At 37.8% G+C, this 72089-nt stretch overlaps 2 protein-coding genes, 1 long non-coding RNA gene and 2 pseudogenes across 3 annotated transcripts; 2 read left to right on the forward strand and 3 right to left on the reverse strand.

Annotated features, from left to right (window-relative positions):
• Positions 1–5143: 5143 nt before the first annotated feature.
• Positions 5144–8318, forward strand: LOC113274926 (transcription factor MYB41). Its single transcript, XM_026524341.1, has 3 exons — positions 5144–5716; positions 6189–6318; positions 7325–8318. The coding sequence occupies exons 1-3, from the start codon at positions 5584–5586 to the stop codon at positions 8007–8009; spliced, it is 948 nt and encodes a 315-aa protein (XP_026380126.1). The 5' UTR covers positions 5144–5583; the 3' UTR covers positions 8010–8318.
• Positions 8319–10179: 1861 nt separating this feature from the next.
• Positions 10180–14021, reverse strand: LOC113274927 (remorin-like). The gene is made up of 5 exons (XM_026524342.1): positions 13709–14021; positions 12035–12085; positions 11837–11924; positions 11187–11268; positions 10180–10660 (listed from the first exon to the last, which is right to left on the reverse strand). The coding sequence occupies exons 1-5, from the start codon at positions 13881–13883 to the stop codon at positions 10463–10465; spliced, it is 594 nt and encodes a 197-aa protein (XP_026380127.1). The 5' UTR covers positions 13884–14021; the 3' UTR covers positions 10180–10462.
• A 7043-nt stretch (positions 14022–21064) lies between these two features.
• Positions 21065–24932, forward strand: LOC113274928. Its single transcript, XR_003323322.1, has 7 exons — positions 21065–21329; positions 21473–21564; positions 21692–21797; positions 21989–22085; positions 22175–22774; positions 23727–23779; positions 23881–24932. It is a non-coding gene; the product is annotated as an uncharacterized LOC113274928 (long non-coding RNA).
• Positions 24933–33242: 8310 nt separating this feature from the next.
• Positions 33243–35159, reverse strand: LOC113274929 (annotated as a pseudogene).
• A 23191-nt stretch (positions 35160–58350) lies between these two features.
• On the reverse strand, positions 58351–59120 carry LOC113272164 (annotated as a pseudogene).
• Positions 59121–72089: the final 12969 nt, after the last annotated feature.

The following is a 72089-nucleotide window of genomic DNA, read 5'->3' on the forward strand; positions in this document are numbered from 1 at the left end:
AAATGATGAACCTTATAAAGTGAATACCACTATTAATTTAACGATTTTAAACCGATTTGAACTACATTTTATTTAATTTTTTTTATCCATTTAACTCTTAGCGTTGGGGTCTGTACGACCTAGCTCTATAATTAATACCCGAGTGACCATTTTACGAATGGTATATATATCAGTATGACCATTTTGTAAACCTGCAACTAGTAGCATGGCTAATCGGCTTGTCTAGGGGTGTACTAATTGGTGTGGACCAATCGGTGGACATGCTCCTTCAGGATTTGTAGGGGATGGGATTTTTTAAAACCCAGGACCCCAAAACACTATCGAATGATTAGAATTTAATGATCCATAATTGGTACATTATTTTTGGTACACCATTATGCTTTTCCCATGGCTAATTCGATAATTCTTACATATGCTTCAAAAAAAATAAAAAAATCTTACAACCCCCTATCCAGAACCTAATTTAAAATTATTGGATTTAATCTTCTTCATGTGTGTACCTTTGTGTGATAACTCGGATCCCAAGTTTTCGGCCGTAGGATTCCATCCGACAAACCTCCAAATTGCTTACTCCAAAGGCTTGTTTCCAAGATCAAATGTAGCTTCTAATTTGAATGTACCAGATAGGACCAAAATCTGATGAGGCATGCTAAACACGTGGTGATAATCTAACCCTACTTCAAGCCTATAAAAAAGAGTCAAACCTATAATCACACTGACCTATTTGTTGACTTAGGTTGACTCGTACCCGTGAAGGGTCATTTCAGTAAGGAAAATTTCTTGTTTGGTCCTAGGCCCATATAGTTATTTATAGTAGGGTCCAACCGGATTTTTTTTATCCGGAGGTCCAAAATTAATTAAAACATGGAAATGTCCATAATGCCCATTATTACCAAACGTGTGTCTACACTGCTTACAAATTTGAGTACATATCTGGTACACTGCTTAAAAATTCGAGTACATATTTGCTACACTGCTTACAAATTTGAGTACATATCTGTCGCACTGCTTAGAAATCTGAGTACATATCCGTCGTACTGCTTACAAATCCGATTATATATCTGAATGCTTACATATTCGAGTACATATTTGCTGCACTGCTTCCAGGTAGAGTACAAATCTGTAAGAATCAATGATAAATAAATTAGAAAACGTGTTACATCACATACATTGTGATGATTATAATTTTTCTTGGAATGTATTGACATGCTTCTGGGGGCAAAGCAAGGATCTTCTATTATCATTTTCTTCTTAACTGCATATAGATTGACTCGCTTTACGTACTGCTAGTGTCAATGCCTGCAGACACAAAAATTAAAACGTTCATCATAGGGGCCATAACTTATGCCCAAACATACAGAGTCTAATTTGAGGAACCATACAAACCAATGCAAATAAAACTCATAATGCACGACAAATGGTCTCCACCAATAAATCCAGAATTTAATGAACCTGAAAAAACTGTGGGCTGCACGGTGATATTACTGACTGAGCCATCCTGCTCTGTCGCGGTCTCCACCAATAAATCCTGCAGAAATACATCGAAGTCTGGTCAACAAAAGCAGCAATCTCATAGAAATCCAGTCATAATATAACTGAAAAACTATATTACTTCTGCTGAAATAAGTCGTGCAACTATGTTTTTTGTTTTTGCTAGTTTCTTACAGTTAATCGACAACCAAAAAACTAAACTGGAAGCACATAATTGGCATTCTTGATGCCCCTGCCATTAATCCAAAGCATCTAATACACAAACAGTTAATACATTAAGAAAAAGAAAAAAAAAACATTAGTATCAACAATGAGAAGACATTTACAGCATAAGCTGCGCTTTACCCCGAAGCTAACATTAGTAGTTTTACTCAATCATAGCCATAAAGAATTTAAAAGGGGTGTAATTAAATTCAAATTACCATGGGAGGTTATCAATGATTTTACCTGTCGATTGTTACCACAATGAGAAATTTTTTATCAACAATAGCTTAATCAAATCTAAGAAGAGCCGAATCTGAAACGCAGGAGACATTAATTTAACATCTAAAATAAAAATGGTTCTAAGCAAGCACAGGGATTGCAATTCGGTGGATCAATGAAGGAACCCAACCTTGAGTGTTACTGAGAAAAGTACACATCTGTTCCAACAACGAAGTTCTCTATGTCACATTTGTTATGCAACTCAGACATGCGCACATATTAATAAATTTAATCTGCTTGCAAGGCTCTATTATTGTCATGGAAATATATACTCGATAGGATAATAAAATAGCAAAACCCAAACTCCTGAATCATCTAATATCAATATAGAAGACAATGGTCATGGAAAAAATCAATTAATGTTCCACTGAAGAAGAATTCTATTCAAAGACATCTAAATCAATTCCTGAGTTCTACGCCATGTCTCCAATTTATGCTCATTTCCTAAGATTTATCAAAACCATTGTTTCATCTGATGTGTTCAACTTAGTCAGCATTAACAACTGTCCAGATGATAAATACGAAAGTTAAGTTAACATATTAACGGAACCAAACCTGTGAGAGCAATCATTCTACACCGGAAAATCCCTATTATTGTGGCGATTTTTCAATAGAATTTTTCTCATCTTTGGTCGACTCTTCCTGCAAAGGAAAAATAAATAAATGGTTAACCATTTAGTTATATATAAAGTTGATAAAAAAAAAGATCAACATTGGTGTCAGGGAGAACAGACTGGAGCTAAAATGCATTCTTAAAAACGACAATCGTTGCAAGATAGGAATATTCTTTGATAGTAACTAACTTAAGGTTAGTCATTTGTATACACGACTCATGGAGATTGTATTGGCTAATGCAACTCCATAGCAGTTGGGGCTTTAGTTCAATATTAACAGCTCAACACCATAGTACCAACTCCATATGCTCATCATCAACGGTCGGTTGTCTCCAAACCAACTTTGATGTCGTTTGATACATATGGTTGAGAAGCAATACCAAAAGGCGGTACCAATGGAGTAACGGTGGTTTTGAGCAGCAAAAACAACACACGGCAAAAGGAAACACCGATGAAAGCCTATTCTACACAGTAATCTACTTTTCATGGATTTCATAGGTACATCAGCAGGAGAAAAAGAAGCAATACCAAAAGGAGGGAAATTAAACCATGGTTGTACCTGCAAAATGGCGAGTACAAACCTGTATATGAATACTTACCGCGTAAAACACATCAGCAAAACTAGAATCTATTTCAGTATTTCACACACGTACTGAATCAAACACAACAAAAAGCACTTACTATCACTATGTGACATATGTACTAAAGATTCTTGAATTACAAATCAACTGCATGGCAAGAATAGGTGACGGATCTATGAAAAATAAGAGAATCGAAAGACATATTACCGTATTTAACATACTTACTGAAGGATAAGACTCAAAAGGTGACAAAACTATGAATCAAACACAACAAAGAGCACTTCATATCAGTATCTGACATATGTACTTGTGGATAATAACATCTGAATCTACAAACAAGCATGGTTTTGAAGCGAAAAACAAAAAGATAATCAAATTAAGGAAGTTCTTTTCAGTATTCCATATATGTACCTATGATTCATAAGTAAAAATCAACTGCATGTCAAAAAAAAAACTTATAAATCTACAAATACAAGAAAATCAAAACAGTTATATCTCAGTATTGCATATATGTACTTCTAGATCAAGCAATAAAATATTAAAAAACTATAAATACAACAAAATTAAAGCAATTTTTATCAATATTTCACATATGTACTGCTGATCCAAACAATTTGTAACAACAAACAAGCATGATCTGAACTATTTTCATCAAAAACTACCAGTACATCATATATGTATTGATGGTTCATAAAGAAAAACAAAGTGAAAAAAATCTAAAACTAACAAAAAGAAACTAGTATAGGCAAATCTCATAACGAAATAAACAAAAAAATGTGAGGATCCATCTAGATCTGACCTATTTTCACGAGAATAAATTAATCAAGCATGGAGATCGAAAAATCAAACATCAAAAAGGACCATATATATGTACAGATCGAAAAAATCACCAAACAATGCAAGATCAAGAAAAAGAAAAAGAAAATAGGTTCCCATTCATATCATCACCATCATCATTCCCAATATTTCCAATCATTCAGATTGTGTCCAACACACAATACAACAATAATTTGATTGATGATGATAATTTCTTCCTAAATCTCATCAAATATAGAAATCTTTTTTGCTGAATACCTGGGGCTTAACTTGATTCATGTCTATGAACGCGAATTGAAACAGAAATGAGTTAAAGAGTGTGAGAGAACTTACACCGGAGTGAATCCAAGGGCGATTGGTAGTACTCTTGAAAGTAGTGAAAAGAGAGATACAACAGATCAAAAGAACAATGAGTGCAACAGATAATCGTTCTAATAATCCACGAAGTCTCCAGAGTTGTTTAAGCTGTCGATTTCCTCTCCTTCCAAACACATCTCCTGCCCTGAAAAACAAGCAAATACTCAGATGAGATGAGATCAGATCTAATGAGCACTAGAATTATCCTAATACAAAAAACTAGAAATTAAAGAATGAAGAAAATGAATGAAGAAAAAACAAAATTTCCCGCATCAGTAGAGAGGGGGGGAGAGAGAGAGAGAGAATGAATCTGAGAAGAAAAAGAATATGGAGAGAAATTGGCTTATGTTTCTGTTATATATAGTAAAGGCTATTTTGGGAATTCTAAAAATGCACGTAATATTTACACACGTGTGCAGGACCTGGGTTTGAAAAATTAGGTCCATTTTTCTTTTTTCTTTTAATTATGGACCTACCGTTAATGGGCTTTAGCGGGTGGACCTCCCACTAACTAAGAACACCAGAACAGTACCTATTGGTAATTCCTAGTTTCAGTAAACACAATCTCTTTTTCCACCTTTTCGGACGCCGACGCTCAGACTCGAGTCACTTCAACAGTATCACAAAGACAATGTTAGTTTCGTAAATAAATAGAACAGCAAGGGTAAATAAACAACTTCTGATTTACTTATTTGACTTTAGATCTTGACTCTTTGAATTTCTTTTTTGACTTAACTTCACTATATTTAGCTATAATACAGAAGAAGAATAGAAAAAACAGAGTTTCCATTAAAACAGAGCAAAATAAAGATTAAAAATAAGCAAAATTTGCCCTAACAGTGGAACCCCACTAGCCCCTTTTTTCAAAACCCTAACCAGGAGAGTTGAATCAATCAAATGGAGAAGAAGAAGAAGAAGGCATTAAATACATGTATTTAATGTTTCTTCTGACATTCCTATAAGAAGAGAAAGAAAGTGAACAAAAATCCCCCATTGTAATAAGTTTTTCTTTCTCTCTTTCTCCTTTGCTTCTGCTCTGTTTCTGTTCATTAAAACCACATCTCTTTACTCTTTTATGATTTTGAACTTCAGTTTCCAATGTTTAAGATATAGAAATCAATACCCACCATTTACTGTTTATTCTTCTTTCTATTATCCCTCTTCTCCGTTCATTTATAAGTCCAAGGACTAGTGTTGGGGTTTCTGTCAAAAGGGTTTTTGAGTTAAGAAGAAGAAGAAGAATGGGAAGACAACCTTGTTGTGATAAGCATGGAGTGAAGAAAGGACCATGGAATCCTGAAGAAGATGAAATCTTAGTTAATTACATCAACAAAAATGGTCATGGCAGTTGGCGTACACTCCCTCAACTTGCAGGTCTTTTTTCTCTCACCATTTTTAACCCCAAAAACCTTGCAAACCCATGATTTTAATTCTCTGTAAAATGGGTTTTTACTTGAAAAACAAGTTAGTCCTCTTCTTCTTCTCAATGTTTCTGCAATTTTTTTTGGTGATGAACAGTCACTCGGTCTGAGTTAACTCACCGTGTCGGCTTTTGGGGTTCCTTCCTTACTTTATGCATGTTTTATCTGTACCGTATCTGCGTCATGGAGAATTATTGACACGTCTCGAACGATTCCAACTTTTGTTTGTTTTTGTTTGGGGGTTTTTCTGTTGTGTTTGATCGGTTTTTCTGTTGCTTTGTTTGGAAAATCTTAATGGGGCTTTGTCTTGTTGTGTGGAAGTACATTTTAGATTTCATGGGGTCTGATGATCTCTAATTGATTCTCCATGTTTTGATTTGCTTGAGGTCATAGTACTGATTTCTTTGATTTTTATGTGTTTCAAGGACTAAATCGATGTGGGAAGAGTTGTAGACTTAGATGGTCTAACTATCTTCGACCGGACATTAAACGAGGTCCGTTTACTCCAGAAGAAGAAAAACTTATAATCCAACTTCATGGTATTCTTGGAAACAGGTAATTTGATTTACTTATAATGTTTTGGTTGAAATTTCAGCTGTGGGGACTAATTTGTTATTGAAATTTGCTCAAGTGATTTGGGATTGTTGTTGATGGTCATTCGAAGCTGACGGTGGTCGAGTTAACGATTATTCAGAATCCAGCACTATGCCTCTCTATTTCTTATGTTGTTTCTATAGTTATCTGTCAGCCTGAAATGCTTTGTTTGCTTACTTTTTTGTTGCATTCAACTAGTATTGTATAGGGTCTTAAACAAAATCATGGTTTGCGCTAATGAATCTTGTGTCCGTACGACTAAACCTAGTTAGGATACCCGTGTAAATGGTTAACCTGGAAATTTGAGTTTATACTTTTTGACATTGATGGTCATTCAATTGTCACATTTAGCATTGTAATATGCTTATGTTATTGTGGTGCGTTTGAAATTTGAAATAACCTTTGTACTGCATACTATACGGCTTTGTGAAGGGTTCTAGAGCCTCTCAACAGGATGGTCATATATGATCCTCAACCTTCAATGTTTTATAAATATCTCTCGTCACATGTTTCTCCTGTTCATCTGCTGAGAGTGCTTTCTTGTTGTATCAGAAGCTGAGAACCATGTAGAGTAGTTGATTTATTGGGTAATTGCTGTGGTTTAAGCAGAGTATTCCGTAATTATAGGTGTGACTTCTCCTAATGCCAATACAAGATTAACCTCGACATCTTCATTGATTTTGTAATTCATGAATTGAAATCTTTAATTTCTTCGCTGGACCTGTGTGCATTCCGTTGATTCCATACATTTGGCTTGTCGATTGGTAGTACCTGATTAGTATCTCTTTAGCTTGGGTTGCTTATAGGTAGTAGTGTCCATTGTAGTGCATGACTTGTAAATTTGGCTGACCTAGTGATGAAATATGATACTTATTTTCCTGGCATGTTTTGTTTCCTTGGGGGTAAATTTTGGAATTTCTGTATAATTTTTTATCTGAAGAATGAGAATTAAATGCATAACTCTCAGGTGGGCGGCCATAGCGGCGCAGTTGGAAGGAAGAACTGATAATGAGATCAAGAATTATTTCAACACACATGTGAAGAAGCGTCTTCCAATTATGGCCATCGACCCGCTAACCCAAGCTCCCTCATCCTCTGCCCCTTTTCCGATTACTACCACATATTCATGTCCTTCAATGGGTCACATGACTCAGTGGGAGAGTGCAAGACTAGAAGCAGAGGCAAGGCTTTCAAAGGGGTCGGTCCTGCGTGATAACTCCCAATCTACTCTTTCAACGCAGGTGAAACCGGAGCCTGATCAGTACCTCCGGCTTTGGAATTCTGAAGTTGGTGAAGCTTTTCGGAAACTGACCGCGACGTTTCAAAGTCCAAACTCTTCTCAAAGTCCAAACTCGCAGACGTCTTCATCTTCAAAACAAGCTTTAACTCCAGCAAAGATCAAAACAGAAGAGAAAACAATTAATGAGCAGCAAGAAGAGATGGAATGTAGGGATTCTAAATCAGATGTTGAGGACATAGTGGTTGGATCAGAGTCTTCAAGCTCCATTAACGTTTCTTCTGACATGTCGTTACAACTACTGCTAGATTTTCCTGGTTGTGAAGAGGAAATGACCTTCTTTCAGGGACAGTTGGCTACTTACTCGGTATACCATGAGATACTGACTGAAAATACACTGAACTGTTCTTTTTAAATTTCCCACAAGTTCTATTTTTTGGTAGGCGACAATGCGGGTCTTAACTTTGCGCGAGACGACACTGGGTGATATCCTTCTTTTTTGGTTTGGGTTTCATATATTTCATTCTGTCTTTTGTCTTCCCAACTGCTCTAACTATCTATTAAGGCCAAGTTGATAGATGTTTACTTAGAGTTTTCATACATATGGAAAATGGTATTATGCGTATCATTTTGTAAGGCTTATCTTTTTGTTGCTGTTAAATATGCTAATATACTGATCATTTTTGTCATTCGGTTTATACTTAGTACTTATATACAAGATCATTTCCACTTACTCTGTTGCATCTTAATACAAGTTTTCTCAAGTCTCTGATTTGCCATGATTTTGCTCTGCAATTTTTACTTAGTGCACCATGTCTTAGCTTACATTCACTGTTACTGCACCATATGAATCTTGCAGTTCATATGCACCATGCCTGCAAGTTTCAACATATGCACCATGCCTTAGCTGACAGTCACTGCACCATATGCAAGTGCCATGCCTTAGCTTGCTTTCACTGTATGAATCCTGCAGTTCACTGTGAAAAAACAGATGTTTTGACATATGGTAAAAGCTGAAAACATAGACCATTTGCATGTGGTGTTTTGCTTTGCAGCAATTGAGTGTGGCTCTCAAGTGTGATACAAAAAATTGGGACCAACTTGGCAGAAAAATGTTGATATTAATTTCTAGTCCCAGTTGCATTGATCTATCTGCCAGAACAGAATAATGTATAGAAAACTTGAAAATGGTCCAAGAGACCAAGGAGAGAAAGGGATAGAATTTAATACAATGGTTGTGGGTTTTTTGTTGTACTATAAAGGAAGGATCGCATTTACTTCTCCTGATTATCGTGTTTCTGTTTTCCTGAAAGGATATATCAGAGAAGAAGCTCAAAGAGACCAATGAGTGTCCTCTTTACCCTCTAGTACCTTTTTTTTCTTTTTCCACAAGAGAAAGTAAAATACTAAAATTATCATCAAGGATTGTGAATTTAATGTGATTTGAATTGTCACTTGTTTAAAGTTTGCTTCTTGGCTTTCATTGTTGAAACTTCTTTTTCCACATCCACCAAAGTGCTGTTCTTGTTCTTTTTCTGTCCATCTTTTTCTTTCTTGCAAGTTGACCTGTGCAAGTCATGTCCACCAAAATGTGCAACATGGAAGATACTTTCTTCGAACCTCCGAAAATCAAACCCCAATATGCACCCTAGGTCCTTATGCGCGCGTTTTGGCGTTTATTTTTCTTAAAGGGTTCTTATACCAGTGAATCCTTCCTTAAATCAGCATTTTATTGAACTTAAAGCGTCTAGTCCATTGTTGCCTATAATTAGCTGTGATTTATGATTTCTTGAACACTAACTCAAATGTGACCATCTGAGGTAATTTGAAGTGAGCAACACTTCAAAGATAGAGTTAACTTATTATGGAAAAAGCCTATGGGCATTTGTTGAATCCTGCAGTCTGGCCTAGTGTTTGTTTCTTCTCCACATTTTGGGGTTTGTGTGTGTGAGTGGGGGTCAATGTACGTATTAAATGACTAGAGCCATTGATACTCAATCTGGTCTTAATAAATGTCAAGTCATATCAACTGAAGAGGAGGATATCTCTTCTAATGCCACTGCCAGAGTCTCTGAGTGCTGTGAATTTATTACCAAAATTGACTCTCAACAACTACCAACATAATCTGAATTTCAAAGGTTTCATATTTGGATCCTTCCATCAAAGTCCATTGCAATTTTGTCATTGCTTAGAAGTTATAATAGCTTCAAGCCCACACAAATTTTGAGAGGAAGTGCAAGTTGAGCCAAGAGTGAAGGTATTGCAAGTTGCACCAGGATCGAAGGTAGGATGAAATTAAGAAAAATGGCACTTTATTGAGGCGAATAACAGGGTTTTCGATGAAATTAAGAAAAAAGCACTTTGTTGAGGCGAATAACAGGGTTTTCAATGAAAATAAACAGAGCCAGGTATAGACAAGTGAGTGCAAATTCCACAAACATAGCTCTGCCCCTGACATGTCCAGGACTCAAAAGTCACAGTAGCTTTGAACGCCGTATCATGCTCCGGAGTCATATTCCAAGGGACTGCAAGAGCCTCGAAGGAGATGCCATGAATAAGCTCGAAAAGAAATGAGAGATCTATCATGGGATGAAATAATTATGACTTAGAAACTTGAGAATGTTACAAAGCCATCAATCTATTCAAGCATTAGTTTCTAAAATACAACAAATATAACAGGACCTTGATCTCCCAGAATCGGAAGATGTAGTATCTGTATACAAATAGAACAACACCTGACTATGCACACACAAATTTAAACAAAACAAACACAAATGAGTCAAGTGACTAGAGGCCCAAAGAGTGAAAGAAATTACAAACACAATTTGATTAATATACAATGTTTCTGGGTTTTGAGGGATGAGATTTTCAGCCTAAACATCCAAAGAGCTTCTTTGGTGCTAACCCTGTTGCTCGGTACTTGGCTGCGGTCTCCTCTGCCTTAAGAAGCTCTTCACCGCGTTTTGCCTGGATCATTGCCCTCTTTTCTTCTGCATCCTTGTGAAGTAAACCGATTTTGTTGTTCATTTTCTCTATGTATTCTCCCTTCTTCTTCTCAAGTTTTTCCTATTTGAATCAAAACCATGGATCTACTAGTTAGTTCAAAAAGTCAAAACCAGCCTAGACGCCACACACAAAATTATCTTTAAAATAACTTTTTTGTGATTCTAAATAAGATTATTATGAAGTTTTGCAATAAAACTACTATCAGAGTGTCAGTCACTTCCTAATAAAATTGGTCTGTTCACCGAACCACGGTGCGCTGATGATGTTTACAGTACATAGAATCGAGATTTTAGAAGGCTCGTTCAAGATCCAGTTTACCGAGTAATTCTAAACTTGATGGTAACTAGCATTGGCCCTTAAAGATAAAAAGATATATAATGCAGAAAGGATGAAAAATTCTCAACACTCGGAGCAGCCAGAAATGCCTATCGATATCAAGTATCAACTTTTCCTTCTACGTGAACTAAAAGACTGGAACCTACTAAATGTAAAAACATGTAAATGTCGATCCGGAAAGATCACCATCTCATCTCAATTTAAACTGCCAAATATGGTGAAGGTTCAATTATCAAAAATATGTGATTACCTCAATTTTCTTGAGCTCCATTTCAATAGTTGCTTTCTTGGAGTTCTCCCATGCTGAAAGGGTAGACATCTTTTTCAGTGCCCTGTACAATTGAGCAAAATGGTATAAGCAGTTGAAATTCTTGCATCTAAGTTTACCAAAGCAAATTATTGAAGGGGAAGCACAATAAAATCATAAAAAATTTTACAGGATCTGGTTTTACATTTTACGGCAACAGTAAATGAAGGTTCCCCTGGAATTTTTACAATAAAAAGCCAAATTTGATCACAGACCAAACTACCCTGAATAGGTGGTGAAAGATAACCAAGTAATACATAGTCATCATGTGTGACAAAGGATCGAATTGAAAGCAATGATGGAGAAAATCGAATTACTAAGTACAAATGATGGTCTGTAACACTTGTCAAGGGAAGTAATTTGAGTAGAGAAAGTTGATGGACAAATCAAAAGACCCTTACTAACTTTTAAAATATGATGCACCTATGGAAGACATCAGTCATAGAACCGACAGTAAGTTGGCCTGCCACTAAAAACTTTTATTTTTACTTTTTAAGAAGATTTACTTTTACTTATTTGTTATTTCACATTCAGTAATAATATGGAAAGCTATGTAATTAGATGAATAGAATGGTAAAATTGCAGTTCCATACTTGTTTTCTGCTTTTGTCTTTTCACTTTCTTCCCATGCTTTGATTAAAGACATTCTCTTTTCTGATTCAAGCCGAGCAAGAGCAGAATCTGAACACAAACATAAAATAAGTCAGTCCACCAAACGTCAGTCTTATATAAGTGGCAAAGGGATTTATATATTCTTAGAGATGTAAACAGTAAGTTCGATCCAAAATTACCTCTCTCATGAGATCCATGCCCTGAAATTTTCTCGACTTCAGTTTTTTCCTCTGTTAACATAACATGTTCACCAAATGTCAGCTCATATATTATATGAAACCCAGTTGAAATGGAACAAAGTCAAATATATTTTCCCAACAAATCACAAACAAAGTTGAAACCGAATTTAACTTAGCACTGCCATACGTCCATAACTTAACGAAATACCCAATTACCATTACTTAACAGCATTAGAATTTAGAAACTAATTACTAAGAATGCAGTTTTATAACAGCATCAGCAAATGGATGAGTGCAAAAAAGTATTCGCAGGTCTTCATCACAATCATATGAAATATGAAAAGAGGAAACATGAACAGGCATTCTTGCTGTGAACCTTGTAATAGACGACAGTACCATATTCTTCCAACCCATGGTTCAAAGAAAAGTGGCTTTTGTATGAGAAACTATTGCAATGCAATTGGCCTAAATGCTCTTAAACATTAACAATCACAAAAGCAAACGATAATTAGAATACCTCAGTATTAATAAAGCTAAAAAAGCAAATCAATTATGCTCACATAAAGCAGTAATAGCAAAAGAAACACACAAAAGCTAAAGAAATATTAACATATATGATTCATCTACCACTTAGTCCCCAATACCACCAAGCTTAATGAGAATAGCTTTTGACCAAACGTATTAAGAAATATAAAACCACCAAGAATTGGTCCCAACTACTTTAAAATGGGTAGAAAATCTCTAAGATATCTCCATAAAGTGGGGAGAGATACTCAAAGTAAGATGTTACATCAAAAAAGAGCTGTTCATTTTTTTTTCAATCAAACACCAAAAAAGAGCATTGAACTCACAAAATACTGCACTTAAAACAAGAATTATGCCACTACAAGCTGCAGCTCAGGCTGAAAACTACGTGCAAGAGTTTTAAACCACATGGATGGAACTATCAATCCCCAGAACTTACATGAGGAAACAACTATTTACATGAGTTTTAAATTAGGTACAATGAAACTTGCCTATATGGAACTGTTAAATCTCGGAATTTACATGAAGAGGAAACTATGCCTACCAAATACAATTGCAAAATCCACAACCTATGGTCTAGTAGTCTACTATTGTCAACCTCAATTTATAGCACCAGTGGCCACAATTTCATCAAAAAGGCAACATAGCACTCACAAAGGCAGGAACTAAAACTTTTTTTTTTCCATCCATATATGACAAAAATCAAAAACAAATTCTATTTAATAATAACCTACGGAGAAAATTACCACTCCTACAACCTTATCCATAACCAAAATTGTCCATCTATAAGCAATTCTACTCAGATCCTATAAAACTACCTAATTCTCTTACAAATCCATACAAACATAAATGAATTGGAAAATTTAAAAGAAACCCAAATTAAATTGGAACCCAAAACAGTTGATTAAGCAAAAAGTAGTACTCAAAACCTCAAAAACCTTCAAAAGAAACCCACATCAATAATTCACCCAAACAAATAAAAATCAGAAAAATCAAATTCAAACCCAGAATTCTCATATTAACAAAACCCAGAGACCAAAACATCATAAAAACCCAATATAATCCATAACCCATCAGAACAATTAAGAGAAATTTAATGGAAAATTGAGGAAAAAAAAATCAGAAGAAAGAGATTTTAAGAATAATTACTTTCAATAATAGCAAGAGCTTTAGAGTCATCAACTTTCTCAGCAGAAGGTGGAGGAGAAACAGTTTTCTCATCTTTACAAACAGCTTCCTCAGTGACTGGTGCTGGTGTCATTGGTGCTAATTCTGTTGTTGGGGTTTCAGCTGCTTCAACCTTCTTCAATTCTTCTTCACCCATGATTCAGAAAACTCAAATTTCAGCTGTTCTAAACAAAAACCCTTGAGATAATTGTAGGTAGAGAGAGAGAGAGAGAGAGAGAGATAAGTCTTAGAAAGCTTGAGCCTTGAAGCGTCTTGTCTGTGAATATGTAGGAGCTAAGCTACAGAGAGATGGAGAGCGACAGAGGAAAAAAAAAATTTATTAAAGGGCAAAAACTGCTGGAAAAGTTGAAAGAAGGGTGGTTAAATGACGATTTTCTCCTTTAATCAGTGATGTGTGTATATCAGTGAAGTGCGGAGAGATTGTGGAGAGGAAGATGCTATGGTGTTGTCGTAATATGAGATAAGGGATGGGTAAGATTGGAAATTTAAAGGAAATGAAAAGATTTTTTAGCGGGTAATATTAATAAAATAATGGTGTATAGAATTCGTCGTGGCAAGGAGTTTCTTTGCCTACTTTTAATGATTTGTCATGTCGGCACAAATCCTCTTTTAGTCGGCGAGTTTTAGATTAGTATTTTTTTTACCATCAAATTTTACTAGCAGTAGCATGTGCGTTTCACCGACGAGTTATGGTCGAACCAATTTCAATGAGGATAAGACTCGAGTGTTATGGGATTATGGAGCTACGGATGATCTCGCGAGACACAAGAGGAGGTTGGCCGGCATGTGCAGATATCAAGGCTGGCCGGCACAATTTTGCAATGCAATGCGTTACCATGGAGCATGGATAAGAAGAATTAATGCGTTCAAATGATACAGGGATTGTATTAGGCTCCCGCAGTGCACATTTGTGTCGCAGCAGCATAATGGTGTCCGTCCCTACTAGGTTAATTTTTCACATGATGCGTCATTCATGAGAAGCCCACTGAGTCAGTGACATAACAGAGAACATGTATGGGCAGAACTATCATGTGCATGGTCCGAGCGTACTAATAATTTCGAAGCAGCTTCTACCATTCGTACCAGGAACGAACGTCTCATTTTCATCCGAAAACAAATACTACAGTACTATCCAAAACGGACAACGATTAATAGTTGATTATTGAAATGGAATTCCTCGGGAGAATTTTTTAGGACAGGTAATATAGTTTCTTTCTTGTTGGCAATTCTTTTGTCAACAAGTGAGATTTTTTGTCACAATTTTAAATTGCAAAATATAAAGTTAAAAATAATTTAGTGACAGGGTATTTCTGGTTGGCAAGAATTTGCCGATGAGGCCAAATTTTAGGTGGTTGGATCCATGCAGTAGAGTATAGGAGGGGGTTATTTGTTGGTGGCAAAGCCTTCAAAACAACTGGCTGGATGTCTAGGTGGTGTCACTGTTATTCCTTTGTATATAACGTAACGGATATATTGGATTCTTGTCGGCGTCCGTTGTGAATATCTCTTTCGCTCTCATTTTATATGTTGTTGGAAATGGGGAAAGGAATAGGTGGTACTCGTTTGTCACACGCTTATGTTTATCTTTTTTGAGCTTTCGTTATTGTCTTTGTTTTTTTATTTTCATATTTTGATCACAACATGAACGAAGTGCAAATGTAGTAGTTAGTGTGCTTGTATGAGTAGTGCAATGCAGTAGGGTCCATGTACGTAACATGAGTAGTGAAATGCAATAGCATGTAGTTTTTGATGAATGACAGTCCGTGTATGTTTTTGATGGTTATTTATTTATTTTGATAACCGCCGAACTTTTTCATTAATGGAAATTCGATGTTATAATGAGTCTAAATTTGAAAATAAGAAAATATAAAGTAACAAGAGTATATCGTAAAAGTACAACATAGAGAAATCCGACAAGCGAAAGAGAAGGATTGCAGGAGTAAGACAAATATAAGTATGAATAGATCCGCTTAAATTGGAAGAAGAATGGTTTTTCTCAGAAGTAAATCTACCATTTAGTTTGTTTTTCTTCCTGTGCTTCCAAAATAGGAGTGATTTGCTCAAAACTCCTGTAACTAGTGACGAAGCTTTCATTCATAGCCCAGCCCGTGTCTGACTCTGGGGCAAAGGTATTTCGGTATCCCTAACTTCGGTCGAAACGCCAGTCTCGTTGTCAAAGAAATCACCGATGAAGATTTCATCACCGGATAAGTTGTTGACGAAAATTTCATCGCCAGAGACAACAAAGATGAAGATTTCGTCATTGGAGAGCATCACTATCGATCTTAGAACCTAACCCAATAATAAAAAACCGCCACTAAAGCGAAGATAAACCTCAAAAGAGTAGATAAAACCACTGTAATGGTGTAGATAAGTAGAAATCATAATAAAAACTAAACTAAAACTACTAACTAACCTAGAAATCAAGAAATAGTAAGAAATCTGCTCAGATCCATGAGTAGAGAAGGGATGTTGTTGGTGATTTTTTTTATTTTTTTTTGAAGAAGGAGTTGATGGAGTAGAAAAATTTTGGATTGAAAAAAATATAAAAATAATAATAATAAAACACGATCTAAAGTGTTGAGGAAGTGGTGAGTTTATTATCGTTTTAAACAGAATCTCCAAAAGGTATTATGTTTCAAAATTTTGCTAGTAAGTTGCTTTTTGTTTGATGTGGATGGCGACAATACCCATTATTCATGGATACTAGATCTTCAAAATAAGCAACCCATCAGGATAATTTCCGTGATCTTATGATAACAAGTAAATAGCGAATTTTCTGTCATTGATCGTGTCAAAAGTATGAACACTGCACTAAACATGACTGATCGAAACGTCCAAAACATAAGTTTTGTATCCAAACAGATCTTTCGTAATTTTTGTATCAGTAACATGAATATCAACACCAGAACTTCGAATATACTTTGCAGGCGCTGGAACTCACCATCAACAAATTGGAAAAGATTATAAATACATCGTAATGAAGCAATTTGAGGCTTCCATAAAGATTACTAGTAGATGTAAGATTAGTCAGTGGTTTGAAACTGAGAGAAGTATTAACTGGTTTAGGGTCCGAAACAGAAAAAGAAGAAAAGAGAAAACGTGATGATGAAGAACTACAAAAAAAAAAAAATCGAAAATGAAAATGTGGATTAGTTTTCTCTCTGATACCACGTCAAAGAGAATCTTCAAAAAGAAAACCAGAGAGAAAGCAAAAGTATATATATAGTCTGTTTGGGTGCTTCCACCTAGGCCGAATGTTATGAATGTGTATAGTAGTGATTCCTTTTTAGATAATTATAATTAATGATCCAGGGATGATGCTAGCTTGCCTTTAGAAATAAACAGCAACAATTCAGGGATGATACTAGCTTGTCTTTAGCAATAGCAGAAACTAAAGTTTGGTTTATATGGAAAGAGGGATGTAATAAAGTAATAAGGTGTTATCCAATGAAACTAATAATAATATTAATTTTTCCATTCAAATTCAGAGGTATATTAAGTTCTGGATTCCTACTAGGATTGTTGTTAGTGTGAGTGAATATATGATTATTCCAAGTGTTTCTTTGCCTTTACGTAATAGACAATGGTTGGGACCTTTACGCGAAAGTATAAATATAAATTTGGATAGGGCTTGGATATTTAGTGATACAAATACTGGCTATGTGATAGTTATTTGAAATGATGCAAGGTTTCAAGGAAGAGGCAATTGACGGGCTACTTCGGCTGAAAAGGTAGAATCCACTGAAGAAATCAGTGCGTAATCACTCTGGTCAAGGAAAATTTAAATAGCACTTAAAAGATGCTATACTCGGCTTCTCAATCAACTATAACAAAGAAATGGACCTAACTGTTGTGATAACACAACAGTTAGGCAAACAGATTGATAAGAAATGGGATAGTTTGGTGTTGAACACCTCATGAATCGAAGATTCAGTCCAAAGTTCTATGCAAATATGCGCAACCAAATGATGTTTGTTTCATTAACTTTCAGATAGATTCAACAAAAAGTTCTTTTATAGCTTAAATGACCAATAATTAGACCTAACCCTACTCAATGGATGAAGATCACGTGTCCTTCATCAAACGAACAATATCAACCAATGATAGATAAGTTAAACACACCCAGGTAGTTGTTACAGGAAGAACAACATGGAAGCCCTTACTGCAGAAAGAATGCAACATTGCCCCCCGAGAAGGATCCTTGTCCTCAAGGACAAACCGTGGGTAGTGGGATTTAATATTCGCAATGGCCTCCCAAGTTGCGTCTTCAGGAGAAGAATTGGTCCATTGGATGAGCACCTGGCGTACTGGCTTTTTTCCTAGAAGCACAGTTATGTGTTGTAGCACCTTTTCTGGCAGCATGATGATGTCTCCTGTAAGATCTACAACAGGCAAGGTAGGAGAAGATGTTTACCTTAAGCCAATGTGTTTCTTTAACTGAGAAACATGGAACACTGGGTGGATGTGAGAGTTAGAAGGCAATTATAATCTGTAAGCTACTTGTCCCACACTTTGCAAAATTGGAAATGGACCATAAAACTTAGCTGAGAGCTTGAAATTCTTTCTCAAAGCAACAAAGGCTTGTCTGTAAGGTTGAAGTCTCAAGTATACCAAGTCTCCCACTGCAAAAGTTCGTTCAACCCTAGAAGCATCATAATATAACTTCATTCTTTCCTGAGCCTTCTGGAGAGATTCTTTGATGAGGTCTAGCATAGATGCTCTCTCCTTGAGGTAAGTTTCCACTGCAGCTACAGAAGTTGTGGCAGAAGTAGGGAAAGCCATGTGCGGAGGAACATAGCCATATAAGGCTTGAAATGGTGACATATGCAACCCTCTGTGAAAGCTTGTGTTGTACCACCATTCAGCTAAAGATATCCATTGACTCAATTTGCTTGGTTTATGGACAGTGAGGCATCTCAGGTAATTCTCTAGGCATGCATTCACCCTTTCAGTTTGCCTATAAGTTTGGGGGTGATAAGCAGTGCTCAAGTTCAATTGAGTTCCCAAGGCTTGGAACAAATCTTGACAAAAATGACTTGTGAAGACCTTGTCTTTGTCAGACACAATAGAGGAGGGAAATCCATGCAGCTTGAAAACATTATTGAGAAATGCTTGAGCCACAAAAGCAGTTGTATAAGGGTGTTGCAGAGCAATAAAGTGTGCATACTTTGTAAGCCTATCTACAATGACTAGAATGACGCTCTTTCTGTTGCTGATAGGTAGGCCATCAATAAAATCCATAGTAATATGTTGCCATGCTTGATCAGGAATAGGTAATGGTTGGAGCAACCCAGCAGCATTGGTATGATCACTTTTATTTCTTTGACAAATGTCACAATGGGACACCAAGAGTAGAATATCCTTCAACATACCTGGCCAGTAAAAATGGCTCCTAGCTCTAGCATAAGTGGCTTGCATGCCAGAATGACCACCCACAGAAGAAGCATGGAATGACTGTAAAAGATTGTGCCTGACATTACCTCCAGTACCAATGTAAAGCCTATTTTTGTACCTCAGAATTCCTTCCTTGTAGGTGAAATATGACACACTATCAGCATGAAGAAGTAGATGAGAAATGCGGGTGTCTGATTTTGGATCATGTGCATAGCTATGGAGAACCTCCTGCACCCAAGATGGAGTAGAGACAGATAAAGAGTGACAAGTTGCTGAGTCATGTGGTCTTCTAGAAAGTGCATCAACAACTATATTTTCAGCACTTTTTTTATATTGTATCTCATAATCAAAACCAAAAAGTTTGATCAGCCACCTTTGTTGTAAAGTAGTAGTGATTTTTTGTTGAATAAAATATTGGATACTCTGGTGGTCAGTCTTTATGATGAACTTGTTTCCTTGTAAATAACACCTCCACCTTTGAACAGCTAAGACAATGGCTAGAAACTCCTTTTCATAAGTGGAAAGAGTTCTTGCTCTGGGGCCTAATGGTTTGCTGAAGTAAGCAATAAGCTTGCCCTCTTGAAGTAAAACTGCACCAATGCATAAGTCACTGGCATCACTTTCCACCACAAATTGCTTAGTGAAATCAGGAAGTGCCATAATAGGAGTGTTGCTCATGGCCTGTTTGAGATTCTCAAAAGCAGTTGTAGCAGCTGGATTCCATAGGAAAGAATTCTTTTTAAGTAGGTCAGTTAATGGTTTGTTGATGGAACCATACCCCTTCACAAATTTTCTGTAGTATCTAGTGAGTCCCAAAAACCCTCTCAACTTTTTTTATTGTTTTAGGTAATGGCCAAGATTGCATGCAGGAAATCTTACTAGGATCAGCACAAACTCCTTCAGGTGTAATAATGTGACCCAGATACTCCAATGAGGATTAACCAAAGCTGCATTGGGACATTTTTGCAAAAAGCTGATGCTGTCTGAGCAAGGAGAAAACAATCTTGAGATTTTCTATATTGTTAGTACTAGGGCTGTCAATGGGTACCCATTACCCGGAACTGGAACCGGATCCGGTAGACTTGGGTCCGGTTCCGGGTCCTAAAGTTGGACACATTAGCAACTTAGGACCCGACGGGTAATTATTCGATTGGACCCGAATCTAAACGGGTCCAAACGGGTAATACCCGTTGCGTACCCGCGGGTATCGGGTACCCTTTTATTCATACTTTTATTCATGTTTTTGCTAGTTTTAACTTTGATATTTTACTCGTTTTAAATTTTTCTCTTATATTTAATCTTTATTTAGTACATTAATAAGAAATAATAAAAAATGCTATAAAAGTTATTTAAATCCAAGCCAAAAAGAGACAAATATTAAGTTTTTGAGGTTCTTTTAATAGTTTTCTTAAGACCCAATGGGTACCCGGGACCGGCGGGTACCCGGGTATTTAAACGGGTCCGGTTCTGGGTCCACAAGTGTAGGAACCGGACCCGGATCCGACCTTTATAAGTAGGGTCCGTGTCCGGGTCTAGTGATACCCGGGAGGACCCGGACCCGTTGACACCCCTAGTTAGTACCCATTTTTGTGCTTATTTTGCTATTTTGTGTTTTTATAGGTGTTTTTGGGAAATAAAGCTCGATGGACTAAAATGTGAAATTCCGCTCGTAAAATAGAGGAAATGAAGTGACTTATAATTTAATGGGCTAGGCCCAAAAGGAAGAAAATGAAGAATTATTTCATTTGGTCCAATTATTTGGATATGGGAGTGTGGAAAGTGTGGAGCCCATTATATCGACATCATCTATCTTACAAAAACAAATGGTTTTTGTCTCATCCAATGGTCTTGAACTGGATTTTTTAAGCGATCAACGAAATTTCAAATTGACTCAAAGTGCAAAAGATAAATCTCCGCCGAGAACACATCTCCTTTGGAAGCCCTCATCCAACGCCCCTGAATCTCCCCATTCAATGGCATTAAATTTCCGTTACCAAACAAAATCACCATTTTACCAAACAAAAGGCATTAACAAACCCATTATTCCTCCTCATTCATAGAAAACGCCTATGGTTTCTGAAACGCTTCATGCCTTCATCAGGCGTTCGAGTATATAAACTTCTCCATGTGTAATCTTCCATTCCCACTTGAAGCACATCATTCAGCTCCACGAAAATAATTGTTGGTATTGTTGTCGTTCTCCTTTCTCTTACAGGCATGCGTGGCTTCCTCTCACTCATTACCTTTTTTTTTTCTTTTTCTTTTCTTTTTTCTTTTTTGGTATATTTGGTACTTTTAGTGTGTGAAATTGGGTTTCATGAATTGCAGCTAGATTTGCTTATTGAAGTGATTGGTTTGTGCACTGTTGAGTTGGGAATAACTTGGAAAGCTTTGTTTAACACATTGCTTAGAATCTTAGGGTATGATTCAAAATTTCAAATTTATAATCTCTTTAGTGAATTTTATGAAAAATTGGTTTAGGAAATTAAAACTTAGGGTGTGTTAGCTTTATGATCTGAAATTGCAAAGTTTATGGTTGTTGTGCAGTCTAATCCTGAGAACACGCTTGGAATTCTAACAATGGCTGGTAAATGTGTTCGTGTTTTGGTTACTCCTACCAGTGATCTTGGAAAGATATTGGCTTGCGTGGATGGTAATTTCCTCAAAGTTTACTGAAACGGTTATCTAATTTCGAATTTTCCTGCTATGTATGATTGGGATATTTTAGTCTCTTATTTGATGATCTTTTTGGAAAGGTCTGAGCACGTCTCAAATTTGTCTTGGGAAATCCTTTTGAGTTATAATGTTACAATTAGAATTTGAGGTAAAACATTGACAAAACAGGTGGAGAGATGAACTTGGATGCTGGGATCTAGGTAGCTCAATTGGTTTTAAAACATCGATAAAACAGCAACATAAAACTAAAGTTCATTGTTGGAAGGTAGCCTTTGTTACATTCCTATTGGTTTTGCAGTATCACAAACTTTCCTACTTATGCTTACAATGTGTATTTACTTTTTTGTGCTTCAGTCCAGTAAAATATGATAAGAAGGCATTGGGAAGAAGCTGAAAAAGGTCAGTGATATCCTAGAAAATGTTGATTTTGGTTAAGAAGGTGACGAGAAGCCAGAAATTCTTGAAGCTTTCTCAACTTTGCTAGAATTGTAACTAAATGAGCTAATTCAAGATCTCTACCTATCGGAGAACATATATTTTCTAGACTTGGTATTGAATACCCATTTCCTGCTCATCTTGAGTGTCTAATCTTATTTTTGTTTCCTTTAATCAGTTTTCAGCATGTAACCGTGCATCACTATGTTCTGATTTTTGTGAATTTGCCAACAGTCTAAAAGCTAAAGATTGAATGCAGCAGATATTTTTCTTTATTATTGCATTGCAACATTCTGATTGCATATGTAGGCTTATCCTCTTCAATTTGTCGATAAAGCAAGGGAAACTTGGGTGGAATAAAGACTGTTTCGTAATTCATAGACCTGTGCTGGTTACCTTTATTTATTACTTCAGGTGTCAGAAACAGTTTGAAGTTTTGCAAAATCTAAAGGTGGCATTTACATATGACGTTTTAATGGCATCCAATAATCGATCGAGGAAAGAAACTGCATTTCTCAGGTTTCATTATTCATTTCTTTATAATTTTCCTTCGACGTTGCTTTATCTTTCAGTTTTATGTTTACAACCAATTGTAAGTTTTGTGCTGCGGATCCGCACTAGGTAACATTATTGATCTCTTCTTTCGGATATCTATTTCGAATCCTATGCTTGGGATTCCTTGAAAGTATATGGAGTCCAACCTTGAAAATTACCTTACGTATTATAGGGACTTCAGGATCAACCCGATATTTCGTTATTACAGTCGTTGAACTGATCACCCGATTTTTTTTTAATTGTAACTAGCTACTACTTTTCACACAACTTACCAAAAATGGAGTTTGCAATCCTGATATCTTTTGATTAATTCAGTTGAATTATTTGAAGTAGAGAGCCAATGAAGGCAACATCGTGATGCCACAGTTCCCTACAGTATTACATGAAATGATTGAACTGCTAAATAATTAATGCGTATACTGGTATACAATAACGTGCTGCCACTATTTCCTGTAGTACTTAAGATGTTAATCATAATACATGCGATGGGAAATCATGTGAAACTGATAACTTATAGAATACATATGTGGGTAAGGTGCGTAAATCATTTTTATTAGATGCTTATAGTTTGCAAAGTTAAGTTTCTGCAAATCATAATGTGGTTACGTAGCTGTTACTAATATGCATTCATGATGCGATTATTTTTATGCTAAGCTATTGTGAAATTTATAGAGTAGTACGTTGCATATTTATGTGGGTCGAATTTGGAACTTGGTTTCCTAACAGTGTTCGGCTAATTATATTCATGTGTAGTATCCTATCCACATTTGACAGTTTCTGTTAGCACTACAGCTTTACTCATCAATAAGTCATATTACGAGCCAACGTGCTTATGCAAATTTAGTAATGTACCTGCATTTTGTAGTTTCGCCTGTTCGATTTTCTTTGAAATTTTATTGCTTTTATCCTTTTTCAGTTAGCAATCTGACTAATCCATACTGTTGCGAGTATAAGTATTCCCTTGATAAGGTATACGCCGCCATTTTTCAAAAAATTTCTTGAAGTTCTCAAATCATTTTTATGCACATGGACTCATTATTTGATCACCATGTATTATATACTCTATGCAGTCCCAGAAGTATCACCTGAAGAAGAGCTCAGCTGGATGTCTCGAGAAGAGATGTTTTAAACAATCTTGCTGCCAATGTCCCAGAAGTAACCCTTCTTATCATTTTTCTTTTTATTTTCTTCCTTTTAATTATGTGCGTATTATCTTCTTTCCTTTTTCTAGAGGTTTGGCTTTATGTCCCCCTCCTTTCTGCTTTTTCTTTTCTTTTTGATTAATAAAATCTCTTTGAGTTCTGCCAAAAAAAAAAAAGAAAAACTACGTGCCGGCTGTAGAAGTTTTTTTTCCAGTTGATCTCATCTTTCTTAAATTTTAATTTTTTCAACAATCTTAAGCAAATGTCCGTGTTGCTGAGGGTAACACATCGTCTGGGTAAATGGATAATCTATAGCATGTCCGAAAATTGGATAGGAACCATGGAAAGAAACTGAGGGGAGCAACAGGAAGTATTGGCAATGATAATAGTAGACAGAAGAGATAACCTAAAATCAAGAAGAGTGGAGGAGAAAGTGAAAGGAAAAATAAACCTCGGCATTTAAAAGAAGACTGGAGGGTGACACCGTAGTCTGCCAAGTTTGCGATTATAGACGTGTTTAGTAAGCTATGAAATTTGCCACCGAAAGAATTCACAGTTGTAAGTGCGTGGATAGGCTACATTAAAAAAAGAATAGTGCAAAAGCTTAGTGAGAGAAATACATCTCTTTGAGCATCAAACTAACAATCTTCCTGATACATTTGTTCCGGCTAAATATTGAATTGTTAGTACTTCAGTAGCAACTAAGTAAAAGTTGTGCTTAGGTTTGGGGTTTTGAAGTGCGCACAATAACATTCTATCTAACCATTTTACACGCTTTGGTCAGAATCAATGCGAAAGACCAAATATTGATGGTTCATCTGAATTATCAACTGTACTATAATCAACGAGAAGAAACCATGTGTTGTATAATCAACAAGAAAAAAAAATGTGGCTGCGACCGGGTACGAGAAGAAAAATACGTAACACCAGTGTAAAAATAAATATATACTCATACAATGGGTATGTAACTTATGTTCACTAATACCGGCAGCAAATAAAAACCCGTGTTATAGAACAAGACCCAATCCCCGGGCCGTTACGGCACGGGTCATTTTCTAGTTTACAAGATATTAAAAAGATATTTTACTATAATGAAGAAATAAAAGTGTTGGTAAGAAATCTTCATGGAGTAATTAAAGTGAATTAAATATATGAAGAGTATGGAAAGAATAATATTCTTTATGGTTGGAGTTAATAAAGAATAAATAATTCCCAAATATAACTGCATGAGAATTATACTATTTGACGCGTGGAAATATCTTATTGGAGGGATTTGCATCGTATTGACATTCTCATTGGGTGATGATGTGGTAGTGAGAAATAGAAAAGGAAATTGTTTTCCTTTGGAAGCTATAAATACGTTGTGCATACAAGGAAAAAGGGAGTCCGTAGTCTGAACAAAATAATAGAGTTTTTTATTTCATTCGTTTAATTTTCTTGTGTAATAATGGAGTAATTTCTCCACCGGGGTTGAGGAAGAAGCCGGGTTATTATGTACAATATTCAGGTAATCTTTTAATAAAATATTCTTTTGAGCAATAATTGTTTTATTAATCTCTCTTCTATATGAGCTTCGTTCTTTATTTGTTTTGAATAGCCTTCGGTTGTTGATCTTTTATAAGCGAAGGAGATTATAATGTTTTGGGTTACAACAAAAGTTGTACTATTTGTTTCAAAAGTTATATCTTCCGAGATGTATCAGTTGGGTCTCGATAGTCTTGAGTTATAAAAATGGATATTTGTTGAAGATTGTTTGGGTGTTTTACATAATTAATCAGGTGGAATCCTAAAACTCTAGTTTCATTCAATTTGGTTTATAAATTTTATTAGCGTTAGTTGATATTTTACTATTTAATCTTTTTAGCTTACTATTTATTAGAAATTGAAAGTAACACAAATTTAGTCCCTGTGGAACGAACTCGCATTTGTATAATGTCCAATAGACAGCCGTGCACTTGCGGTATAAATTAAAATCCCATCAGACAACGATGACGAGGTTGTGGATGCTATAGTTCGTCCAGTCCAGTAGGATAACTTAAGTAATTCTCCAAGTCAGCAAGTTGGAGGTTCAACTGTTAAGTTCCATGTGCTTCAAAATATGAATGAGGATATTTTCAGTTCTCATGAGGAATTCTCAATTTTATCAGTTGACAAAGTTCTACATACAGTTGCTAGTTCACCTTCTGTTAAAATCAGTTATAAATATCGTTCCTCCAGTTGGAAAATGTGGTACAGATGTAGTTGAAGTATTAAAGAAAGAAAAAGATGATAAACCAGTAAGCATAATTACCACAAGGAAACAAGCAGCTAACTTGGTTATCAATTCTAGTAAAAACGGGAATCTGAGAAGAAATTCTTCTTCTCAATCTCAATCTTCTAAATGGGAATAGTATATTGGAATGTCAGAGGTCGTACGAGAATCAAGGCCAAAGAAAAACTTAGGAGTTTAGTTCATTCTTTTTGTCATTCTATAGTTATTCTTGCAGAGCCTAAAGTGAGATATTCTTCTGATTTTTGCAAAAATAAATAAATGAAGAGCTTCCTGGAATGCATAATGAGGTGATACATAATTCTAATGAGCTTAACATAGGTAATATATGGATTTTGTGGAGTTCCTCTATTAGTCCTCCAAACATTATTTCCATTACAGATCAAGTTATTACTGTGGAAGTGGTGGATTTTAGATAATTGGTGTTCATGATGCTTCTTTGGCAACTAATGAAAGAGAGTTATGGAGTGAGATGATTGATTTGAGTTCTTTAAATAAACTTTGGCTACTAATGAGAGATTTTAATACAATACTTAGTGAAGATGAGAAGATTGGTGGCATGATACCCTTAAGGATTTCAATGTTAGAGTTCAATGACTGTATCCATAGTTTAATGATATGGCTTGGATATCTAGTGATACAAATACTGGGTACGGATGGTTATTCAAAATGTTGCAAGGTTTCACGGAGCAAGAGGAGAAAATGGATGGGCTACTTTGGTTGAAGAGGCATAAGCCACCAAAGTAATCAGTGTGTAATCACTCGGTCAAGGCAAAATTGAACATCGCTTAAAAGATGGTATAAGCGGCTTCTCAGTCAACTATGGCAAAGAAATGGACCTAACTTTGATAGAAGCTGTTTTTGTAGCTCTGAAATGAGTGCTAGAGAAGGCATTAAAAAATTTCTCACTAGAAGGGAACCTCAAAAATGTGATGGATTATCTGAATAAGAAGAATTCTTCTATCTCTTGGCAGGTTCAGAAACTACTAGGTGAAAAGGATCTCTTGGAAGGTTCAGAGACTACTTGGTAAAAAGGATGATGGTTGAAGATACAAGTTTCTTGGCTTATCATTTTATTCATAGAACAGGGAATACTTCCGCTGATTTAGTTGCCAAAGAAGCTAAATATCGTCTAGCATGTCTCAACAAATAAGGGTTCATACAATAAATGTTATCGGAGAATCTCTTTTAGTTAAACAATCTAATATAGGGGTGTAAATTGGGCCGGGCTGGGCAGCCCGGCCTATTTATTAAATGGGACGGTATAGGGCGCGCCGGAACATCTCTTATCCATGAAATTAAAAGGGCCGGGCGGGCAGGGTTATTTATCTACAGTAAGTACCCATGGCCTACCCAAGCCTGTTTTGTAATTTGGGCTCGGGCGGGTAGGGCCGGGAGGGCCTTGAATATTACAAACAAATATATATTATACATATATATTGTTAAAAATAAAAAGAAAGTAGTAATAATACACAAGTTTTACTTAAAACTAATAATCAAATACGAGAATTGAGATGGGAATAAGATAAACCAAACTTCCTATAATTTTTCCTGAATTGAATCATCAGAAAAGGAAAGTGCCTTAAATTTTGCTCAATATTTTTATCTATATAGTTAACAAAATTAGACTCCTATGGAATAAAAGTTAAGAAATACATATGAAAACTATGAGGGTTGACTGTATTAAGTATATGTACCAAGTATATTCTAGGATAAAACAAAATTGGAACAGTCACTTAGGCTAGGTAAATGGATAACACTGGCGGGTAGCATTGACGGGATAATAGGGAGGGTATTGGGCCGGGCAAGAAAATTTGAATTGTGGCCTGTGTCCTCCCTCTTATTTAAATGGGCTAGGTCGGGCCAGCCCGTAAAGGGCCACGGTCACCCATGGGCTGTCATGGGACAGGGCGGACGGTACTGGGTCTCGGGCTGCCGGGCAAAATTTACACCCCTAATCTAATATAATTCTAGGAGATTCTGTTGTCGTAGCTTTAGATTTCTCTTCTGAAAATATTTGCAACACTAACACTTTGATTTAAATTTCAAAGAAATCTTCTTACGCAAAAAATATAAATATATAGTGTACTCAAATAGACTGGCTTACTTTAATTTAACAGAAAACAAAACAAACGTCGGTGTCACTGTAATACAATGGTAAAGTCATTGGGTGATGATACCAGTGACCTGAGTTCAAAACTCTCAAGCTTCAAATTCTTTAAATTTAAAACAAAAGATAAAAATTGTGGTCTCTTATACCCTGAAACACTCATACTTTAACAACAAGTGATTTTTTTTCTTTTGACAGTCTTCTGACACCGATTGTGTTTCAGTTCATCCAAACCTCTGACACCGATTGTGTTTCAGTTCATCCAAACCAAAATAGTAAGGGAACATTATTTAAATACCCCTAAAAATTCGTCCCTTAAAATATTACCACCATTATTTAAAAACTCTTTCTTCGAAGAGTGGATAGAATTATTACCACCATCTGCAATCAAACTCTTAAAATCTTCTGACATCGATTGTGTTTCAGTTCATCCAAACCTCTGACACCGATTGTGTTTCAGTTCATTCAAACCAAAATAGTAAGGGAAAATTATTTAAATACCCCTAAAAATTCGTCCCTTAAAATATTACCACCATTATTTAAAAACTCTTTCTTCGAAGAGTGGATAGAATTATTACCACCATCTGCAATCAAACTCTTAAAATCTTCTGACACCGATTGTGTTTCAGTTCATCCAAACCTCTGACACCGATTGTGTTTCAGTTCATCCAAACCAAAATAGTAAGGGAACATTATTTAAATACCCCTAAAAATTCGTCCCTTAAAAATACCCCTACCTTTTGAAAAGTGGAAGCAACTAGCACAAGTTGCTTCCAGAAGTGGACGCAACTAGCACTAGTTGCTTCCAGAAGTGGCGCAACTTTATACAAGTTGCTTCCAAAAAGTGGAAGCAACTTTCTCAAGTTGACTCCAAAAAAATTATTTTTTACCCTCAGAGATATTTGTGCAAGGTTAACAAAAATGGAGAATATTTATAACATTCCCAGAAATAGTAATCATAAGGTAAATATTTTAAAAAATACTACAATATAAATTGATATTTCAACTTGATGACTGTGAATGCAACACCAAGAAAACAAAAACTCTGTTTTTGATACTGTCTCCCATCTTATAAAACTTTGGACCCGACTTTGCAGTACACAATGGTGTTTATCCGTAACTAGGGAATAATTGATTCCCATTACATTACGGCATTACGGTATCTATCGACATAAACAAAACCAAGTTGGTCCCAATGAAAACGAAATAATGGTAGGTTTTTGGTTGGCCAAACATACAGCGAGTGATGCATGACATATTGACAATAGGTCCAGCTACAAAAACATAATTTCGCAACTTTAAATTCTATAATGATGATGAGAAATGCGGTCATGATTTGCTGGTCCTTGATTGAGTACATTAGTTGGCTAGTATTCCTTTTCTCTTTACATCCCATAATAAATAGAAAATTTGTTTCAAATCAAAATTAAGATTCAAGAATCTACTAATTTGTACTATAATTTGTCCTAACTTTCTTAATCTTTGTTTAAGAAACAACAGTTAGTTGATGGATATACAACTTAGATGCAAATTAATGGAAAAGCGAACTCTTATAGCATATTTGGATACCAGAAGCAAAAATCAGAAGCAAAAATATTTTCCTTCATAAAAAATCGTTTTTTCTTTTTGTTTCTAAAAATCGTTCTAAAATTTTAGACACAAATTAACTTATTGTTTTTTGACTTCTAAAAATCAAAAAATTACTCCCAAATGAAACGGGCTGTTAAGTTTAAAAGATTAACTTTAAATCCTGCTCTTAATATGTGATGGAAGAACAGCAGTGGCTTTAAAATCGAACACCACTAGAAGTATATATTAGTGGTATTCACGTCAATCAGATACATTAATGACATCACAACATGCCCCCTTCGCTAATCTTGACACTTTTTTTCTTTTTTGGTTGTGTTGACATACTACCAACTGTGATTGGTTACGGGGATATCAAGCGGAAAAAGCAAAGCAAAATATTTATCCATGATCGCAGCGAACCCGATTTGTACGCGGGATTGTATAAAGTGGCCGACAGCGTGGACGGGGCATCCTATGACGTTGTGGCTCCAAGAATCACTCAAAGCTTTGTATATATCTACATGGTGGCCATTGACAGAGCATTCGTCACTCAAAGATTAGCCCAGTTGCTTACTTCGGAAACTTTAGTTAATGTCGCCAAGGTTTAATACCGAATTGGATCTGATGGAATTTCTGGTTTGTGCAGTGGCACGAATTAGTTTTGCTTCAAAATTGGTTATAGGTTCCATGATGTGGTTTAGCTTTTTTGGAAATCTTATTTATGGTTAGTAACTTAGGATGGTTAATCAAGAATTGGTGAAGATATCATAGTAATGTTTTCAGATTTATAAAATCTAACTATACTAATGAATTGTTTGGAGGTTTTCCTCTTTTATTAAAAAAGATAATAATAATTTCTGTTAGATCTTCCAAAATTTGTCCACAACCCAAAGTAAGCTATTTATGATCCAAAACCTACACTGCCATAGGGACGGAGCTAGAAACTTCAATAAGAGGAAGCAAAGTAGTTATTAGGAGGTGCAAAAGAGTAAAAACAAACTTGGGAGCTCAAAATATTTGAAATTCTAGACTTGGAGTGCACATCCTTGCCCTACACTAGCTCCGCCTCTGACTGCCATAATGTTCAAGAAAATAATTCTCATAACTGTATATTTTTGTGGATAAGGTTAAAACATGTTAGATATAGAATATGGATCGTTTAAATAGAAAACAAATATACATATTTACACCCGGAAATTTCATGCAACCAAACCTCAATTGTGTTCTACTGTTGAACTTTTTGCTGCTCGATGTCACATATATATACACCCGGAGATCTCACTTGAACTTTTTGCTGCTCCATGACATCAATCTCATTGCCTGGTGTTTCCTAATCTTATACACATGCAGCGTAGTTTGTGTTTAATGTCTGGCTTTGAAATGCTATTTATGAGCTCAAACTGTTGGCCGCTTTATTCTATGTAACCATACTTGGTTGCACTATCATTCATGTGCTCAAATGGAACCACCCACATTTATAAGAAACTTGGAAAAAATATTCTGTACTATGAATGAGGTCTTTGAGAAGAGTACCAAGCCCCAAGGTCATGAAAAGACCTACGAAACAATGGCTTGACACTTGTGAAAATCTGCAGACAAACATAATACTCTCAACTCTATTTCAGGTTATTTCAAAAACCTCTTCTTGGTTAGAAACTTGGAATAGGAATGAATACCTGTTACCAGGGAAGGTTTACTTTCAAAAGTTTATAATAAGAATTTTTCCTACTCAAAAATCAAATTCCATTAAGAAAATGTTTTCAGAGGTTTAGTAGGATTCCTCTATGCTTTTTGCCTATTTAAATAGGTTGTCTTATTTGAGATATAGAAATTACAATTATTATTATTTGGTTGGTTCTCTTGTTTAATTACAAATTACTCGGTTTTTATACTAGTCTTACTAGTTTGGGCAAGAAAATATCATGGACGTTCATATCTCAGAAGAGTATGTTACATGCAGAAGAAAAGGTTGCAATTTTGGTGACTAACCACTGTTATGATGAGACTACTCTCAAAAATATTATGTGTCCTTATATTTTATAAACCTTATCAGGTTGCAATTTTGGTGAGTTCTGATTCGATTAGCCCGAGCAAACTCTTGCCACACAACCTATGATCTATCCTCGGCCACATTTAATGAAGACAAACAAGCATGATTTTTGATATGATTTGACGATTATACACTCAGCAATCAAAAATCAATGTATAATTGAGCTCTATATGATGGGGTACCTAACTCATGCTCAGTGTTCTTCATGGTCTTTTTGCTACTAATCCATGACATCAATCACAATATCAGGTGAATGCGCACAGTGGCATTCATGTGCTGAAATGGAGCAAAATATTCAAAAACTCAGGATTCTCTACTCTTTTGTCAGACTAGCTGCTTTGCATGAGTTACTGGTAGATGCATACAAAAATATAGGTCAATCAGTTGAACCCACAGACATGTCCTAAACCAGTTTCGAAACCTGAAATGGCAGACACCTGGTGAAAGTTTTCAGATTCAAAACTGAAAAGCTTGGCTTTTTCCTCCTTAACTTTAATCTAGCAAAACATGGGTCTGATGCCCATAGAATCTCTCTAGACGTTTTCTATATATACTTTCAGCACTCTTCAGATTCAACATAGCAACACAAAAAATTTCATTTGCTTTAGTCTCAGTAAGTTTGGCAACCAAAGTACACACAAGTAGTATCATCTAATTGTACTGAAGCATGGATGTTTACATCTCGGAAGAGTATGTTAGATGTAGAAGAAGAGAGAGACAGGCAGCCGCGATCTCCAAAAGATTTGAGAAGATGGAGAATAAGGCGAAGACAACGTGTTCGTCCCCATCTAATCATCAACAGCTCGGGTATAGGATTGAAAAGAAGTTTTTGGTTCCTGGGGGTCTGAGTGAGAGCACCATTTTCAACTGTCTCTCTGCATGAATCAATGAACAGTCTCGTGCAAGTATCTTCGAGTATATGGGTGGATTTTAACATTCGGGTGTGGCTAGAAGAAAAATGCATTCCAGAGGCTTGAAGTTGTAATAGCGATTTTCTAAGATCAAAATCATGACAGTGTATTATATTTACTAGATGTTTAGTTTGTTCATGTTTTATGGTTACCTACCAGCAATCTAGATCAATTGGAACTACTACCATGTCAAAAACTTGTGTACAAAACCTGATAGCTAGCGTTTAGTTTCTTAGCATTAATGCAAGACCTTTTCACAAGCTTACAAATTAATCTGGCCTTACAATACCACTTCAACATGGTTCACTAAGCTAGATTAAACCAGCAGCCTATGACCCTGCTTGGCAGCACGCATGTTGCTCACAGGCTAAGCTAGTTCGGATTATGCAGTTGTCAGATATGCCAAATTTGGCAGTCACAAAAAAGATCATGACATTAGAACTCATGTCCTGCACAATAAGACACAATGTTTGACTGACCTAATTCGATTAACATTATATATATCTTCAAATTTCTTATATCTACAGTATTGGTTGTGAATGAACAACAGCAGATAAACTAAGACTGTAGTAATGGCCAAACATAAGAAGTAAGTACTGCGAATAAAATACCTCTGCTTGTTGCTATCTGTTTCACTTGGTATATATCAAACCTGTAATTACTAATCCTTTCCAGTTATGAGTTAGTTGTTTTGTGGAAATTAGTCTGCTTTGTTCTATATGCAAGAAATTTTCAATTGTCAAATGCCTGTAGCTTGTCAATCTCGATTCTGGGATTAATCTTCATGCTCATCTTCTTCACCTTCTGAATCTGACCGAACATCATCACTTACCCGGCCTTTTGCCTTATATTGTGCCACAGCCATCTGGGATATCAACACCCCCGAATAGATATGAAGAACATATAAGCAGAAAAGAAGCGTATTGAATACATAATAATAGATGGGTCCTTCCACTGGGTGCTTATCATGATCAAACATCTGGAGAACTTCATAACTTGTACTTCTAAGGATCCATAATGGATAAAAAAGAATGCGAAGTGCCACCCATGAAAACGCAAACAAACGGAATGCAGCGTCAGCCATCTTATCAAAGCCACCGTATTTGGACATTTTGGCAACTTCCAAAAACACATCACTCCCATCATGAAGAGCTAAAACAACCGAACCAACACGAGCAAACCCGAGAATGTAAGATAACACAATAAGAATGAGTGTTGCAACATGATGAACCATAGTTACGCTGAAGTCTTTACGCCTTGTTTCCCAGAATATCAAAGCAAATATCGAGTATGAATAAAACCCTCCAGCATACATGTATAACCTTTTAGTTTCAGTTTTAACATCAGATCAGGCCAGATTTGATTCTCCCCAGGTCCTACCCAAAACTTGCGAGTGTTCAAAAACCATGGCTCATTATAGGTAACAGCTAAAGCAAGAAACTCTGCTGAAAGATAATAAACCAATTTCCATGCTGACTCCTTAAATTTGTAAACCTTTTTTCTCCTGTCATCATCCTTTTCAATATCAATCTTCTGAAACCCCGCTCCAAGAATAACCCGCCTTGCTAATTTCTCAAAGATGAGTCTATCAAGAAAAAATCTGACCGAAGGGAAGAAGATAGCAAAGAAAGGAAGAGCTAGAAAATCTTGATACACTGGGTAAGATTGTTTTTCCCAGTTAATAGTGGAATTCATCACTAGTTCCATCATCCTATGCCTGTGTGATGGGTGGGTTGTTGGTGGTTTCGAGCTGGTGATGGGGGAGTTGAAGAACAAGCAGCTGAAAGATGGTGCAAGAATTCTCTCCTCTCTGTGGCGTTTTGACAAACAGGTGAGGGGTGTATTATTCTTTCTCGCTGTTAGCTTCAAATCCTACACAAACACTAAAACAGGTCTAAATCAACGGCAAGAGCATCATCTTCTTCAACTGATTTTCTGGTGAGTACTTGTCCAAATCCTCGACGAATCTGTATTTGAATTCAAACCCAACTCTTAATTTGGAATACGTTCAAGAAATTCAAATAGCTAAGACAGTTGTACTCCGGTGAATCGGTGATGATGTCATGTATCTTTCCGAGTCCTGGTTTACTCCATTAAACTCTAAGATCATACCTACTCTCTCGTTCGGCACAATTCATGAATGAGGACACTTAAGCATGCATTGAATGTCATTACCATCAGAATTGATGTTTAATGTATATTTTGTTTATATTACCATCAGAATTTTATTTATATCTAGGCCCTATAAATAGGCGGAGTCATGGCTCTTTAATTTTTGTATCTTGTGAATTCTGAGAAAGAAACAAGTTGTCTATTCTCTGAATTTTAAAATAAGAAGTTTATTTTATTGCAGTGGAGTAGGTAGTAGGTACACCACCCAATCACTGTAATTTTTTGTATTTTCTTGTATAATTTCCACAAAGTTTTTGTACAAAGTCTTGGGGTGTTTAAGAAGTAATTAATCTTAAACACAGCATAATACATATGCAAGACAATATCCATGAATGTGAATATGGTATATGCAGAAGAAAAGAAAGACAAGCAGGCGGCAATCTCCAAAGATTGGAAAAATGGAGAGCACTAAAAATACTAGCCACCAGCTGAAAGAAAAACGAACTGAAGCAAAAATGAACTAAAATTAGATAGGGCAGATGGTCTTTCCTCGTACAAAACCCTGAGAAACTAGAATTTTTTGAAGTTTAGGGTAAGATGATAGAACAATGTATTTGAACTGTTTATGTGGGTACACGAAATAGACTCGCCACGTGTCGAATATAAAAGGAAGAAATACGATTACAAAATCTCACTTAAAGATCTCAGTCAGGGATTTATCAATTCGAATGTCCGAATTACCTCGCCACCGATCAATCTAGCGAAGTATATGTGACAATACAAACCATTTTTCCGGGTTTAATTCAACCCATTCGAGTTTACAATCTTAAGAATTGTACTTGGTAGTGATAATGAATCCTAAATTAGGGTGCTTCCATGAACAGAAGTGCCCAAGATTTAAAATAAATAAATAAATGTCTCTTGAAGGAGCATCTGATTGCATTAATCACAAACCTGGGTGCCTAAATAATTCTCCATGCAGCCAAGCACGTGTCATTTTTTTTAGTTAACATAAAAACTGAGATTCCGATAGTAATAAAAGGGGGATCTTCTTCTCATTTCTTCTGATTTAGGGTAATTTTTCTTTCTCTGGTGATTTCTCTTTCCACGAAAGACAGTTTAGGGGAATGGACTTTCTTCTTCGCCTTATTTTTCTTGTTTCTCTGAGTTCTCTTATCTTGTTAGAAAATTAAATGCACAAAAATTGGATATCTCTGTAGTATTGAAATTAGCGAGCGATTTTTATGTCTTATGCTCAAGTACTGTTTTATTAAAGCAAAAACAATGAACCTAAAAAGAGTTAATGAGGTTGAAAGCTTGGATCCTGGATGAAGAGATGGCTAGAGCCAGAGGTAGGGAGAATTCTTCCCATGAGTTTGTATCTTTGGAAATATATCTCTACTTACATTTTAAGGATTTAAATTGTGGTTAATCATTGTTCTTGCTTTTAATTTCTGTGTGGGTAACATTGTGAATGATGGTTTGTGCTATGAGTTTGATTTCATGAATTTTTGAAAGAAAGTTGATCAATAAAATTTGGGGTTTTCAATTGGTTCTTTTCTAGCTCACAACCCGTTTGTGAAAATGTTCGAATTAGTGAATGATCGTTTGATTGGACTTTATGCATGAGGATTTGAAATTCTTTCAGACGCGGAAAATGGGTGTTGAGTGAACAACATCTTGATTTCATGAATCACTATCTTTAATTGAGAGAATTTTGAACATGTTCCATGCCATTAAATTTGGACTTGCAAAGTAAGTTTCTTCTTAAAAATGTACAAAGCCATTTTGGGACTTATTTCTGCATGTAATGATGATGGTTTAGAAAATAGTTTCTTCATGGGAATTTTTCATCCAAGTTTCCTCTATCATCTGTTAAAAAGGGAAGGGATTTAAATTTGTAGTTTGAGACCTATCGCCTTGCAAATATAGGCGGTCATGTTTGGATCTTGTCAGGGTTGTTATCGTTGTTTTTATTTTTATTTTTGAGAAATAGTAAAGGTGAAATTTCTTAATTAAATTTACGAGTTTGTGACCATTCCAATATGTCATTTAAATTTTATGTCCTAAAAATGGGCAACTGGATTCGCTCTTTAGATTGATCGATCCGTACGTACGTGTAGCCCGTGGTACTGTAGGCCTGTATATGCATCACACTCTGTGGTCAAAATAATCCTGATTTCTCGAACTTAACAGTGCTTGAACTTCATAGTTCATACACGTCACTTTTTGGTTGTGATCTAGCCACATTTGAGTTAGGATTAATTAGCTTAGATGTATATACATGTACCTACACTGGTCTTAGCATTGAACTTCATTTTGTGACTTTGATGGTCGTATTTACTTACTGCTTGGTGTAGAGAATATTGTTGGGTGTATAGAGTTGGACTCTTACTTGTTTAATCCACTGTGGTCACATGATTATTAAATTGCTAAACTCTTATCTTGTTAAGAATGATATTGGTGATTAATCTAATTTGAGTTAGCCTGGATAGTATTTCACTTTGCATTTTATTATTTAGTAACGTAACTAAATGGTCTCACTTCTAATATGATGCTTATATCAACGGTAAACACTCATTTGTTTAACTTGGTACCATGTGTATACTTGCTTCGGTGACTGCGACGATATGCATACATACTTCTATCTGGTTTAGTATTTATAATGAAATGAGTATATATGGTTTATGAATTTGGACGTACCTTTACATTTTTCAGCCGGCGTATACGTAGTGTCGATGCTGTTAGCCACATGTTTCATGTGTAGAATTTCGGGATTCTGTTTAACTAGTTCTGATGGATTGATGAAACTATGAAAGCGCATATTATCGTCACTGTATTAGCACAATGGATCCTGTTATTATTGCGTTTTTATGTATCTGCGTCTTATCAGTATGGCATACACTGTGGCTTGAACTAATAATACCTTTTGACTCCTAGTGAAAATGTAAAATATTATCATGTAGTTAGGGGAGCTGGATTCTTGACTGGACTGGGATTTATAAACTGTTGATAGTTGGTCTTTAACTTCAAAGGATACTAATCTATTTAGCTTTATTAAGTACGGACGTCTAAGTTTGGAACTGTGAATTTGAATTGGGTATTTACCTTACGTATCTGTAATGTTGACTGAAATGTGGATGAACTGGCAATGTAACAAGGTATTTTTTAAATTCATAATTGTAACCGTCGCTGACTGTAATATTATAGGAGTTCTATAATGTTTTCAGGTATGCTTCCTTGTAACATTTTAGTGATGTGCTGTGGTATCTCATCTGTATAATACTGCTGGTGTTGTGAAGTTAGAGATTGTTGTTGTTACTATAAACAGTTCATACAATCTACGTGAGTGACGAACTACGGTCGTGCTTGATCCCTTCGAGCAACGGAGAGGGTACGTAGGCAGCCACTATGTGGTTCAGCTGGCAACTGGCCGTCTGTTATTTTTGGGCAATTGGCCCGTGTTAATTTTGGCAACTGGCCGTCTGTAATTTTTGGGCAATTGGCCCGTGCTAATTTGGCAAGTGGCCGTCTGTTATTTTTGGGCAATTGACCCGTGTTAATTTTGGCAACTGGACGTCTGTTGTTTTGGGCAATTGGCCCGTGTTTATTTGGCAACTGGCCGTCTGTGAATTTTGGCAATTGGCCGTCTGTTGTTTTGGGCAATTGGCTCGTGTTAATTTGGCAACTGGCCGTCTGTGAATTTTGGCAATTCTGTTAGTTTTGTCAATTGGCCATCTCTCATTATTAGAAATTTGGAACCCTTGTTGCATTTTATGAGCATTATGGTATGGGACATATGCTTATAGAATTCTGACCTTAAACTAATGAGATTTCTACTGTGTGCAGGATTATGAATGAACCAAATTTTTACTTGAGTGGCATATTAGAGAGTCGGAACCTACCATGCGGATCGTAACCCGACCCGCTGGAAGCAAAATTTCTCTGGTCCGTCACAGTATATTACCGAAGTGAGGAAACCTGTACGAAGAATCTAAATTACGAAAAACCAAGCTGGAGTACCCATCAAGATATCAACGACGAAACCGAAAGGGCGAAGTACAGAAACTTGGTTGAAAAGATAGATCGCGAAGTAGATATATTGGAGAGCAAGAAAAGTGACAGGTGTCCCGACAAACCCATGTGAAGATAGCGAAAGAAGGGGAAGAACTTTATGGAAAATGGCCCGGGCGAAGTATAAAGCGCCCTCGAGAGAACTTGGCGAAGTAAAATGAGCTGTACACCATTAGGGTTGATTGGCCTCTAAATAGAGGTCCCTGGGCAAGGCATAAGCGGGCGTTTGGGAGAGAGGAAGGAGTTTAGCTTAGAGAGTGAGATTAGGGTTTTCTGGTGTTCAAGAACTTGTATTTTGGTTTTCTTAGAATTCATCAATAAAGATTTTATAGTTCATATTACTTAAATATGTCTTAGATCTTGGTTGTTTTCCTTTTGGGTGTACTATTGGATTTCCAGTAGTTACATTTTGGCGTCCAGAAACAAGGAACTTAGATTGGGATTCATCCTCATCTAAGGAGTGGAGAGAAGTTGAAGTTGTAGGAGTGAGAGATCTTAGCGAGACTTCCACCTTTAAGATTAAGGTTTAAATGATAATCGATACTAAAACTAGGAGAAGTTGATAACTAGAATACCAGATCGAGCAACACACATGATAGCAACAAGGAGGAGCAAACGATTGGAGGAAAAAACAGGAGGAAGAATGGAAAGAGGAGGAACATCGGCAGCAGGAAAAAGACCAGGCGTGAACCAGCAGCGGACTGAGGAGGCCAACGAAGATAACTTTAGAGAGGGTTCTGTACACACCTCCGACACGGACACCATTGCAGGAGAAGAGATAACTCACGAGGAAATGAAGGAGAATATCGGTGAAGAAGACATGACGTTAGATCAGTTGAGGGAAACGATCCGCCTTGAAAGAGAACGAGATAGGGACCTAGCGGAACAACATGCCCGATTGACAAGACAAAACGCCAGGTTGGTGCTGCAAAATCGCCAACTGAACGAGGAAGCTGCAGCTGACGTCACGGATTCAGAGGTGGACATGATATCTTCAGGAAAAGAAGAGTTACGACGAAGGAGATACACCCATGAGGACGACGGAGGTGAGCGAAGAAGGAGACAGCGGAGAGAAAACAGTGAGGAAAGAGAACTCAGAAGGGTATCGGAAATCTCAAGTTGGGAAGATCAAAGGCGGAGATATGAAGCAGAGCGGAGGCATGGGAAAAATGAGAGGAGGCAAGAAAATGAAAGACAACACGAATTCAAACGAAGGAATGAGAAAGGAGATATGGCGAAGGGAGGCTCAATATGACAAGAGGTGGCCGTCGGGAAGAGAATGGAGGGAACCTGAACCAGGAAGTCTTGGATGAGTTGCGAGATATGAGGACACTAATAAACAATTAGCGAAGAGGCGTCAGAGTGCAACTGGCGGAAGCAATAGAAGAGGCCTACAAATCTCCATTTACTTACGAGATACTGTACGCGGACATCCCAGAGAAATGTGTGCTGCCAACGCTACCAAGCATATTTAGCGGATCCGAAAGTGTTGTGCAGCACTTGAAACAAGATACTCTTTAATTAATGCAATGGGGGTGGAATGATGTGGTACTTTGTTGATATTTCCCCGCGAGCTTGGCCGAGGAAGCATTGGCTTGGTTTGACGGACTACCAGAAAGATCGATTTCGTCGTTCAAAGACTTACAGAGAATATTCCTGACCACTTACATAACTAACAACATGTTAAGGCAGCGGATTGAGACCCTATTCAATTTAAGAAGGAGACCTACGGAAAGCCTGCGAGGATTGGTAATGAGATAGAGGACGGTATGCAACGAGCTTGCAGGGAGAGTTGACGAGAAAAATTTCATCTTAGCTTTCGTAAACGCGCTAATCCCAACTGACCTGCTGTACACTCAAATATTTATTATTCGAAACTCTTTAACATTGAATGAACTAAGAGAGTACCAAGAGGAGTACATAGCGTTGGAAGAAAAGCAGAGGCAAGTCAGCGAAGAAGTATCGATTCCAGCGAAGGAAGGGAACTCAAGGCAGTGCATATCGTGGAGAATGATCCAAAATATGAAAAAGGAGAGCCATCGACTCCAATCCCGGCGAAACTTGTAGCTGTATCAAGTGGAGATCAAGAATGGATCGATCAATAAAGGTATGAAGAATCAATACGAAGGAACTATGAGCCACGAAGCTATACCACGGGGTATCAACAAAGAAACAATCAAGGGCCCAGATTTGGAGAGCGGAGACCAAATGCACCAACTTTTGAAGACATAAAGCTCCCTAGGCTTAACACAACTTTGGAAAAGGTATGAGAGGCAATAGTATTAACAGAGTAGATCCCACCACCACCCAATCTTGGAAGAGAACCGGCTCCGGGTACTAGGAGTCATGAGTTCTGTAGATATCATCGCTTTCATGGGCATCACACGAATGATTGTCGAAACATTCAGCGAATTATACTTCGTCTGATAGAGCAAGGAAAACTCGCACATTTCCTAGAAAATTATGTTCCCCCACCACCACCTCGTGACAATCAACTGGTATACCGGATTGAAATAGTTCGGGGAGCACAGAAGCCAAATTGTAATACGATAATACATGCAGCAAAAGCATCCAAAATTTCCATGACAACATACTCAAGAGAGTACATAAGAGGGATTTCGAAGGAAACGAGATATTCAACGTCAATACGAAGGAACCGTTGGAGGAATGGCAGAAAAGAGAAATAACATTCTCAGCGAAGGATGCACCCGAAGGAGGAAATTCGCACACGAACCCCTTGGTTATAACCCTGAATTTCGGGAAATACTCAAGGTGGGAAGAAGATCAAGCCGGGAAGGGGAAAATCTGGGAATTGACAAAATCTTGGTGGATAGAGGGAGTTCGGTTGACATACTCTTTTATCATACATGTAAAACCATGGGATACAAGGACTCGGATCTCGTGCAGTCGACATACAACATATATGGATTTAATGGAGTGGCGTCTAAGACAAAGGGAGAACTAGTTGTGAAGATTTTTGCTGGCGAGCTGGAAACGAAAGTCACAGTCTGCGTGATAGACATAGACTCACCTTACAATGCTCTAATAGGAAGACCATGGATACACGGGATAAAAGGGATTGCATCTACATATCATCAGGCCATAAGGTTTCCTATGCCAAGTGCAATTGGCGAGATAAGGGGAGATCTTAAGGACGCGCAAGATTGTATTAAAAAGGATGTCCATAACTGTGGGGAGAAAGTAAGAAAGAAAATAGAACAAAAAAAGAAGGCATGCAAAGAAAGAAGGACAGAGCGGCTGATGGTATTTACGATTGGGATAAGTGAAGATCTAATTGCACCACAGAGAGACGTAGAAGAAGCGGAAAAAACGACGTTGGATGGCGAGAAGAACCGCGAGATAACTCCAGAAAAGGGAATCCAAGATAAAATAAATCAAAGCGGAAAAGCGAAGAAAGGAAAAACGGCTGAAGAAAGCGAGGTAACAAAAAATGAGAAAGAAACCCTCGTCATCAAGGAAAAACGAACCCCACGAGGAGGAGAAAAAACAAACACCACTAAGCGCAAGAAAATTCCGATACAAGAAGCTGAGGAAAGCGTTGAATTACATGATTCTCTAGATAAGGAAGGAGAAGCTTGCGAAAAAGAAGAGATGGAACGATTAAAGAAGGAACTCTATCAAGAAATACGAAGCAAGGGAGACATGGTGAGGGAGCGCATAAGTTTGGAAAAGCAAAATGAGAAGCTTGTGATCAAGAACAATCATCTAAAAAGAAAACAAGCGGAGAACAATACACAAAGAGGAAAATATGCTCTGGAGAGGGCATTAGCAGCTGAAGGACGTCTCGAATACCTGCAAGGAAACAAGGGACGAGGGGAACAAAATGAACGGGAAGACCTAAAAAGGGCCATAGAGAACAACAAGAGGGAGTTCAGATAAAGAGAGTATCTAATGCAGCAATCGACGATGGCCGGTGGGAAAAGGAGCAATATCCCAGTAACAAAGAAGGCAACCGGATTGCAGCCAGAAATGATGAACAAGTTTGCAAAAAACGAACCATGCAAGCCAGAAATAGCGATACTATTCTCGTTAAAGCAAAGGGAGAATTAAAGTTTGCTAAGTCTAGTGGCGAGGTGAGACGCAATTTGTGGAGAAATAAAAGGAAGGATCTTATAGGAAGATTTAGTGCGCTCGTTCATCTATGCGCTATCAACTAGACTACCATTATTCATGACTCTGTTCAAGATCATGAATGAAGTAAAGATGAAGGAGTTGAAAATATATCAATTTGAGCACATTCGTATGGAAGAAGAACACTGATGATCAAGGAAGGATTGTAGGAATAAGATGAATGTACTTATTTTAATCCATAAAGTGATAATGTATCAAATTTTCAAAAAGATAGTAACGAAATTTTGATGAGTCGTATCATAAATATGAATTTTCATACTTACAAGATAACCAAAGAAAAATAAGACCTCGCATTAGGAGGAAAATAAGATTCACGAAGTAAACAGTTTTCAGGGAAACTTAAAACCTTCGCCTAGGAAGGCTGAGAATCCACGTCATGCACCCTAGTTCGCATGAAGGTGCAAGAGGCAAGACCTAACGCATGTCGTGAATAACTCTCAGAGAGAAAGTTAGGGGAAATGATAAGACCTATCCGTCGAGGGTCCCTTTTATGATGGCCTTCGGTAAGGGGTGCAAAAATATGACCAAGGCGCCGATGTATTCAGTTGAGCTGCGGGTGCCTGGGACGACTGGAGCGTTACCGACCATGTCTGTATGGAAAGTCTTGGCTACGATGCACTTGATCCCAAAGAAACCTCACTTAGGGTGTGACTTCTTAACCCCGAGCCATATCGGCGAAGGTGATGAGAAGTCACGAAAGAAACTGAATGTCGTAATAACTGGATGGGAGGAGACCAACATGCATGTTAGGGTTAACCTCCTTGAAGGGGCAATCAGGGGGAATATAAAGGGATGACACTCTCCAGATTAGGGAGCTGTGTGACCAAAAAAGACGGCAATGTCATGGGACTAACATTCATGGGAATGTCTAGACCAGTCGCACTGTCGCGAGATGGGGAAAAATAAATGTTAAGGAGAGGTTGATGGATTATTATTCGAAATAGTAATAAGCGCCTGAGACTTTGCCGAACTAATATCCTTAAAGAAGGATGAGGCACAATAAGACCTTAATTAGGAGGCGCAGTAAGACCTTGTATAAAGTAACATATAACAATCAGAAAGTGAATAAGGACTAAATACGGCGAGACACTTGATGAATTCCAAAAAGAAAAGTGAAATAAGAAGGCAGATAAAAAATCTAGCGAGATTCAAAGTCTGTGAAGCCGCAATAAAGATAAAGCAACCAAAGAAAAGTGATAATGTGACTTGTATGACCTCGCCTTGATCGGCTAATGCTCAACAAGAACAAGAGGAAAGTATATACTTTTACATTTTATGTTCTTCTTTAGCATTATCCTCGCAAGACTCAGTGTTCCGCCAGAATAAGACCCTGTCAAGAAAGGCAAAGGCAAGAGCAAGTGAAATGAGAAAGTTGAAGACACATCGAAGATGCCTCATGAACCCCAAGGGAATGAAGGAGCTCGTAAGATTCAAAACCTACAGAAGCACAGTTGGGGAGGCGTTGATTAACTTTACACCATATCTCGGATATACACAAAAGAATAAGAGGCAAGTATATACTTTAAACTTCATTATTCTTTTGAGTATTTCCCCGGTAAGTATATACTTGAAAAAATAGAAAATCATAATACTAACGCAAAATTCAATAAAAAGATTACCCAAAGAAATTAAGATGTTTTGCCCCCCAAGCTTGGGAGCGCCCAGAAAGATAGATTGTTTCCAAAAACAGTTAATCATAAAATGAAAGAAGAAAAACTAAGGTTGTTGCTGAAGAGGGACGTCGTCAGAGATAACATCACCCGTCCCACCAAGACCAGCACCAGTACTAGAAGAGCCACCCTTGGACTCCTCCTCCTCGACCTTCGCGTCGTCGATTTTCTGTTCCTCGCCATCCTCACTAAGCCTCTCTTCTCCAGAGATGATATTATCGTCTCTTGGTTGCTCGTCATCGGAAAACACCTCCAGAGGAAAAGAAGGATAAGGAAGGCCATGTTCGTCGCAGAAATTACCGAAAAGAGAAACCAGATATTTCTGAGTGTTCTTACGAGCTAACTTCGCAACCTTCGCAGAAATTTCAATCATCTCGTCCATATCAGCTTTCAAATCACTGACCTCATTTTGAAGGAGAGAAACCTCCGTGCGAAACTCATCCCTTTCATGGGAAAGACGAAGGATTTGGTTTTTATGGTGATCTTCGGATCCTGCAAAAACCAAACTAAACTTTATCAGAAACTATAAGTTTGACGTAATCAATAGTATTTCACACTGCACCTAAAGATACCTTCCATTTGCAAGATAATGGTATTTAAGGTTTCTTGGACGTCAGTATGCAAATGATCCAGCCGGGAAATCGTTAGGCCTGACTCTTGAAGTTGGACACATAACTCGTGGTATGCATTGTTCCAACCTGTACCATGACCAGACTTTGAGGTATCTTTGTCAGATTGAATGAAAAGAGTGCCATTGTTTTTGCGAGAATCTGCGGACTTGGCTTGAGAAGAAGATTTGGTAGACCTCGGACGAGATGAGTTATCTAGTTGAGCTTGAAAAATTCCACTTTCTTCTTCAGACAATAAATCTCTTCGTTTAAACCAGCTACCTTGTTACAAGATTTGCATAGATCAACCACAACTTTAGATTTACTATTGATCACGCACTCGTTATCTTATTCCAGTCTCATATAGGAAACTAATGACGAGGAATGAAGGTGCCTCGAAGTAGTGAGGGAATTGCTGACCCGTTGAAGTTCAAGCTTAAGGCACTTATTCTCTTCGTGAAGATGATAATTCAGTTCCTCGTTACGAGAACGATCGATAGACAGGCGGTCCACTTGAGAAAAAAGAATCTCGACCTTCTCATTCAAAATCTGGTTCTCGGACACGTAGCAATCATTCTGGGTCACGAGGTTCAGATTCTCAGCACGAATATCTTCAAGCGAGGAAGATGCTTCGAGGAATACATTTGGAGTTGCATACATCGAGCTTGACGAAATACAAAATAAGAAAATAACAGAAGTAAAAGCAAAGGCAAAGAACGATTCTACGAGGGGAGGGAACTTACTTAGAAGCTTATCTATCTTCTGACTCTGCTTGCTGGAATGCTCTTTTTCCTCTTGAAGTTCCTTTGTCAAAACTTTGATTTGAGCCTCGTCCTTCTTTGCTTTCTCGCGAACAAGTCTAATTTCCACGAGGCTGGCCATGTGACAGTAGACCTCCTGCGAATTGAAGAATCGCAATTCAAGAAATAAATCTCGGACAAGAGGAAGGAATAACGGGAAAAGTATAAAAGGCTCAACTAGTTCATCAAAGCTGAGTGTTGTTGGAGAGACAAGTTCATGGAGGCGTTGAGTAGTATGGATGGTTCTTGAGAAAGGAATTCATCAGAGCTGAAAGTCACCAGAGATTCTAAAGCACGAGACCTCATGGATGGGTCTTCGCGAGCTTTGTTGTAAATTTCTTGGAGAAACATCATGTCCGGATCATATAGAGGGTTAGACAGCACGGATGGAGCCGCCTGCTTCTTCTTCTCGCCGGCGGAGGAATCCTCTGTGGAATTCTTCAGACGCCCAACCTTGGGATGAACAGGAGGATCAGATACTTTGCGAGAAGTAGTTGTGCGAGAATGAGAAGGTTGAGGTTTTGGAGGAGCAGAGAGACTTGTACGAATGAAAGAATATTGAACTGCAGTCAAAACAACCAGATCCAAGACCTTTCGTTGCCTTTTGGACCCACCGGAAGGTGGGACACCAGTGTGCGAAATAATAAGTTCATCATGAAAGATGACTAAAAGGATGGAATATGCGAGGTAACAATAATGACGAAGTAAAACTACCTTTGAAGAAGGAGAAGGCGGAACAAAATGATCACGCCTTTTTCGCCCCTTAGTTGACTCAAGAACAGGCTGCTTTCCGAGGAGAGTGTCATCCTACGAAGAATAGAAGGTTAGAATTTAAGCATACCATGAGGGGAAGATGATATGCGAGATAGATACTTGTTTGGGAGTCAACGACTCGTTAGTAACAACCCTTTCCTTGCACATCTTGAGAATACCGGCGACAGGCATCACGAACTGAAAGAAAAGGGGTACATAAGAACAAACCGTGCCCCGAAACGAGATAAATCAATAGGAAGAAAGTCATACCTCGGCTGACACAGACCACCAAAATCTCCATGGATCGCAACCAGAGAGATAACAATGTTTAGAAAGAGGGCCCTGACGAGGAGCCCCCTTTTCGTCAAAACCCAAAACAAAAGGGCCACCAACCACCAGAGGAAACATCGCCCAATCATCATCACAAGAGAGGAGAAGTTGGGAATCCACGTCTAACAGAAGACCTTTGGTCGGATCCATAACAACATTTCGAACAAGATCAATGCCCCACTCCTGGTACTCTCTCGTGCTGGTAAATTTAGATGAGTAGTTGGCCACGAAGGAGTCCACATTGAAGTCACGAGAATCGAATTCTTCATCTGCTTATGGGACTTGCGAAATACCATTACTTGAGCGAATCCTAAACTCGCTGGAGATGAGAATTGCGTTACCAGAGAGTTGAAAAAATCCACACTGCAGCTTACCCAGAATCTCGAGAAAGATGGGGTTAGAAGGATCGTAAAGCGGGAAAGATAGTCCATCCCTCAATTGGCCCAAAGTGACGATCATCTTGTCGGACGTCCAAATATCCGACTGAATCCACCTATAGTTCAGTTCCATGTCCTGAGCAGAAGAAACATGCATACTCACAGAAGAATCAACGGCGGGAGTTAGGATTAAACCCATCTTTTGAAAATCTGCTTGAAATTCCTCAAGGGATTTGAGTGAGATAGTTGTGGAAACCTTCTTGTGAGCCATGATAACAAAAGAAGAGTAAAAGATCGAGAAGGGTAGTAACAATGGCAGAAGAGGGAGAAAGCGCAAAAACCAGATAAACACAGAATAAGGGAAGAGGAAAAGAAACCCCAGACCTAAGTCGAGTTGGGTATAAATAACGCAGAAAATATGACCGGCTTAGTGGGTTGACGACACGTTCGAGGTATACTAACCGACAATGTGCGGTTACTCAAAAAACGTGGTCACGTGGAAGCAGGAAAGTGGAGAACGTGGCGGCTAAGGAATACAAAGCGATTCTTATTCCATTCTCGTATGGCTCGAATAAAATAAGAAAAGGCAAAATGTGGGTACACCACGTGTCGAATATAAAAGGAATAAGTATGACTAGAAAATCTCACTTAAAGATCTCAGTCAGGGACTTGTCAATTCGAATGTCAGAATTACCTCGTCACCGGTCAATCCCGCGAAGTATATTACCGAAGTGAGGAAACCTGTACGAATAATCTAAATTACGAAAGACCAAGCTGGAGTACCCATCAAGATATCAACGACGAAACCGAAAGGGCGAAGTACGGAAACTTGGTTGAAAAGATAGATCGCGAAGTAGATATATTGGAGAGCAAGAAAAGAGACAGGTAGTCTCGACAAACCCATGTGAAGATAGCGAAAGAAGGGGAAGAACTTTATGGAAAATGGCCCGGGCGAAGTATAAAGCACCCCCGAGAGAACTTGGCGAAGTAAAGTTAGTTGTACACCATTAGGGTTGATTGGCCTATAAATAGAGGTCCTTGGGCAAGGCATAAGCGGGCGGATTTTGGGAGAGAGGAAGGAGTTTAGCTTAGAGAGTGAGATTAGGGTTTTTTGGTGTTCAAGAACTTGTATTTTGGTTTCCTTGGAATTCATCAATAAAGATTTTATAGTTCATATTACTTAAATACGTCTTAGATATTGGTTGTTTTCCTTTTGGGTCTACTACTGGATTACCAGTAGTTACAGTTTCCACTTCTATCTTGCTTAATGGTGCACATGGTGAGGTATATTTACCTCAAAGAGGCATGAGACAAGGTAATCTCCAGTCTTCTTATTTGTTTATTTTGATCATGGAATGTTTTTCAAGATCCTTGAATCAAGCTGAACAGAATGGACTTCTTTATGGTTTCAAACCAACCAAAACTTGCCACTCTATTTCACACTTATTCTTTGCAAATGACTGTTTGTTCTTTTTATAAAAGATAGATCTAGAGATGCTAGGAATTCTAACGACAGACACTCTAGCTATAGAACTTCATGCACGTTGGTATGGTTGGTTGTGAAAGAAGACTGGTTATTGATAGACGCATTTATGTGTCTAATTTTTCCCAATTGCATATATTGTTAGTGCTCGATTTTGTACTTATTTGGTTATTTTATGTCTTTGTAGGTGTTTTTGGAGAAATAAGCTTTTGCGGCAAAATTGGCTCAAAATGTGGCATTTGAACCTCCGTAGATAACGTACCAGAAGCTCCCCAGAAGTATGCCAGAGACACCCCAGAAATACCCCGGAGGAACCCCGAAAAAGTGCGGAAAACATCCCAGAAAAATTACTAAAGGCACCCAAGTTTTGGTTATTTCCACCCAATAATTTTATCTCAGCCCCACTTGCTATTCGCACCCCATCATAGGATAGGGGGCATCCTTCTTCACATTTCAAATTAACGTTTTGGCGGGAAAATGTTTCCAACGAGAACATAATTTAGGGTTCGATTGTTAGGCTATTTTGGGAGAGATTCAATCGCCAATATCAACTAGGATGGACTCTAATGGAATTAACAGAGCTTTTATGGGAAATTTCCTCGATCCAATTGGGCTGAATCGTCGATTCCAAGCAAAACAGAGGGCTGTCTTTCACGGGTCTTCTGTGGAGTTGGTTTTGCGAGATACGTGCAGATAAGGAAAAGTTAGGATAGAGAATATCTTCTATGGGATATTTACTGAATCCTAAGAATAATTGTAACAACCAGGGACACGTACATAAGCTAAAAAAGAGATTTTCTCTCAACTGTTGACCGAAGAGAATAAAAAGAATATTCATAGATAAAATCGGATTTGTGGGTTTTGCTGGGTATAAAAAGGCTGGTTCGAGTCTTAGAAAAGTTATCAAGAAGTTTGGGGAAGTTTAGAGACCACAGAGACGCAGCAGAGAGGCTGGAAGACGAAGAACAGACAGTCATAAACCGTCATTCTTCAACAGAGGCAGCAGCAGTTTGCATGTGTCGTTGTTTACAGCAGTATCGTCTTATCGTTCTTTCTTTGACGCCTTCTGTGAGTCTCAGAATCGCTGTATTATAATTTCTGACTCTTTTAATCATACTTTGAGCATCAATAATGTATTTTGAGAACATGATTAATATGAGTAGCTAAATACCAACACTGGGATGATGGAGGAAGCCGTTCTTTACGCATATGATAATTATATTTAATTCTTTTATGACTACTTGCACTTTTATTAATTGTTTTATGATTTTTCTTAATTGGTTGTTATATCGTATGATGATGTATGCTTGGTCGAAGTGCTTTTGATGCGTCATGCTAGTGATTTACAATCAATCTTCTAAAAATCTACCTTGGAAAGAATAAGAGTCGATATCATTTGAGCTATAATTGTTTGGGAATAAATATATGAATTGTGTGAATGATTAATGGTGGAATCCTGAGTCCTAGTATCTCTTGAACTTATGACATACTTTGTATATACAATTTTGTTTTTAAATCTTTTCAAGTCCGAGCAACGAACTCTTATTTACCGCATTAAAATTATTACAACAAAATGGCGCCGCCGACGCGGACTTGTTTTTAGGTTTATTTTTTTTTTTACTATTATTTGTTCCTTTTTACGTTTCTTTTTGTGTCTTTGATTTACAGGTTCGAAGTGGAATACTAAGGACTTGGGAACAAAAAGCTTAAAGCTAAAAGCTAAAAGAGAAGAAAAAAAAGACATAATTTTTTTTAGGATTTAATTTTTATTATTATTATTTTTTTGTATATAAAAGGGAGCCACTAAGGCATTTTATTAATCAAAATCAATATTACAAGAGATGGTGGGTAGCCTAGCAACAAGTTGGGCACCAACACCTTTCTGAATAACAATTCCTAGCCTATGAAAAAGAGAATTGCCTATCTTAAAGTTGGCATCATGTCCTACCATGAAATTCCTTAATATCTTCAGGAAAGTTAATAAATCCGTACTAAGCTCGCCAAAAGTGGAGAAATCCAAAACACCGAATCCATATCCGAGAGAAGTGCAAACATCTAAGTATTTAGTGTTCTTGCGAGTAATTGCTGCAGAAATGGCGTGACCTGGTATGAAGTGGCGTGACTTAGCACTGGTAAACGGAGAGACCCAAGTGACATCTAAACAAACATCATTCTCATCTATCCAATTATAAACCATGATGTTCGCAGGCAGAAAATCCTTATTATTGATGACGCCCAAAGAAACCTCTTTTCTAGCCACAACCCCAGCTCTGTAACACATGTCTGCCAGAATATCTTTTACTAAATCATGTCTGAATTTAAGCCCGACCTCGCTAGCACAATGGATAACGTGGTCTCCAAAGATATCCATGAGTTTGCCACAACAGGTACATTTATTACCTTCCTCAAAAAGGGGTATAGCTAAACGATATTGTAAGACCGAGCTAAACTTCCTGGAACCAACTGCCTGGTTGAGCCCAGGAATAGGTATTGCCTTAAGGAAATCCATAGCATGATCAGATCTATTACATTGCCAAACAGTAGCTTTACGTGTAGAAAAAGAAAAGCGAGTAAGTACCTTTTCCCTGATAGCTCCAAAGTAGATAGCAGCCAATGACTTCATGTAATGAGGGGCAGCATCATTAATGTTGAAATCAGAGAGGGGGATCTCACAAGCTTGTGTGAAACTCTGTAAAGTAGTATGGAAACCAAGGCATAAGTCGGTTGTAGCAGGCAGCCTCAAAATAGAATTCTGCAAATGCTGGGTCTGTGCCTGAGATGCAAGGTAACAATACTGCATAGTTTCTGTCATAGTAAGAATACCCAGACCACCATCTTTGATGGGGAGAGTGGCTAGTCGCTGCTGGACTAAGCCAAAACCATCCCCATCTCCGACTATAAGACGACGAAGATATCTCATAAGATAATCATCAAAGCGCGTGGCAACATTCTGAATCGCCTTGGCAACATTTTGTATATAGCTTTTATTTATTTTTTTTTAGAATTTTTAAATAGGCTTTATTTTTCATAATTTTTGTAATTTTTGGACTTTTTATTTGGACTTTATTCTGGACTTTTGGACATTTTTTTTAACCCTACAGAAGGGTCTTATTATTAATAAAAAGAAAATTAAATATAAACTGTTTGCAGGGAAGGACGACGATTACAATATCGTCTCGGCCCCTCGGGTTCGTACATGACATAGGAGTCGTGGCCCGAGTCGACTTCAACGGTTCATCCCCCGTCTGGTACGGGAGGTAAGCTTTCGAAACACCCGCGAATCCCCTGTTAGCGGGTTTACTGTATTCCTTAAGGTGATTCATTGATTGAGGACGAATTTGGAACTGTTTTTAAATTCCTAGTAAAGGGCAAGGACTGGCCAATACAAGATAAGGGTTCGGATTTCATCACCGCTCCCTTCTTGCCCGCCTTAGGAAAATGAAACCTAACGCGAACCCAAGCTTAAAACTTGACTAGAACGAGACCGATAGGGTATCGCGCTTATCAGGAAAAAATTTCGAAGGATATTGGTTACTTTCTTAAGCACACCTCGAAGTTCATGATGGTTTCTGTGAGTTGAATGCGTGACTGCGCCGCCTTGTGATAGCGGTGAGGCCTTGGGTATCAAAGCTCTACTGAGCTTCCCTCGCCTCAATTCAACTTACTTTGACTCGGATTGATTCCAGAGGGGTTTTCTTAAATTGTAACATATTCCCCTTCGAGAGATAGAAGCAAGTCTAGAAACAATCTAAGTGAAGCCATCATGATTTTTGTTTGCTAGAAATATTTAGGTTTGTTTTGGTGGAGTCGAGTCGGCCTTGTTTGTGGTTGTGTAGAATTCCCTTGCAATTAAGAATGTCGAACTGGTATGATAGAAGCCAATACAATGAGTATCGACCTGAATTTGAATATGGACATCATCAGTTTTATGACCATGGTGGGAATAGTAGTTGGGAACGCCAACCTTTTCAAGGTTATGGTTCATACCATGGTGATCCCAGTTACTATCCACACGCGAATTGGTCTTACGAGCAAGAAAATCAGGAACACTGTAGTACTGGTTACTCGTTTTTGGAAACTAGTCCTGATTATGATATTTCTGAACCTGTTCCATCTCTAGAAGAGACCCAACAACGGATTGAAAGGACGTATAAACGTTTAGTTGTAATGAATAGTTCAAAGGAAGAGTGCACACGATATTCTGAGATGATAAACGAGAGTGGTGAACGTATAAGTGTTATGCTCAGTGAAATTTAGGCACGTCTAGAGGCAGAAAATGAACAGTTGGCTAATGCTGCTTGAAATAATATAAATTTCCAAAATAGGGTTTCTAATTCTACCCTTGATATCAATAGTGAATATTTGCCTAATTTAGAGGACGAGGATAGAATAAAAGACACTACTTATTTAGATAAGGTTCAATCATCTTTGTATTATTATGATGATGAGGATAGTAGTAATGGAGAATCTGAAATATGTAGGCATAGTGATCAGGAATCTATTAATCCAATTGAGCTTTATAATGATTATATTATTTCTAGTTCAAATCCAAATAATTTTTATGATTATTCACCTATTCAAAAGGAAGAGGATTTGATTAGGGATACCACCGTTTTAGACGATGTAGTTTTTCCTTTTGATTACGAAGCCGATAGTGGTTTAGAGGAACGGGTTTATTCCGAAAATGCTGTTTTAGAGTCTAGCGACTTAGAAACAATAGTATTAGATGAAGAAGATATACCCGTAGAGATGAGTAAAGATGCACTACCTGATAATAAATTAGAATAATCAATTGACCATTTTCAAGAATCTAATGATCCAGAAATTATGGAGATTGTAACTAGTCTATCTAGAGACACTGAAAACTCTTTGGGGGTGATTATCACCTTCCTAGTGCCTTACCTTTAACTCTCAGAAATTCCCTTCACTTAGGACTTGATATCTCTGCCTCGACAATTTTACAAGATTACCTTCATACTCGTTTTCCCGAACCTAATGATGTCCAGGAAGAAGTTCAGTCGTTAGAAACCCATCCTCTGGTTGATGTGGTTTTCCCAGGCTATGATCCCCAGATTGGCTTTGTTTTCCCACCAAATAGTTTTCTTCCAACTTTGGAAACGTTTATATTCCAAATGTGTCGAATATTAAGTTGTGAGACTAAACCTAAATGCTTTAGGAAATTAGAATCGAAACATTTGATTAAGAATGACCACTACTCTCATTGTGGTCAATTACGTAAGTCAAATCTTATTGACTTAGAGGATCCTCAGTTATTTAGGTTATTATTGTGCGCTTCTAAGATCATATTTGAGTTTTTCCAGACTCTAGGACCTAATGATTCGGATCCCACCTATGAAGAAACACAGCCAATGAAAATTTTCTATGTAGACCCTTTCATAGAACCTGAACCTGAACCACAATTAGATATAAATTTCTTAATCAGGAAACTAGGTAAGGGCATGTTATTCTTGTTCATTTTCTTGGTTTACTGCGGTTTCCTTTGGTCAGCTCTATTTGGTTTTGAAGACCCACAGTTATTTCGGCTACTGTTATACGGTTCGAGTTGACTGATCCTTTCCAATGTCTGGCTGAGGACTTTAAACTTAGCACTTCTTGGGAGGTAACCCAATCTCATGCAACACGGTAATATCTTTCCTTAACTATTTTGCTTCAAATGGTAACAGTTTCTCCTTGTTCATTCTTTTAATTTTATCTGTAGAACATTGAGGACAATGTTAGATTTAAGTTTGGGGGTATGGGAGAAATTTTTTAGTTGCAGTATGAATAAATAAACTCCAGAACCTAGAAATTTATGCCTATTGAGGATTGCACTAACTAATCTAAGTGGATGGAAGCATTTTGGTTGTAGGAGTTGAGGAACCAATCTGATTAGATGGCAACATCTGAAGAGTCTATTCATAAAAGCACAGAGCTAAGGTGTTAGAAATAACATGATAGTTTCACCATATCTCGTTGAGTCCTTTTCACTTCTATTTTTATTTTATTTTGTTTTTAAACTATGTTACTCTAAGTGATTAGGTGGGGCTCACGATTCAAGTTGTTACCAATGCTAGGGTGAATTAGAGTGATTGAGATACCATGAAAAAAAAAATTGATACCAGACCATTTGACCAAAAGGAATAAATTCAATAAAGTCGACCACTGGGACCCTTGTATATGCCAGTTGTGTTGACCTAGAGTTAGGTTATCGACCACTGGTTCCCTTGTATATGCCAGTGTGTTGATATTAGTCAGACTAGTATTTCAATCCATTAGGATAGGTTCATTTTGGCGGAGGCCTTCAGACAAATATGGGAAACACCGTTCACTTAGTAAACATCAAAACCATCTGAGTTTTTCTATATCCATCTTCTTGATCTATCCATGTGATTAGTTTTGACTCCGGATATTGATGTCCATAGTGCGACTATCTTAGTAGAGCTCTGTCACTTTATATGAATTTTAGTATGCTTGAGTGCAAACTCGTGTACAACAATTGGAATTTCGCATCAGGGTACTTCTTCCTGTAGTTAATAAGTATGCCAACCAAGGAGATTCTTTAGTGCCTTCCAAGGTTCTGCGTAGATAGCTAAGGTCTGGAGTACATGTTTTGTGGGTATATCTCTTGTAAGCCCTCCCGAGACTATAACTAAGCCACTAGGGACACCTATGGGTTTAAAGGCTTATTGCATACGCTAAATGCAATCGACGATGCCTGCGACAGTGAGTTAGGATTTTATTTTGTAGTTTTGATTTGCTCGGGACTAGCAAATAATAAGTTTGGGGGTATTTGATAGACGCATTTATGTGTCTAATTTGTCCCAATTGTATATATTGTTAATGCTCGATTTTGTACTTATTTGGTTATTTTATGTCTTTGTAGGTGTTTTTGGAGAAATAATCTTTTGCGGCGAAATTGGCTCAAAATGTGGCATTTGAACCTCCGTAGATAACATACCAAAAGCTCCCCAGAAGTATGCCAGAGACACCCCAGAAATACCCCGGAGGAACCCTGAAAAAGTGCGGAAAACATCCCAGAAAATTACTAAAGGCACCCAAGTTTTGGTTATTTCCACCCAATAATTTTATTTCAGCCCCACTTGCTATTCGCACTCCATCAGAGGATAGGGGGTATCCTTCTTCACATTTCAAATTAACGTTTTGGAGGGAAAATGTTTCCAACGAGAACATAATTTAGGGTTCGATTGTTAGGCTATTTTGGGAGAGATTCAATCGCCAATATCAACTAGGATGGACTCTAATGGACTTAACAGAGCTTTTATGGGAAATTTCCTCGATCCAATTGGGCTGAATCGTCGATTCCAAGCAAAACAGAGGGCTGTCTTTCACGGGTCTTCTGTGGAGTTGGTTTTGCGAGATACGTGCAGATGAGGGAAACTTAGGATAGAGAATATCTTCTATGGGATATTTACTGAATCCTAAGAATAATTGTAACAACCAGGGACGCGTACATAAGCTAAAAAAGAGATTTTCTCTCAATTGTTGACTGAAGAGAATAAAAAGAATATTCATAGATAAACTCGGATTTGTGGGTTTTGCTGGGTATAAAAAGGCTGGTTCGAGTCTTAGAAAAGTTATTAAGAAGTTTGGGGAAGTTTAGAGACCACAAAGACGCAGCAGAGAGGCTGGAAGACGAAGAACAGGAAGCTGCAGGAAAGCTTCCTGCTGCTGCTCGAAGAAGAAGACGACGAAGAACAGACAGTCAGAAACCGTCGTTCTTCAACAGAGGCAGCAGCAGTTTGCATGTGTCGTTGTTTACAGCAGTATCGTCTTATCGTTCTTTCTTTGACGCCTTCTGTGAGTCTCAGAATCGCTGTATTATAATTTCTAACTCTTTTAATCATACTTTGAGCATCAATAATGTATTTTGAGAACATGATTAATATGAGTAACTAAATCCCAACACTGGGATGATGGAGGAAGCCGTTTTTACGCATATGATAATTATATTTAATTCTTTTATGACTACTTGCACTTTTATTAATTGTTTTATGATTTTTCTTAATTGGCTGTTATTTCGTACGATGATGTATGCTTGGTCGAAGTGCTTTTGATGCGTCATGCTAGTGATTTACAATCAATCTTCTAAAAATCTACCTTGGCAAGAATAAGAGTCGATATCATTTGAGCTATAATTGTTTGGGAATAAATATATGAATTGTGTGAATGATTAATGGTGGAATCCTGAGTCCTAGTATCTCTTGAACTTGTGACATACTTTGTATATACAATTTTGTTTTTAAATCTTTTCAAGTCCGAGCAACGAACTCTTATTTACAACAGTTATCTAGTTCAGTTGTTTAATTATCACCATTGGATTTGCTTCAAAAAAAGAAATCACCATTGGATTCTAGTGTTTTGATTGTGGAGGCCAGAGGGTAGTTTGTTCATAAATTATATGCATCCGCTGATTAGGAAGTAGTAGCCAAGGCGAAGCCACAAGAAGGTTACAGGAAAGCAGTGGCCAAACTAGCTCCATTTTATGTTTCCTTCGCTTGCCAAAGGATATTTCTAGGAAACTCATCCCCAAAAGTTACAGCCAAGAGTTAGAAGAGATGGTAAGGTTACAGGACATTAACTATGAAAACGACAAAGGACACATCGTACATACGCAATTTGTCATCAAACAATACATTATTACATGGGAAGGACGGTGGTGGCGACTTGAGAATGCGCAAAATTGGATGACAAAACAAAAATAGAGCCATTAACATCCTTCTCTTAAGACAAGAAAGAAAATAGACGATCTGCAAGAGACCTCTAGCGTAAAGCCAACTGTGGGATCGGGACATTTCTCTCTCTCAGCAACAAATCCAAATACAAATAATCAGATGAGCAGCAAAACAGTTAAAAACCCAGCAGAAGCCATGATTACTTGCGGCGTTCATTCCCACAGACCACACAAACATCATGGTACACACAACTTGGCCTACTGTTTGTTTTTTCCTTCAGTTTTGCTGTCTCTTTAGTTTATTCATCTGCGCAATCTTAAATTGTATATGGTTGGATCTTATGCAGGTAGAACCAGATAATGTAAGAGATAATTAATTAACTAAGCTAAGGATCAAAGACAGACCAAGAGAGGATGATTATATGGAATAAGGAGTACTTAATTATGTTCGTTTTGATCATTTTTATCTTGAGATCCTACGGATGATCCACAACTGGCCGGTGAGGTAGCAGACGATTCTGTCTTAGCAGATGACTCCGACAGCATTTTTTGGATCTTTTGGGTAGTTTCTGATTCAGACATTTGGTCTCCTCCGTTGTTTCTTGCATAATAGGCCTCAAAGAAATCCTTGTTTTCTTTCTCCAGTTCCTTCCACACTGCAGAATGTTATTATTGAATGCAAGTTACGACGTAACAAGAATATATCAAGAATACAAAGAGATAATATGGTCAGGAAGTGGTGAACTAAGTATAGGGTTTTACGGTGCTTTTTAGAGAGATGATATGCATAAAATAATATATAGACAAAGCGAGAGACGATACAAGCAAGCAGGCAGGCAGGGAGATAGTACCAGTTGAAGTGATGACTGGTTTGATATTTGCATGCTTAAAGAGAGCTTCCATACACTATTCCTTTGTCATGTGGAACAGTAGACACTTCTCAATCAATTGATGCACCTACAAAGCATCATTATCATGTGTAATAACTAAGGTTACATATTGTTAAAACAATATCATCATCATTACTCTACAAAAGCCATTTCTTGAAAACATTTATCAGTCGACTAGAAAAAAAACAGCCATCACTATTAATGCTACATGCATGCATAATTTTCTTCACATTTACTTTATCTATCTCTTTCGCAGCAGGAAAAGTTAGGCACATTACGTACCAAGTGGATGTAAGAAGCAAAAGAAGAGTCCCCCATGATTCGATCTGTTGGGTAAAGCGGCACCCCGCGCGCAGGGGAACACAGAATGCTTGTCTCTAAAACACAATTTCCGCCCGTTTATCTTGTCTCTAACTGTATAATACTTCAGGTGTCTTAGCCTGTGAGTATGTAAATCGTTACAGAGATACTGAAAGGCCGGTTAAAGCATATGCATGCTTTCTTAGGATCGGAATATTTGGTAGGAGCTAGTTAGCTAGAATGATCACAATATTTGGAAGTAGGAGGAGTAGGTTTCTGTTTTTGGTTAGTATTGTATATATATGTATTAGGATTTTGAGGGGGTGGGGGATGACGTGGGAGATGGATGATCATTGGTTGAGAAAGACAAAGAATATCTGTACTTCTTTGCATAAAATGTCAATCCCTCCTTACTCGTGGGTCCTCCCATATCTAATTCAGATCTCAGCAGTAAGCAGTCAGCAGACTCACTATACTTGCTCTTCAAACAAATTCACCCAACGGTTCTCCCAGAAGCAGCCGTATACTTTCTCTTTGAATGATTCCTTTCGTGCCATCTCAGCTCATTATTGCCTCATCTCTTTGATTTTCTTGGCCCTGCTAGAAACTGGTCATTCACTTGATCAATAACATGCTTTGTGCTGAATAATTTGGCCTTCTCTTCTTTTCTCTCCTCTCATTCAGTCATTCTTGATAAGTTTGATCTCTTCTTATCTTTCTGCCTTGTGTTAATTACTACATTGGTAGCCTAGCACAGTAGGGGTTAAATACCGCACACGTGAATAATCATGCGAGACAACCGAGTCATTAAGGAGCGAACGGAGTTCGCACGTAGCATATCTTAAATGACAGAATCAGTGACGTCACAAAGTCACGGGTGAAGTGTGGAATCTGTACGAAGTTGAGGAGCACGTGCGAGAAGACCAGATACATGGGTGCGAAGACATCGCATGCTAGATCCGAAAATAGGGGCTTTGTTAGATGTCCTCCACTATGTAAAATCCCTATATATAGGACCAGCCACCCTTGTGGTGAAGAGAGATCTTTTTGAGAGTGGAGATAGAACATTAGGAGAGAGAAAGTTATTTGTTTCCCAAGTTAGGGTTTTATCTATCATCCTTGTATTGATTTCTATACTTAATAAAACTATTTATAAGTGTTCTTCATAATGTTTTCTTAGTTTGATAAATAGATTGTTTAAGGGGTGTAGTAGTAGGATTTTCTACTACTACATTTTGGCGCTATAATACAGCTCGGGATCGGGATTGAATCTGTTTGTGAAAATTTTAAGATGAGTTTCTTTTTGAAAAATTTCTTTCAAAGTAAAGTTTCTTATTGTTCTTGTTTTTGTGAAAGATTTTGATCACTACCGCGAAAATCAGACATTTGAAATCATTCATTCAAAACACAGTTTTCATTAAGAAAGGAAATTTTAGTTTACTTATGTTTTAGTTGTAGTTTTCATAAGTCTGCATAAGTATTATTTCAAGAACACAAAATGGTGAAGCAAACATCTGCAGGAGAAAACACACTACCGGTTAGGAGGAGTCGAAGAATTGCGGGTAGAAGAAGAGGTGAAATAGCAGAGACATCAAGAATGGGCGAGAGGATCAACAGATCTCAGCCGATCAGATCTGAGATCCAACAGGAACAAAGGGAGAACGATCAAAGAAATTACGATGCAGTAAGTGTCCATACTACGGATAGAGATACCGCTGAGGAAAATGATGAAAGGACACATGCATAAGGAGATGGAAGAGAGATCGAAGACAACATAACCATTGCAGAATTAAGGCAGCGATTGGCAGAGGAAAGAAGAAGAGAAGCAGAACTACGTTCGAATTTGACACGACAAAATGATGAGTTAAGAGAGGAAAATCAGAGACTACAAAAGCAAAGGTCACAATCAAGATCCAGAACAACGCGTGCGAGCTCAAGATCAAGGACAAGCAGGAGTACCACTAGAAGGAGTAGATTTGAGCACGGAGATAATACACAAGGACAGTTTTTGGATAATACTTTTCAGGAAAATGAAAATTCGCAGGAGGAGCATGAAGGGGATCGCATAGAAGATAGGTATATCCAAGTAGGAGAGGATGAACTCAGACGAATGCGTTGTAGAGAAGGAAGATTGGAGCGGAATGAGGAGCACAATCGTGTTCATGATGACGAGCAGCGAGAAAATGACGTAGAACAAGCAAGGATGATACTCCATGGAAGAGAGATGTTGAGACAGCAGAATGAGAGAGATAGAGCAACACAAGAACATGCGACAAATGAAAGGGAAAGGCGAAGAGAAAGAATAAATGATGAAGAACGACAACAGCTAGAAGAGGTAATACGACAAAGCAGACATGAAAACAGGATGAGGCAAGCCCGGTTGAAAAGGCCAAGGGAACAACAAGAAGAAGGCATATTCCCAAACGCTGAAATCCGAAGAGAAACAGCGGAGTTAAGAGAATTAGTAACTAAAGGTAAAGATGGAGGAAGAAGACAACTAGATGACGCGATAGAAGAAGCATCAAGGACACCCTTCGCACGGAGGATACAATCAATAACAATACCAAGAAAGTGCGCACCACACACGTTTCCTAGTATCTTTGATGGATCTACATGTGCGATCCAGCATATAAAGACATACATCTTGGATTTATTACAATATGAGGATAATGAGGCAGTCCTATGCAAGTTTTTTCCATCCAGCCTCGCAGGAGAAGCCTTGAAGTGGTTCGATGGGTTACTAGTATGAACAATAGAGTAATTCGAGCACTTACAGATTCTGTTCTTGGGGCAATACATCAGCAGTAGTATGTTAAGACAAGGAATTGAAAAAGCATTCAGTCTACGAAAGAGAACGAACGAAGGCCTGCGAGATATGACCAACAGATGGAGGACAATAAGTAGTGAAATGGCGGGGGTGAGTGGGTGAAAGAAATCTCATCTTGTCATACATCAATGTGTTGTTACCTACTGACTTGTTGTTTACACAGATCTTTAGAATGAAATACAGAATAACAATGGCTGAGCTGCGCGAATACCAAGAAAAGCATATCGCACTCGAGGAAACACAGAGAGATATGGAGTCTTACTCGATCGCAGTAACGAACGAAAAGACAGGGAACGCTAGTCTATTACCAAGAATGGCGAATGAAGTTGCGAGTACTTCACAGGGAAGCAAAGAGAAATTAATCGCAGAGGATCAATCAAGGCAGGTTGCTATGAGTAGCAGAGACCAAGAAATGTACGAACAAGAGTACAGAGAGAGGAAGTACAACAACCATGGAGGAAACAACAAAGTAGCAAAATATGATAGTCATGAAGATGGATATGGAGGGAATATGAGGTATTACAATCAGGGTACGAACTACAGAGAAATAGAGGTCAGGGTGCCACCTCTTAACACAACAATGGAGAAAGTTTGGGAAGATGTTATATTGATGGAGGAGATAACACCTCCACCTAATCTTGGACAAGAACCACCTTCGGGAAGAAGAAGCAAAGAGTTTTGTTCTTATCATCGTTTCCACGGTCACACAACAAATAACTGCAAGAATATTCAAAGAATAATATTAAGAATGATCGGACAAGGAAAGCTTAATCACTTCCTAGCTACGCCACTACCTCCACCACCACCAGCGCAATCAACAACAGGAGGGCCATCGTTAGGAGCATACAAAGGAAAAAATACCTTTCTAATAGAGGTGGGATCGAGTGACAAAAATCTACAATGCAATTCAATAATACACTCGTACTGTGTTGAGATGGGTATACGCGAGGGATGCTAAAGGAAAAGAGATTCTGAATTTAGCAAAGATACCAAAGCTCAAGGAATGGCAGAAACAACCAATAGCATTTAGCGCATAAGAAGTAACTGGAGGAGGAGAACTTCACGAGAGTCCACTAGTGGTTAATTTAGAGATAATCCCGAAAGAAAAACCGAACAAGGAAGAAGGGGAAGAAGACCTCGCATGGGCGATAAATAGGATATTAATTGACTCGGGAAGTTCTGTGGATATTTTCTTTTATCACACATATAAGACAATGGGAGGAAAAGATGAATATTTGATCCCGTCAACGTACAAAATATACGGCTTCAATGGAACGACAAACAAGCTGAAAGGAGAAGTCACCATGCAAATACCACTTAATACAATCTCTACAGAAGTAACATTTTGTGTCGTAGATGTCGAATCTGCATACAATGCATTGATTGTAAGGCCGTGGTTACATAGCATCCTGGGTGTGGCTTCTACATACCATCAGTGCATTAAGTTCCCATTGCCCCAAGGTGTTGGAATCATAAAAGGAGACACCAATGAAACAAAGACATGTAATGAAATCGATGTAGAGAAAAGTGAAGAGCGTGTGATTAAGAGAAGGAACGTCTGGAAACAAGACGCAAAAGAGAGCAAGAGGTGCGAAAGATTGATGGTTCATTGCATAACAAAAGAAGGAGAAGATGATAAGGGTGGAAAATCCTCGAAGGAAGAAGGGAGTAACAGTGACCTAACTCAAAAGGGAGTCGAAGGAACAGAAGGGTTTAAGTATGCGAAGCAATCTAAAAGGGAAGACTTTCAGCCAGGAGAGTTAGTCATAAGCGAAGTGCCACCTTATCGAAAACAAGGAAGGAAGAAGAAAGGAAAAACTATATGGGCTGGACCATATGTGGTGAAGAAACATGTTGTTGATAGGATGTACCAGCTAATGGAAAGAGATGGAAGAAATATGGATAAAATGGAGAGTCGACTTTACCACAAGAAGTATCTGAAGCAGTATTATGGTTAATATGTTATGTGCATGTGAAGTGAGTAAAGGGATAAAAGGAGTGAAGCAGTGACTAAGTTTTAAAGTACTAGTAGGATATTTATATTTGTGCGAATAAAGATGAAAAAGAAAAATCAGATATGTACGAGTAACAATTATTACAAGAAATGTTTTGTTTCTTCTACAAATGTGTATTTTAAATGTGCAAAAAGAGGATAAGGCAAAAACAAGACCTCAAAGTAAGACCTTAATAGGGGGAAATAAAATTTAAAACCTCTAACTATGGAGGTTGGGTAATCAATCAAGGCGTGCACCCTAGTTCGCACTTGTGCAAGAGGCAAAATAAATAAGCCCTAACGCGCGTCATAATTGGGGAAAAACCTGGTAATGCATCGCTCAGGCGAAAGCCATACCAACACTGGGATCTGAGTCATGGAAGGTGGGGCGAAATAAAAGCCTATCCGGTAGAGACTCCTTAGTCGAAAGGCTAAGGTACTAAGTTCTTTATTACGTAGTGTAAAAACTCGATCAGGGCGTCGCGGTACACGGTTGAGCCAAGGGTGTCGGGGGCGTCTGGAGCGCACCTCGCCACTCTTGGCAAGTCCTGGTTATGATACACTCGGTCCTCAAGAAACCCCACTTAGGGAGCAGACTCGAACGAGTCTGCGAAAACAACTGGTTGTTGCATCACTGGATGGGAGGAGCCCACCCCAACCCGGTAGGGGTACGTCTCCTTGAAGGGGCAACCATGGGGAAGATAAGGACGACACCCTCCATTAGGGAGCTTAATTGTGTCAAAAGACGTCAATATCATGGGACTATAACTCAAACAAGAGTATAGGCCTGTTGTATTGGCGCATAAATATATCATGCAGAGGAAATAATACGAAAGATGATAAGGCGAGATCAATTGATCAATACGCGAATGCGTAAAGACCTCCTGCGATTTCGTCGTACGACCCAAATGAATACCCTGAGACAAAAATAAGTCCTATTAACAGGGGAGGATGATTAAGACCTCTACTTAGGGGGGATCAATAGGACCTCATGAACAAACACAACAAACCGCACTAACATTATTTTTGCAGACATAAAAGCAGAGGCAAAGGGGCGATCAAAACATGAAATACAACCATGCACTGGTAATTACAAAGGTAACTTGAAAAACTAAGGATTTAACAGAGAAAATTACACTGTTGCGAATATCAGAGGCAAGAAGGGGATTATAAACTCAATAAGAATATGATATTCGCACTAGCATAATTGCCTCATGTCAAACATGATAACAATTGCATATTCACACATAAGGTAGACTCCTACAAATGTATTATTATATTCGCACATATAACAGGATCATAACATGTATTATTATATTCGCACATATGACAGGATCATAACATATATTATTATATTCGCACATATGACAGGATCATAGCATGTATTATTACATTCACACACATGATAGACACGTACACATGTATTGACATATTCGTATGTATGATGAACTCATGCACATATGTTATCATATCTAACCCTGAAACTGGCATAAGTTGCTAGAAAGAAAAGCATTGTTCTTTGATCAACATCCAGAAGAAAGGGAAAAATCTATTAAAACAGGAAAAATATTCAAACCATTGACTTCAAAGTCATGATCGTGTACAAGGAAGAAAATATCAAATGAAGAGCGTGAAAGAAGGAAAAAATGAATAACTAATTCTTCCCAACGTTATCTCTATCAACTTCGGAGTCACGATCCTCTTTATTATCTTCATCAGCTTCAGAATCATCATCCTCCTCATCAGAATCTTCATTCACAAAGTCATTATCAGAAATCTCAGAAAGTTCCTTATTCGCAGGGGGATCTGCAAACTCGTAATGTGAAGGAAAAGGGATTTGGTGCTGAGAACAGATCTCGCCCAATTTTTCTTTAAGTTTCACATCATGTATGCGAATAACATCATTAGTCAGATTGGAAACAGTGGCATTGAGCTTTTTCTTGAGACGACTATACTTGGTATTACGAGCATCAAGCCTGGTTTCCAACCTTTGAATTTCAGCATGAGATTTCGTCTGCAGACTTTCAATATCTCGCAGATAATTCTTTTCCATTTCGAGAAATTCCTTCTCAGAAGCTGCGAAGAGAAAAGAACAAAGATTATAGTCACACATAACTTAAAAAATAAAGCGGAAGCAGAGGCATAAAGCAAATGTGAAACCTTCTTTTTCGGAAATGATGGTTTCAACCAGGGAATCATGGTCATATTTTAAATTAACGCTCGTAGCCAACTCCAATCTAGCATTATCAAGGACTCTAGCAGCCCATGCGAATTCAGCATCATCCTCAATTAGAAGACGAGTGCGGAGCTCATTCTGACGAGCGAGAAGGGAATTCTTCTCACTTAGGGCACGATCCCTTTCTACCTGGACTTCGAGTAAAGCCTCGTGAAATTCCTTCAAATCCTCCGCACCATTTCCAATCACCCGATCTTTCTCAGTGATAAGTGTGTCCCTTTTCATTTCTAAAGTGTTAATTTTCTGTTTATACTCATGAGTACGACGTTGAAGGTTCTTACTACAAACTAGCATTGACCTATGATCACAAATAAGGGCTTCATATTTTTGTCTTAATTCCTCCCAACTAAGATTTCCATAGACCACGCATGGGGAAATTGTCTATTGAGGCATTAAGAAGTTCTAGAAGGACATCATTGTCATCAGGAAGTCTAGCCTCCTCTTCAGTCAGATTATAAAGTTATGCAAGTATAAGTGGTAGAAAAAACATGAAGATAAAACGAAGACAATAAGGTATGAGGGAGCGAAGAGAAACACACTAGTTAGATGATTGTTTCTCCGACGAAGAGTACCCGCCTCCTTTTTTTTATTCTAAAGTTCACCTTTGAGCCTCACACACTCGGTCTCCAAGGATTGGTTCTTCCTTTGCGAGTCCGAGGAAACTGCATGTGAAGTTCGCTTCGCCTATGAAGGTAAGATAACAAAAGAATTCAATCAAAGTATGAAGTAGGAATGTCAACCTAGAACTCGCCAAAAAATACAAGAAGAAGGATACAACATACCATAGAGACAATGGAAAACAAGAATTCAGGAGATATAGCTGAGGCAGATCCTCGCAGAGATTCATCACTCAGCGTGGGAGCATCGCATATGGTTGAGATCATCTGGCATGTGCGAATTAAATTCTCGTCTCCAACAGCTGTGAAGGGATCTTTGAAGATTTGAGACAGCTGAGTCATGAGAGAAGTTGAATAAGATACATCGGGGAATGCCAACTCATTTCCCTGAAGACGAGGAACTGAAGAAGTAGGGGAAGAGGTATTAGAAGTAATCTTTCTCTTCTTGTTGGGGTTATTATTCTTTTTGACATTCTTCGAAGAAGATTTGGAAGCAAGAACTTTGCCTTTAGCCTTCGCACGAGTATAAACCTCCTCCTCGCCACCAGCAGAATCTTCATCATCAGAGCCCTCGATATTTAGTTCATCCACCTTCCCACACAGATGAAGATAAGAAACAGAGGCAACAATATTGTTAAAGAAAAATTAAAGGGTATTTCTTACTTCATCAGTGATCGAACGTAGCGCGTTTAGTGTGCTTTGCTTCCCATGAGCCTTAAAATCTTTCTTCAACTTGGCAATCTGGAGGTGAGAAAATTAATAAATAAGTGAAGAAAAGAAAATAAATGAAGCAAAACTAATGAATGAGCGAAAACATACCACATCAGCTCGCTCAGGCCAATTGAATACCCAAGGGGAACAAGCGGGAAAACCCTCGGAGAGAGGATTTACCGAGTTATCAGCACCAAAACCAGTGATGTAAGGACCCTCAAGAACGACAGGATAAATGTACCAGCGATTATTATTAGAGTTCCGTGCGGTGCGATTAGACTTATCATTAAAATCAACATCTCGCATAATCTTCTTATCCTCTGCGATCCATCTTTCCTGACCAGACGAACGACCTAGCAAGATGATTCACTCTTCATGATAGCGACCTTGTAATTTTCAAAGAATCTCTCAACTTTATAATCAGAAGGATTAATTTCTAGATCAGCATATACGGGATTCCTATATTCTTTAGGGTAGAGGGATCCTAGTCCAGCCGCACGACGAGCGAACTCCCACATAATTCAGATAGAATCCCCACACAACTGGAAGATCGCACATTTGAAATCATCATGAGATAAAATTTGGTAAAATAGAGGAATTCGCGGGTTAAAGAGAGGAATGAGGAGTCCAGCGGGAATCTGTCCTAGGGAAAGGATGATCTTTTGATCATTCCATTGCTCAGTTTCAAACCATTTAGGGTTAAGTGTCAAAGTAGGTCCTGATAAAGGAGGAGCGGATAATTTAAAACCTTTATCTCTGAATTGAACTTCAAGCTTCTCGAACTCTTGAACCATTCTCCACCCTACTTTATGCCCCATTTATTTCCCTAACAGAAGGGGATTATAAATATCAAGGTTGATTAAGACGATCAAAAAAATGAAGTAATATGAGAATGGGAGGTTGAAGCAAAATGGAAGAACAACAGTGAGAAAAGAAAGTTGCAGAGGCCGAAGGAGGAGAAAGAGAGTAAAAAAGAGAGAAAGAAAGTGAAAAGGGGATATATAAAGGATTTTGTTCCCACCGATGAAAATTCTCTTTTATGAAAGCATTAATGGGTGAAAAGATGTGAAGAGACGGTTGCAGATATCATTCATAACGTGTCCAAAAGTAAGACGAGGAAAGCAACACGTGGAGTAATTGAGACCGAGATCTCGGAATATTGTCAGTTAAAGAATATGGACAGTTGAGGGTTGTGAAAGTCATCATGTAAAGGAGCGAAAGTATACAAGAAAGAATTTATCTCATCGCTCTTTCCAAAATAAAGATCGATAAGAGAAGAGGAAAAATGTAGGGGTTAAATACCACACACGTGAATAATCATGCGAGACAACTGAGTTACTAAGGAGCGAACGGAGTTCGCACGTAGCATATCTTAAATGACGGAATCAGTGACGTCACAAAGTCACGGGTGAAGTGTGGAATCTGTACGAAGTTGAGGAGCACGTGCAAGAAGACCAGATACATGGGTGCGAATATATCGCATGCTAGATCCGAAAATAGGGGCTTTGTTAGCTGTCCTCCACTATGTAAAATCCCTATGTATAGGACCAGGCACCCTTGTGGTGAAGAGAGATCTTTTTGAGAGTGGAGATAGAACCTTAGGAGAGAGAAAGTTATTTGTTTCCCGAGTTAAGGTTTTATCTATCATCCTTGTATTGATTTATACTTAATAAAACTATTTCTAAGTGTTCTTCATAATGTCTTCTTAGTTTGATAAATAGATTGTTTAAGGGGTATAGTAGTAGGATTTTCTACTACTACAAGTACTTTTCTCGAAGACTATCTGATAAATAATAATAACAAAACTACACTATTTGCAAGGCTCACTATGATATGATCTGCCTCAAAGTGGTGACGCTACAGAGTTTACCAGTACCTTTCTTCTCCAAAGCAAACCCGTTTGTGATAACCAGCGCCAATTGAGCCAACAATTGTAGTAGTGAAAAATCTCACTACTACACCCCTTGGATAATCTATATAAAAAAATAGGAAATCATCATGAAGAACACATATATGAATCTTATTAAGTTTAGAAATCAATGCAAGAAAGAAGAAGATAAAACCCTAACTTGGGGAGTAAATAAGTTTCTCTCACCTATAGTTCTACCTCAACTCTCAAAAAGATCTCTCATCCAACACAAGGGTGGTTGGTCCTATATATAGCAGTTTTACATAGTGGATGACAGCTAATAAAGCCCCTATTTTCGGATCTGACATGCGATGTGTTCGCTCCTGTGTATTGGATCTTATCGCACGTGCTCTTGAACTTTGCACTGGCTTCACACTTTACTCCTGAGTTCATGACGTCATTGGTTCCGTCATCCAGGATATGCTACCTGCGAACTCGGCTCGCTCTATTATAATGGTACCCTTTCGCATGATACATATGGGTGCGATATTTAACCCCTACCTTTTTCCTCTTCTCTTAGCGATCTTTATTGTAGAAAGAGTGATGAGAGAAACTGCTCTTATAATCCTCTTCGCACCTTTTATGCGATTTGCCGCACCTTATCAACTTTTCATATTCTCTTTGATCGACAGGCTTCCGGATTTTCAGCATAACCGTTCACACGTTGTCATTTTTCCACTTTTTAATGACACGTCTCCTCTTCTACCTGGTACAACCGGTCCTCCTCTTTTCTATTTAATATTTTCAAGAGAGATGGATCTTTCTTTCTTTAGTCTTTTCTTCTTCACAAAATCTTTTCGAATTTTCGTCTCCTCTTCATCTTCATCTTCTCTTTTTTTGTTAGTGTTTACACTCCATGGATTCCTTTCAAAGGTTTGTTTTATCCCTCCTATTATGCTTTTTGCTGTTTACGACTTTTTTTTGTTGTTGTTTGTAACTAATCACTGCCATTTTTATTCTTCTGCTACTGTCCTTCATCACCATTGTTATTCTGTTGCTACTTTTCTTCCTGTATCGCCATTATTGTTCTGCTGCTGTCATTGATACTTCCCATACTGGTGTTATTGCAGCAAAACTTCTTCCTATGGAGCTCGTTTCACCATTCCAAACCCTAATTCCTCTTCGAGGTCCAAAGACGATAAGTCTCTCAAGAGGAAGCATTCGCATGACAAGGTATTAAGAAACACCTTACTCTTTAAATAATATTGTTGACTCTGTTTATTATATGCGTTGTTATTCGCAGGATGACGCGAGAGAGAAACATAAGAAGTATAGAAAAAGCAAACCTCCTACTATTGATACTCGCATGGATCTTCCGAGTCTCAAAAAGAAATCTAGTTCTACACAACAGATATCTTATGGGCGAACTGACCCTATCACTCAAGCGAATGCGGTCGCTTCAAATCAAGCGATCACTACCACCTCTTCACCATATATTACTTCTTCTAAAGCGAAGACTTCCGCGTGTCCATTATCCTCTGCTCCTACTGATGATTTCATTCAGAACACCTGTAAGGACCTTCTCCTTTTAGCTTCTCCGAATATTTCTTCTTTTCCAAGGATTACTCCCACTTCCCAGGAATTTGGTGCCACCACTGAAGCTATCACCTTTTCTACTGAGGAAGTTATTGAATCACTGCAAGATATGCCCATCTCTGCTTCTTCGTCCATCCCCACATCTATGGAGTTTTCTATTTATTCTCCTTAGAGAATTGCCCAGATGTTCCTTCCATGAGTACAGTATTAACTACCTCTCCTCTTCGCACAGTTGCTTCATCTCAGGCGAATGTTACTATTTATGAGGCAAGTGCCCCTGGTGTTGCTAGTTCGAGTACGAAAGATCTCCTTGATATTATACATCTCGCGCGTTCAGCTTACAATGATCCTTCTCAACTTCGCCTGTGCGAGTCTCTCGTCAAGCTATTGAGCGATTCTCTTCCAGATAAGTCAAGAAGGAACGATATCTTCACTCAATTGGACCCATCAGTCAATGCTGCGTTTGACTGCTTGGAATCTCGGCGCCGCTTCATTCAAGCCGAAGGTTTTTCTGAATCCATTTCCATTGTTCAAGAACTTACTTTTCAGAATGCCAAACTGAAAGCCGACGTACATGCTGGGAATATCCTAGCTGAGAAACTTCGCAGCAAGAATCAAGAGCTCAGAGGTATGCCCTTTTACTCCTTACTTGTTTTGTGACTTTACCATGTCTCGTTCTTCCTTTAAGTTTTATTGCGTGTATTTATTCGCATGTATTTTCCCTTCTTTGCCTCTGCTCGTGCGGATATAAAGATATAAACCAAAAGCGAGTCATGGAAAGGTTTGAGTACCAATTTTCTGCCGAGGATGCTTGTGCGAAAAATAAAGAATTGCAACATCAATTAGATCAGTTGATTAATAACCATTCGTATTCACTTGATCAAATTGATAATTTGAAAAATGAGAATCACGGCCTTAGTACCCAGAATGACTTCCTAAATTCCCAAGTATCCCATCTTTCTGGGTTGTTGTATAGGGCTGACTTAAAGAATCAAACTCTATCAGAGGAAAATCGCACCCTTACGGAATAAAAACAAACCTTCTTGAGTGAAAATACGAATTTTACTCAGCAATATCTTGCTCTTCGGCGGACCTATACAGAGCAAGAGGATTCCCTTCGTGTTCTATGAAACCAATATGATAGAGATGTGAAGAAAG

Source organism: Papaver somniferum, chromosome 4, assembly GCF_003573695.1.
Source record: "Papaver somniferum cultivar HN1 chromosome 4, ASM357369v1, whole genome shotgun sequence".
In the NCBI taxonomy this organism is placed as follows: Eukaryota; Viridiplantae; Streptophyta; class Magnoliopsida; order Ranunculales; family Papaveraceae; genus Papaver; species Papaver somniferum.

Excerpts from the sequence above, each read along its gene's own strand:
- LOC113274926 (XM_026524341.1), top strand. The coding sequence starts at position 5,584 with ATGGGAAGACAACCTTGTTGTGATAAGCATGGAGTGAAGAAAGGACCA. Across the intron at positions 5,717-6,188 it reads TACACTCCCTCAACTTGCAG|GACTAAATCGATGTGGGAAG; the intron begins GTCTTTTTTCTC and ends ATGTGTTTCAAG. Across the intron at positions 6,319-7,324 it reads CATGGTATTCTTGGAAACAG|GTGGGCGGCCATAGCGGCGC; the intron begins GTAATTTGATTT and ends CATAACTCTCAG.
- LOC113274927 (XM_026524342.1), bottom strand. The coding sequence starts at position 13,883 with ATGGGTGAAGAAGAATTGAAGAAGGTTGAAGCAGCTGAAACCCCAACA. Across the intron at positions 11,269-11,836 it reads AAGACAAAAGCAGAAAACAA|GGCACTGAAAAAGATGTCTA; the intron begins GTATGGAACTGC and ends TCAATTGTACAG. Across the intron at positions 10,661-11,186 it reads TGGAGCTCAAGAAAATTGAG|GAAAAACTTGAGAAGAAGAA; the intron begins GTAATCACATAT and ends TGATTCAAATAG.